We start from the raw sequence: 71,433 nt of genomic DNA, 5'->3' as shown, positions 1-71,433 counted from the left end.
AGTGGGGTTACCCTGGCTTCACACCTGGGTCACTGAGATCAGAATCTGGCCTGATTCCATTTCTCACATATTCTCTTTTTCTCCAATTCCCTGCCGAGGGTCATGGCTCTCCCAGCTATTAGAGCTAGAAGGGACCCTTGTGATAATCTCATTTGCACAGCACAGGGCTATTAACCCCACCCCACCATTTAAACCACCACAGATGCTCCCATGTGCCTCTCTCTCTGTTTGCCTTTGATTTGTTAAGATCCATAAGTAACTAATCAGAATCCTTGCCAGTCCATGTTTATATCATGCCTTCATTATAATTTAACAGTTGTGTCTATTTTGAACCAGTGTTCAAACACTAGGGGAAACTTGAGGAGAGTGAATCAGATTTTCTATCGATATGATAATTAGAGGGAGAAGGATTAATATATTAGTACATTTATTGGGCTAGATGCAGAGGCGATGCGTGGGGGGGTATGTGGGGTCCCGTCCCCCCGAGTTGCTGCTTGGTTTGTACTAAGCATGTTCAGTAACATCTACTGAAGCTGCTGCCCTCACTCTGCCCACCCCCATCAGTATCAGCAACTCTCACTAGAAGATGGTGTGGGGTTAATAGCTGGGGGAAGGGGGAGTCCAGTCTGGGCCATTTTGCTTGTGAGCCTCTTCCATCATTAACCCATTCCGTTCAGTGTACTTGGCTTGTGGAAGAGCTAAAAGAGCCAACCAAGCGGCACGAACTTGGACTTCAACCCAAGTAGAACCATGTTCTTCAGAGTTTCCAACAGCTGTCCAGCCGGGATGTAATCAACCATCTCTGCCACACTCTTCACAGTTATCCTGCTGCAGACTCTGGCCACAGAAGCATCCCACCGGGTTATTTTGATGTTGTACTGGACCTCCCCATCCAGATAGAAGATGGATATTTCATTCTCCTGCTTGCCAGTTGCAAAGACCAGCACCGTGGTCTCGCTTTGGATGGTCATCCTGGCATTCTCCTGGATGCAGAGTGGCTCCTGGGAGAACTCACTCAGCGCCAGGTTGAAACAAGCCGTGAGCTTCATGGTCAGCCGCCTCTGGGACTCCAGACGTGCCCGGACCCGGAGGAGTTGCTCAATGCTCAAGAGTTCTAGGGTAGTGGATTTAGGCACACACGCACCCATGCTGCTGGCACTCAGTCGTAGGAGACCAGTTTAATCTGCAAAGGAAAGCAATCAGAGCTAGTTCCCTGGAGACCTGGGTTCACACCCCTTCCCTGGCCACAAGTGAGATGAGTTTTCATGCAGTCTCAGGTAGTTCAGTTAGCAGATGTAGTTGAAATAAACTGGATGCAGACCCCCTTGTGATATAGATGCTGCTTCTAAGTTCTAAGTTATTTTTCTGCTTAAAGGAGTCTAGTGGTTAGAGCAGAGAGCCAGGACTCCTGGGTTCTATCTCTGGCCCTTCCACTGACTATATACATTTCCCATTTTACAGCTGGGAATGGAGACACAGAGGGGAAATGACACCCTCCACCTTCGTCAAGTGCTCTAAGATCTGCCAAGAGAATGCGCCATTGTGTGTTCTTCAAACTATCAAATTCACCAAAAGAAATTAATAGGCAGCAGGTTTAAAACAAATAAAAGGAAGTTCTTCTTCACGCAGCGCACAGTCAACTTGTGGAACTCCTTACCTGAGGAGGTTGTGAAGGCTAGGACTATAACAGGGTTTAAAAGGGGACTGGATAAATTCATGGTGGCTAAGTCCATAAATGGCTATTAGCCAGGATGGGTAAGAATGGTGTCCCTAGCCTCTGTTCGTCAGAGGATGGAGATGGATGGCAGGAGAGAGATCACTTGATCATTGCCTGTTAGGTTCACTCCCTCTGGGGCACCTGGCATTGGCCACTGTCGGTAGACAGATACTGGGCTAGATGGACCTTTGGTCTGACCCAGTACGGCCTTTCTTATGTTCTTATGTTCTTATGTTCTTAAACTATCACCCTTACGCCTCCCCCCCCGGACAAGTGGGTCATGAACAGGAGTCAGAACCTGAACGCTAGAGCTGGCCCTGAAATAGTTTTCCCATCCTGCAGATTTCAACACATTTCTCATTCTACACTGGGACTCCAGTGAGCCCTTGCCCAGTCTTTCATGAAAGGTCAGAGAGAAAGGCACCAGCTCAGTGAGGAGGCACATGGGGTACTAGGGTGACCAGACAACAAGTGTAAAAAATTGGGATGGGGTGGGGGGTAATAGGCACCTATATAAGAAAGGCCCCAAAATCAGGACAGTCCCTGTAAAATCGGGACAGCTGGTCATCCTATGGGATACCTAGGTTCTAGTCCCTACTCCACATCAGGCAGAGCAAGGACTTCAATGGGTATGCTGGGGTGCATGGGTCGTGGGTCCCCTTATTGTGTGCAGAAATTCCATCCTGGTCCCAAGCCACCAACCCGGTGACATTCTCTTTGAACCCAACCCTTCCTGCAGAACATTACAGTTTCCACTAACTTTTTTTCTGCCCTAATTCATAGAATCATAGAATAGAATCATAGAATATCAGGGTTGGAAGGGACCTCAGGAGGTCATCTAGTCCAACCCCCTGCTCAAAGCAGGACCAACCCCAACTAAATCATCCCAGCCAGGGCTTTGTCAAGCCTGACCTTAAAAATCTCTAAGGAAGGAGATTCCACCATCTCCCTAGGGAACCCATTCCGGTGCTTCACCCCCCTCTTAGTGAAAAAGTTTTTCCTAATATCCAACCTAGACCTCCCCCACTGCAACTTGAGACCATTACTCCTTGTTCTATCATCTGGTACCACTGAGAACAGTCTAGATCCATCCTCTTTGGAACCCCCTTTCAGTTGAAAGCAGCTATCAAATCCCGCCTCCTTCTTCTCTTCTGCAGACTAAACAATCCCAATTCCCTCAGCCTCTCCTCATAAGTCATGTGCTCCAGCTCCCTAATCATTTTTGTTGCCCTCCGCTGGACTCTTTCCAATTTTTCCACATCCTTGTAGTGTGGGGCCCAAAACTGGACACAGTACTCCCACCCGTTGTACTCCGTGCCCCTGCCCTTCCCATGCTGCTGCTGGGGTGGGGCATTAGGAGTGGTGGAAGGGAAGAAGAGACCAAGAACTGCTTCTCCATCTAGCTCAAAGAATGCTACTAGTTCTTCTCCAGGGTAGAGTTTCTCCAGGGTCTCTTAGTCACATACTTTCTCTCAACCCCAGGCTGTTCATTCTCCCCCGTAATCTCAGGTACTTTCCCCATTATTCCCACACACTCTTATTTGCTGCTTAGCATCACATGAGGGGTTCGGTTCCTCCCACAGGAACTAGGGTTAATATCCCCTTTAGCTATTGGATTTACTGAGGGGATGTCTACACTGGCAGAGTTTCTGTGCAGGCAGTTACATTGCCACTCAGAGAGCGCTGAAGGGAAACCGCTGTTGTGTGTTCACACTTGTCAGCTGCTTGCAGCAGCATTCGGAGTGGTGCACTCTGGGCAGCTATCCCACCGAACCGCCAGTTACAGCGCTGTCACTGACCAGAATGTGTACACCAGCACTGCGGCACTGTAGCTCCGGCGCAGAAAGCTGTACGCCTCTCGTCAGGGTGGGTTTTTTTACCGCACTGCAAATGTGTAGTTTCTGCGCACAAAGTGGCTTGGCAGTGTGCACACCTCGGGAGTTGGAGCACAGAAACTTGCTTTACTGTGCAGAAACTTGCCAGTGTAGACATACCCTAAAGCTTGCAAACTTCATAGGGAATAGACTGTTTCTGCATAGCATTAGGAGTCCTCTGCTTGCAGAGGGGAAAACTACTCAGGAGTTCTGCCTCTGACCCACCCTCTCCTCTAACCCACTAGATCCCACTCTACTTCCAAAGGTGGGAATAGAACCCAGGAGTCCTGACTCCCAGACCCCCACCCCCACCCCTTCCCTCCTAAAGCCAGGAATAGACCCCAGAAATCCTAACCTTAAGCATTACTGTAATACAAATGTCTAAAGCAATACCTCTATTTAAATACCCCGCAACTTCATAACAGAATACTAGCAGTTACAATGGTTAAATAATCAGCCCAAAAAAATCCCCCCGTACAAAACACCCCAAATAGTATTCCATATTCAGCCTCTTACCATGTCAAGGAACTCTCCACTGTTTTCCAGCCAAAAAAAACCCCCAGACAACACATTACCAGCTTACGTTAACACAGTAGCTCACAAACACACAAAACAATAGAATGGAAACACACTCAACTTCATCCTTTTTATAGGCAAGGCAGTTGGCAAAAGGCTCACTTTGGACAGGACAGGCAGCTGATTGGACAGGGAAGGAAGTGGGAAGCAGGGCAAAGTGCATGAATATTATCTAAATAAGTTACTGGAATCCTGACATAGCCTGAGTAACTTTTTCCCCTTACCAGAAACCAAACTAGATGAAGATGATAACATTCATAATCACCGAATTAGCTCGCCCTCTGAGCCCAAGACATGTTTTGTGAATATGGAACCAGAGCGAGATTTATCATGGTAAAAGAATTATCAAAAAATGAGCACCATGCCAAATCAATTTAGTCCCTATTAAATGGACTAAAACCTGGTTAATAGATAGATCCCAAAACATAATTGTAAGTGGGGAATCGTCATCCAATGTGGTGTTTCTAGTGAAGTCGTGAAGGGATCTGTTCTCAGACAGTGCAATTCAATTACCCTAACACTGCCAAATGCAAGGTCCTACATCTAGAAACCAAGAACGCAGGTCACAGATGCAAGATGGAGGACTGTATCCTGGAAAGAAGTGATAGAGAAAACAGGATGACCGGCTCCATGACATGTAGGGAAAAAACTGCCATGTTATGAAGGGCACCAATCTGAATGGCATATGCTGAATGTTTTTTTCCTGCTGCCATTTCCTCAAAATTAGAGAGGACTATTTCCTAACTCAAGGCGTTACATCCACCATGGGGGAATTCTAGATCAGATTTCATCTGGACAAACGATGAGGAATTGAGAACTGAAAGGTGGTGGCTGTGGAGGTCCAAGTGACCATGACTGGAGTACATTTATAATGTGCAAAGAGAATGAAGTCCAAACTGTGTCTATAGACGTAATATATATTGTGACAAAGCTCCGACCTTGTCTCAGTGGGTCCCCTGCTTCCAGGCGGATTACGCTAGCCTCAGAAGTGAACTGTGACCCTCCACATAGCCCTTCTCTCTCTAGAGGCAAGGGTCACAGCCTACTGAGCCACTTTCATCATAAGCCAGCAAGGGAGGTGGGAAGAAGCAACCCTCCTTTGCACAGTCTCTGTGATTAATTGAGGGGGGGAAGGAGGGAGGGGAGCCCGGGCCCACCCTCTACTCTGGGCTCCAGCCCACGGACCCTAATAGTAGCAGCTATTGGTACCTGCCTCTTTGAAACAGGACGGGTACAATTCCCTGGGCCACTTCCCCACAGCAGCCCCCTCATTTCCTCAACATCTCCTTCACCCTTACCTCAGGCCTCCTTCCTTGTGCCTGATAGTGTTTGTACTGCCCAGTTTCTCCAGCAGCACTACTTCTTCCTACAGCTCCTGACACACCCAACTCACTGACTAACTGGGAGGTTTTTAACTACTTCCATCCAGCCCTTGATTGGATTCAGGTGTCCCAATCAACCTAGCTGTCTCCACTGCTTTCTAGGAGGATCTTAATTGGCCCCAGGTGTCTTCATTGACCTGGAGCAACTGCCATTTGGTTACCATAGTAACAGGGATTTGTTTAGCCTGGGGCTAATATACCTGTTTCTCACTACTTTCCTATAGCTATCTGGCCTTGTCCTGTCACAATATACACACACAAGGTGCTTTGGGAGAAAGAATTTAAAGTGAAGAATGTGAATGATAATTGGGAGCTGTTTATGAACATTTGACTAAATGCCCAATAAGCCACAATTCTGCAATTGAGAAGGAAAGCTATACTAGCTGGGGGAGGGGGGGACCCACAAGCTTGCTTAGAGGGGAGGTGAAAAAAGGTGCTATAAATAATAATAATAAAAACTATAACAGAGAAAAGGGGAAATGGATGGTGTCACATTTATAGTCACTGCTAGGAATCATAGAAAATTGATGAGAGGCAAAAGGACATGAGAAAGCTATAGCCAGCAGACTTGAGGACACTGAGAAGGAAGGTTTTGCTTATAAATATTGTTATGCCGGGTGTTGGGTGAAATCTCTTCAAAGTTAGGGAGAGAACAGCGAGGGATAAATGTCCCCCTGGCCCCACTCAACACCAGCACCATGTTCATACTGCACAACAGCCCATGCTCTGCACAGCACCATCCATTAATTACTACTAATTGGCAGAGTGTCATGACACAAAGGCAAGGGAGGGACCAGACTCTCATCTGCGGGCCAGATTTTTCAAAGATATTTAGTCTTCAAATATCTAGTGCTGTGAGCTCTCTTCTCAGAAGAACAAACAGCTCCGTACCCTCTGTAATCCTGAAACTCAGCCGAGGCATCGTCCCTTTTTCTTTCAGCAAAAGTGAAATAATCAAGATGCTGAAGTGATTGTGCCCTTAGACAGTGTTTATGGCAAAGCTAATATTGACTGATTGTGTTATAAAGTTTCATTGTTGGGCTAACCGTTAGGGTACAAATTTCACATTCTTTATGATTAAATGAGTGTTGTATGAGTCAACGTTTTTGCAGGGCTCCAAGACAGGTGCTGCTTCTTAGAGCTAGGAGAAAAATATGTTCTCTGCCAAATTCATGGTAAAAATTAAAAAATTGAAGGAAAAATGCTGTTTTGTTTGACAATTTTCATGGAATTTTTCCTTAGTTGAAAAAAAACAAATGTAATAAAAATGCAGTTCTTTTGTTCTGATCACACACACACACACACACCCTAATGCTCTGCCTTTTCTCCCCCTTCCAGTGAAAAATTGCGGGGGGGAGGGAGAGAGAAAGGTGGGACAGACACACCCAAAACTCCAAGTCTGTTTTGCTTTTTCAGAAGTCAAGACTCACAAAAACATTTTTGATTAAAAAAATTAAACAATTTGTCATTTTGTTTCATTAAAAAACTGGAAAATTTCAAAGGAATGAAAAAAATTCCCACAATGTTTTTCATTTCCTTTGAAAAGCCAGTTTGCAATGAAAAAAAAAATCTAACCTGTGCTACTCCTTCTGGAGGCTCAAGTGTAAGATACCTATTTTGTTTCAGGTCTTTTCCAAAATGGTTAATTGTGACCAGATGCTTCATATTAACAAGGGGAAAGGATCTCAGACCAAAATATGGAAAGACCAGATTAAAGAATATTTAGATACATTAAAAAAACAACAAGGAGTCCTGTGGCACCTTAAAGACTAAAAGATATATTTGGGCATAAGCTTTTGTGGGCAAAAACCCACTTCGTCAGATGCATCTGACAAAGTGGGTTCCAGCCCACAAAAGCTTATGCCCAAATAAATCTGTTAGTCTTTAAGGTGCCACAGGACTCCTAGTTGGTCCTGCAGATACTGACTAACACGGCTACCCCTCTGATAGATAAAATAACTACATCTAAGTTTGTGGGGCCTGAAGAATTTTCACCTTAGGAACCAGCAGCAATTATCTTCAAGGACTCAAGGAGGATGTGTGAAGTCCCAGTGGACCGAAGAAAGGCAAACATAGCACTTATCTTTAAAAAGGAAGATCAAGGGAATTAGAAACCTGCCAGCCTAATTTCAATACCCAGAAACATACTGGAACAAATTATTACACAATCGATATGTTCAAACCAAGAGGATGATAGGGTTGTAAGAAACAGCCAATGTGGGTTTGTCATGAACAGATCTTGCCAAACCAATCTGATTTCCTTCTTTGACAGCATAACCAGCCCAGCGGATGGCAGAAAGCAGTAGGTGTGTTATATCTAGACTTTATTACGGCTTTTGACACAGTTCCACATGACAGTCTCATAAGCATATTAAAGAAATATGGTCTATGTGAAATTACTATAAGGTATGTGAACAACTGGTTGAAAAACTGTTCTCAAAGAGAAGTTATCAATTGTTTGCTGTCAAATGAGAGGACATATTAAGTAGGGTCCCATAGGGCTCTGTCCTAGGTTTGGTACTATTAATTATTTTCATTAACAACTTGGATGATGCAGTGGGACCATGGAGTGCAGAGTATACATATAAAATGTGCAGACGGCACCAAGTTGGGAGGGGTGGTAAGTACTTTGAAGGACAGGATTAGAATTCAAAACGACCTTTACAAATTGGAGAATTGGACTGAAATCAACAAGATGAAATTCAATAAAGACATGTGCAAAGCATTATATTTAGGAAGGAAAAATCAAATGCACAAACAAAAAATGAAGAATAACTGGCTAGGCAGCAGTACTTCAGAAAAGGATCCGGGGGTTATAGTGGATCACAAATGGAATATGAGTCAACACTGTGATACTGTTGAGAAAAAGGCAAATTTCATTCTTGGATGTACTAATAGGAGTGTTGGGTGTATGATACAGGAGATGGAATCTCCATTCTTAGAGGTTTTTAAGGCCCAGCTTGACAAAGCCCTGGCTGGGGTGATTTAGTTGGGGTTGGTCCTGTTTTGAGCAGGGGGTTGGACTAGATGACCTCCTGAGGTCTCTTCCAACCCTAATCTTCTATGATTCTAAGATAATTATTCCCAACTCTATATGGCCCAGGTGAGGCCTTGTCTGGAGTACTGTATCCAATTCTGGGCACCACACTTTAAGAAAGATGTGAACAAATTGAAGAGAGTCCAGACAAGAGCAGAGCACATGATGAGAGACTTAGCCAACAAGACCTATTAGGAAAGGTGGAAAGAACTGGGCATGTTTAGTCTACAGAAGAGAAGGCTAAGTGGGGACGTGATGGTCTGCAAATATGCAAAATAGGCTACAAAGAGGACAGTGATCAATTGTTCCCCATGTCCAGCAAAGGTAGGGCAAGAAGTAATGGGCTCAGTTTACAGAAAGGGAAATTGAGGTTAGACATTAGGAAAAACTTTCTAACTCTAAGGGTATGTCTAAACTATGAAATTAGGTCAATTTAATAGAAGTCAATTTTTTAGAAATCAATTTGATACAGTTGATTGTGTGTGTCCCCACTAAGTGCATTAAGTTGGCGGTGTGCGTCCACAGTACCGAGGCTAGCATCAACTTTTGGAGCGTTGCACTGTGGTAGCTATCCCACAGTTCCCGCAGTCTCCGCTGCCACTGGAATTCTGGGTTGAGTTCCCAATGCCTGATGGGGCAAAAACATTGTCGCGGGTGGTTCTGGGTACATGTCGTCAGGCCCCCCTCCCTCTCTCCCTCCCTCCTTCCATGAAAGCAACGGCAACAAATCGTTTCTCACCTTTTTTCCTGGGACGACATACCACGGCAAGCATGGAGCCCGCTCAGCTCACTGTCACCGTATGTCTCCTGGGTTCTGCTGGCAGACACGGTACTGCAGTGCTACACAGCAGCATCCCCTTGCCTTGCCTTGCCTTGCCTTGCCTTGCCTTGCGGACGGCAGACAGTGCAATACAAGTGCTAGCCGTCATCGTCGTCCCGTGGGTGCTCCTGGCCGGCCTCGTTCAGCTTGGTCGGGGGCGCCTGGACAAAAATGGGAAAGACTCCAGGTCATTCTCTTCTTTAAGTTTTGTCTAATGGAGATTCAGTCCTGCCTGGAATATCATGCCAGCTGGAGGCTTCTGCCTCAGGCTGCTCTCCCAGTCGGCAGCACCGCATGGTCGCACCTACCCCAGCCTACCCCTTGCTCCCATGGCTTATGAAGCCTGGACACTAGTAAGGAGCAGTTCGACTATAGGCTGAGCAAGTGCATAATGGTGGTAGAATGTGCCTTTGGATGTTTAAAAGCTCGCTGGTGCAGTTTACTGACTCAGTTAGACCTCAGCAAAACCAATATTCCCATCGTTATTACTGCTTGCTTTGTGCTCCACAGTATCTGTGAGAGTAAGGGGGAGATGTTTATGGTGGGGTGGGAGGTTGAGGCAAATCGCCTGGCTGCTGATTACGTGCAGCCAGACACCAGGGCGGTTAGAAGAGCACAGCAGCACGCGCTGTGCATCAGAGAAGGTTTGAAAACCAGTTTCATGACTGGCCAGGCTACTGTGTGAAAGTTCTGTTTGTTTCTCCTTGATGAAAACCCGCCCCCTTGGGTCACTCTACTTCCCTGTAAGCCAACCGCCCTCCCCTCCCCACTTCGATCACCGCTTGCAGAGGCAATAAAGTCATTGTTGTTTCAAATTCATGCATTCTTTATTCATTCGTCACACAAATGGGGGGATAACTGCCAAGGTAGCCTGGGAGGGGTGGGGGAGGAGGGAAGCACAGGGGTGGGGTAGTTGTAGGGGCACCCCCTAGAATGGCATGCAGCTCATCATAGAAGCGGCATGTCTGGGGCTCTGACCCGGAGCGGCCATTTGCCTCTCTCGTTTTTTGATAGGCTTGCCTGAGCTCCTTAACTTTCACACGGCACTGCTAGGGGTCCCTGTTATAACCTCTGTCCTTCATGCCCTTGGAGATTTTTTCAAATATTCCGGCATTTTGTCTTTTGGAACGGAGTTTGGATAGCACGGATTCATCTCCCCATACAGCGATCAGATGCAATACCTCCCGTTCGGTCCATGCTGGAGCTCTTTTGCGATTCTGGGACCCCATGGTCACCTGTGCTGATCAGCTGGCCAAACAGGAAATGAAATTCAAAAGTTCGTGGGGCTTTTCCTGTCTACCTGGCCAGTGCATCTGAGTTGAGAGTGCTGTCCAGAGCGGTCACAATGGAGCACTCTGGGATAGCTCCCGGAGGCCAATACCGTTGAATTGCATCCACACTACCCCAAATTCAACCCAGCAGGGTCGATTTCAGTGCTAATCCCCTCGTCAGGGAGGAGTACAGAAATCGATTTTAAGAGCCCTTTAAGTCGACAAAAATGGCTTCGTCGTGTGGACGGATGCAGGGTTAAATCGATCTAACACTGCTAAATTTGACCTGAACTTGTAGTGTAGACCAGAACAAAGGATAGTGAAGCATCAAATTGGTTACCTAGGGAGGTTGTGGAATCCCAGTTATTGGATGTTTTTAAGAACAGGCTGGACAAATACCTGTCAGGGATGGTTGAGGTTTACATGGTCCTGTCTCAGTGCAGGAGGAAAGACTAGAGGACCTCTCAAGGTCCCTTCCAGCCCCACATCTCTATGATCCTCCAGTCACACCTCAAGCAAGACTAATTTAGGCTTATATCTGTAACCCTTCTGCCCGTCTGAGTTGGCAGCAACAAGGGCCGGGTTCAGTATCTAGGGGTTCCGTTTCAATAACACAACGCAAAACTGGCTTGAGCCCCCACCCAGTGACCTGGGACAATTACATACCACCCCCCGGCAATACTTCCCCTCTCACAAGCACGGAGTCTGAGTGTAGCAAAATCATTTTAATAAAGGAGGGAAACAATGCGGCATTATGTTGGGGAAACACCACAAACAGGATTCATAACACAAACCATGAGCAAAAGACCCACCCCCAAGTAAGTTTGGCAGTTTCCTTTTCCCCTCAGGGTCTTAGGTCCAACACCCCAAAAGATCACCCCAAAGTCCCAAAAGTCCAACAACCCAAAGTCTCTATCCCGTTGGTGCAGCCCCAGAGTTCAAAAGTTTATCTGCAGAGTTTTACTTCCCAGCCTGGGTGGAAATTCACCCCCCCCCCGGGGGTGTTAATGGGCACCTTACATGGTCCAAGGGCAATTGCCCTGCCTTTCCATTGGGTTCTGCTGAATCCTGCACCATGAGGCACTCCACCAGCTGTCCCACCAACTGTGTCGCTCAGCCATATATCTTCAGCCCCCCCCCCCTTAACACAGCACTCAGTGAATTCAGCCTGTAGTAGGGGAAGCCCCAGTGCTGGTGCACCATTGGCCCAAGGTGAATTCAGCTCAGCAGCCTGTAACTAGACTCCTAATAGAATCAAGATTAGCTCTGAGACTCCACAGGAGAGGAAGAGAGGTGCAATTGGTGTCTCAGGCCTTCAAAAGGGGCCCATACCATCAGGTACAAATACCCCTTAATCCCTCTCTCACCCGCACACCCTTTCAAGTTCCTAGAGGACTTGTGGGACCCTCCCCCATAGAGGAAGACACAATCATACATAAACCTTTCATAAATGTAGTACAGTGGTCACAAAAGACACTGCGTGGGGTTGCAATGTAGGTCACAATGTGATGTCTAATGACCAATCAGAACACAGGACTTCCTGTTTTGTCATTTCCCATAAATTATAGAGTCACCCTTCTCCAAGAATAGGGATGGGCTGGACTTTAGCCTTCAGATTAGCAGTGATAAAGTTAGATGAAATTATAATACCCATAAACTCTTGCCACACACTATAACGTTTACTTATCATATTAGCTCTATCCTCAAAATGAAACCTCCCAACACAAAGTGCAAACTTGAATAGCTTGTGTTGATTTAGAAGCTGGAAGAGCAAGTCATAGACCTCTCTCCTTAACTTAAGGTTAGATGTTTGTGGCAGCCTGCATGAAAAAGTTCTCAGGGCAGACAGAAAATTGCAAAGCACTACCTATGGGATCCTCCTAGAAAGAAAAGGACAAAGCCACTCAAGTGTAGCGCTATAAGTTACAATTCACCATAGTCAGTATATCAAAGACCTCTGACAGATGTAAAAGAGTCAGTATGATTGACTTGATCTTCACCCCTGATCTGGAGAAGGTCCGTTAGCAATTTAGTCTGTGTGCTAAACACTGGCTAACAACCAGACTGACAGGAGTCAAGGAAATCTGAGGTCCCCACAAGGAGCACTACAGTGGCCTTGACAGAAGATTCTGGATGAACTTTCCCTTAAAAAGGAGATAATAGACAGGGCAAGAACTGAGAAGATTTTCACTGTCAAAAAATGATTTATTTAGTAAGGGCTTATTGGTCGCTTCCTTGCCCTAAATCTCTTCTGATAATAGTCCCAATGTCTCCCAGTTGGATTTATTACAGTCTAACTCACGGGTTATAACCCAAAGAGCAGTAGGAACTTCCACTCCCTTGGCAAGTGACAGTGGCTCACACTCAAGCAGAGATGACAGCGTTTGTCCCCCACAGATAAGTCCACTGCTCTGGAATCTGAAATTTTGGTCTGAATCTGCATGTTATTTTCTGAGAAATGGGCTAAAACCCCCTCACAGTGAAAACTAGTTGATTGCATACGTCACTGGAAGCAACATAGATCCACCAGGCCTTTGTCACTTGGAATAGCTTTGCCGACCAGGACTTGGCAGAAGTTAGATGGAGGCTAAGAAGCCCAGCTGTGCCTCCTGCAAAGCCCTTGGCACAAGATATCAACATGTTTTCATGCTGCAGTTGGTGAGAATCAGGCAGTGACTCCGGCCCCCATTGTTCCAGCTATCTGTTTTCCCTCTTCCTCAGTCGCAGACCTTGTGTCTATCCCCTGCTGGCTTGTGGGAACCTGGCTGGGAAGACGATATTTAGAAATTATTGTATCAACCATAGAGGGCAAACATTGAGCAGAAAAAAAGATGGTCACTGCCCCAGTCATTGGGTTGAGGGGGAGGTGCATGACTCTAGGATCCCCCTTCTAAAGGCTGGAATACCACTGGCAGCCCACAACACTTTGTAACTGTTCCCAGAACCACCTGCTGCAGAGAGCTGTGCCCTGAGCTAGGCTGTAGGTATCTCTGGAGTCCCACAACACAGTGACCCAGCGATGGCGGGAAGAAACGCTGTATGGAGCTGGGTGTGGGTGTGGCAGGTGCTGTTTTCAATCAGCTGTTCTGCAGAGTGGCCAGGCTGCACCATTGCAGGGACCAACAGCGTCAGGTGCTGCCACAGTCTGTCACGGTGCTTCCTCCAGGGGCTAACTCAGACCAAAAGGAGTTTCCAGCCTCCCAAGAGTAACATGAGACAATGTACACGTAGGAAAGGCCTGTTTGCTGTGCAAAGTTCAGAATCAGCCCATTTCTGAGAACAATAAAAGGAAACTAAAGTCCTCTCTTCTCTGCAGAAGCAGCCAGGGCTGCTGCGAATCCAGCACAACAGCTCCTAGGTGAAGTGACTTGTTCGGTGTGTCTGGATTATTTTAAAGACCCAGTGTCTCTAGATTGTGGGCACCATTTCTGCCAGGCCTGCATCACTCGGTGGTGGGAGGGATTGCGTACAAACTTCCCCTGTCCTGAGTGCAGAGAAACCTTCCCCCAGAGAAACTTCAAACCAAACAGACAGCTAAGGAATATCGTAGAAGCTTCCAGAAGTCATACACTGGAGTCACCAAAAGAACCAGAAGGTGAGACGCTGTGTGAAAAACACAACGAGGATTTAATAGTCTTCTGCCAAGAGGATCAAACAGCCATTTGTTTGGTTTGCCACCTGTCCCGAGATCACAGAGAACACACTGTGGTTCCCATAGAGGAGGCTGCCGAGGATTACAAGGTAAGAAATCATGGGACGGTGTAAAAGCAGGAATGGGCAGGAATGGCATTTTAATAAAAGAAATTATGGCAAAAACCAGCAGGTACGGTTAGGCATCCTTACGAACAATACTTTAGCAATGAGAACAGACTTATAACACACTGTTATTAACCTGTTCCGGCCCAAAACCATTTTTAACACCAATAAGGACCCAGAAAAGTCAGTTCTGAATTGCCCAGGGGCTGAAATTTATACCTATAGCCCAGTACTATTACAGTGGAACTGCTGCTGACCTGGGACACAGATTCTGCTAGACATGAAAAAACATGTTGTGTGCATGTGTTATGCACTCACGGCCAGCCGTACCCATACGCAAAGTACGCAGCTGCGTAGGGCACCAGGAAATTTTGTGCACTTGTCATGAGTCAGTGTAGACACAGGAATTGTGGATTTTCCTGAAAAAAGGCACATGAATGGGGAGAGAAAAAGTCTCCTGGCTGAAACGTGGCATATGAACAAGTGTAGTTGGCTTCAATATTCTCACCTCTTAAAAAATACCAATAACTTCTGGAAGATCCCAACTTGCAGAGATTTCAGGGACCTGGCAGTACTGACACACAAACCCTTCCAGGGGACAGTGAAGGTCATACACATCACTAAGCATTGGGACTGATTCTGCTTTTCTGTTTTTCATAGAATCATAGAATATCAGGGTTGGAAGGGCCCTCAGGAGGTCATCTAGTCCAACCCCCTGCTCAAAGCAGGACCAATTCCCAACTAAATCATCCCAGACAGGGCTTTGTCAAGCTGGGCCTTAAAAACCTCCAAGGAAGGAGACTCCACCACCTCCCTAGGTAATGCGTTTCAGTGCTTCACCACCCTCCTAGTGAAATAGTGTTTCCTAATATCCAACCTAGACCTCCCCCACTGCAACTTGAGACCATTGCTCCTTGTTCTGTCATCTGCCACCATTGAGAACAGCCGAGTTCCATCCTCTTTGGAACCCCCTTTCAGGTAGTTGTAGGCTGCTATCAAATCCCCCCTCATTTTTCTCTTCTGGAGACTAAACAATCCCAGTTCCCTCAGCCTCTCCTCATAAGTCATGCGCTCCAGCCCCCTAATCATTCTTGTTGCCCTCCACTGGACTCTTTCCAATTTTTCCACATCCTTCTTGTAGTGTGGGGCCCAAAACTGGACACAGTACTCCAGATGAGGCCTCACCAATGTCGAATAAAGGGGAACGATCACGTCCCTCGATCTGCTGGCAATGCCCCTACTTATACAGCCCAAAATGCCGTTAGCCTTCTTGGCAACAAGAGCACACTGTTGACTCATATCCAGCTTCTCGTCCACTGTGACCCCTAGGTCCTTTTCTGCAGAACTGCTACCTAGCCATTCGGTCCCTAGTCTGTAGCAGTGCATGGGATTCTTCCATCCTAAGTACAGGACTCTGCACTTGTCCTTGTTGAACCTCATCAGGTTTCTTTTGGCCCAATCCTCTAATTTGTCTAGGTCCCTCTGTATCCGATCCCTACCCTCTAGTGTATCTACCACGCCTCCTAGTTTAGTGTCATCGGCAAACTTGCTGAGAGTGCAGTCCACTCCATCCTCCAGATCATTAATAAAAATATTAAACAAAACCGGCCCCAGGACCGACCCTTGGGGCACTCCGCTTGAAACCGGCTGCCAACTAGACATGGAGCCATTGATCACTACCCGTTGAGCCCGACGATCTAGCCAGCTTTCTATCCACCTTACAGTCCATTCATCCAGCCCATACTTCTTTAACTTGGCAGCAAGAATACTGTGGGAGACCGTATCAAAAGCTTTGCTAAAGTCAAGGAATAACACATCCACTGCTTTCCCCTCATCCACAGACCCAGTTATCTCATCATAGAAGGCAATTAGGTTAGTCAGGCACGACTTCCCCTTGGTGAATCCATGCTGACTGTTCCTGATCACTTTCCTCTTCTCTAAGTGTTTCATAATTGATTCCTTGAGGACCTGCTCCATGATTTTTCCAGGGACTGAGGTGAGGCTGACTGGCCTGTAGTTCCCCGGATCCTCCTTCTTCCCTTTTTTAAAGATGGGCACTACATTCGCCTTTTGCCAGTCATCCGGGACCTCCCCCGATCGCCATGAGTTTTCAAAAATAATGGCTAATGGCTCTGCAATCTCATCCGCCAACTCCTTTAGCACCCTCAGATGCAGCGCATCCGGCCCCATGGACTTGTGCACATCCAGTTTTTCTAAATAGTCCCGAACCACTTCTTTCTCCACAGAGGGCTGGTCACCGTCTCCCCATATTGTGCTGCCCAGTGCAGCAGTCTGGGAGCTGACCTTGTTTGTGAAGACAGAGGCAAAAAAAGCATTGAGTACATTAGCTTTTTCCACATCCTCAGTCACTAGGTTGCCTCCCTCATTCAGTAAGGGTCCCATACTTTCCTTGACTTTCTTCTTGTTGCTAACATACCTGAAGAAACCCTTCTTGTTACTCTTAACATCTCTTGCTAGCTGCAACTCCAAGTGTGATTTGGCCTTCCTGATTTCACTCCTGCATGCCTGAGCAATATTTTTATACTCCTCCCTGGTCATTTGTCCAATCTTCCACTTCTTGTAAGCTTCTTTTTTGTGTTTAAGATCAGCAAGGATTTCACTGTTTAGCCAAGCTGGTCGCCTGCCATATTTACTATTCTTTCTACACATTGGGATGGTTTGTTCCTGCAACCGCAATAAGGATTCTTTAAAATACAGCCAGCTCTCCTGGACCCCTTTGCCCTTCATGTTATTCTCCCAGGGGATCCTGCCCATCTGTTCCCTGAGGGAGTCAAAGTCTGCTTTTCTGAAGTCCAGGGTCCGTATTCTGCTGCTCTCCTTTCTTCCTTGTGTCAGGATCCTGAACTTGACCATCTCATGGTCACTGCCTCCCAGGTTCCCATCCACTTTTGCTTCCCCTACTAATTCTTCCCTGTTTGTGAGCAGCAGGTCAAGAAAAGCTCTGCCCCTAGTTGGTTCCTCCAGCACTTGCACCAGGAAATTGTCCCCTACACTTTCCAAAAACTTCCTGGATTGTCTGTGCACTGCTGTATTGCTCTCCCAGCAGATATCAGGGTGATTAAAGTCTCCCACGAGAACCAGGGCCTGCAATCTAGCAACTTCTGCTAGTTGCCAGAAGAAAGCCTCGTCCACCTCATCCCCCCTGGTCTGGTGGTCTATAGCAGACTCCGACCACGACATCACCCTTGTTGCTCACACTTCTCAACTTTATCCAGAGACACTCAGGTTTTTCTGCAGTTTCATACCGGAGCTCTGAGCAGTCATACTCCTCTCTTACATACAACGCAACTCCCCCACCTTTTCTGCCCTGCCTGTCCTTCCTGAACAGTTTATATCCATCCATGATAGTACTCCAGTCATGTGAGTTATCCCACCAAGTCTCTGTTATTCCAATCGCATCATAGTTCCCTGACTGTGCCAGGACTTCCAGTTCTCCCTGCTTGTTTCCCAGGCTTCTTGCATTTGTGTATAGGCACTTAAGATAACTCATTGATCGTCCCTCTTTCTCAGTATGAGACAGGAGTCCTCCCCTCTTGCGCTCTCCTGCTCGTGCTTCCTCCCAGGATCCCATTTCCCCACTTACCTCAGGGCTTTGGTCTCCTTCCCCCGGTGAACCTAGTTTAAAGCCCTCCTCACTAGGTTAGCCAGCCTGCTGGCGAAGATGCTCTTCCCTCTCTTCGTTAGGTGGAGCCCGTCCCTGCCCAGCACTCCTCCTTCTTGGAACACCATCCCATGGTCGAAGAATCCAAAACCTTCTCTCTGACACCACCTGCGTAGCCATTCGTTGACTTCCACGATTCGACGGTCTCTACCCAGGCCTTTTCCTTGCACAGGGAGGATGGACGAGAACACCACTTGCGCCTCAAACTCCTTTATCCTTCCTCCCAGAGCCACGTAGTCTGCAGTGATCTGCTCAAGGTCATTCTTGGCAGTATCATTGGTGCCCACGTGGAGAAGCAGGAAGGGGTAGCAATCCGAGGGCTTGATGAGTCTCGGCAGTCTCTCCGTCACATCGTGTATCCTAGCTCCTGGCAAGCAGCAGACCTCTCGGTTTTCCCGGTCGGGGCGGCAGATAGATGACTCAGTCCCCCTGAGGAGGGAGTCCCCGACCACCACCACCCTCCTCCTCTTGGGAGTGGTGGTCGTGAAACCCCCATCCCTAGGACAGTGCATCTTTTGCCTTCCAATCGGTGGAGTCTCCTTCTGCTCCCTTCCCTCAGATGGGTCATCTACTCCACTCTCCGCATTAGTACCTGTAGAGAGAACATGGAAACGATTGCTCACCTGTATCTCCATTGCTGGTACATGGACGCTCCTCTTTCTCCTTCTGGAGGTCACATGCTGCCAAACTTCTTCATCATCCGTCTGTCCCTGCTGCGCCTGCTCTGAATCTTCAGAACATTGTGGCCGTAGAAGCATCTCCTGACGTCTGTCCAGGAAATCTTCATTTTCCCTTATGCAACGCAGAGTCGATGCTCGTTTCTCCAGACCTCGAACCTTCTCTTCCAATATGGAGACCAGCTTGCACTTTGTACAGACAAAGTCGCTTCTGTCCTGTGGAAGAAAGACAAACATGGCACAACCTGTGCAGGTTACAACAGCTGATCGCTCACCTTCCATATCACCTTCCTCTTAAGAGCTTCCTCAGCTGTTGCAGGAACTACTCAGAGAAACCTGCAGATGAAAGCCTCAGTGAGCTCTCCCCAGGCGAACTCCCTCTGTTAGCCTCTGCTGTTCGCCGCTCAGCTGGTTCGCTGCTGACTGCCCTTATATACCAGTCAGGCCCACTCAAGGCCCACCTGGAACAAAGCACTCCCAATTCACACTTTTCAAACAAACAAGCAAGCAATCAAGCACACGGTCAAACTGACAAACTGTCCCAGCAACAGACACTCAGATACTCACCAACACAGCCCCCCTAATGCAGCACTTAGCGTACCTCCTCTCGGACAGCTCCCAGGCAAACTCCCTCTGTTAGCCTCCGCTGTTTGCCGCATAATCATACATTATTTTTTATTTCTTGTGTATTTTTGAGAAGAGTCGCTCTCATATGTGCAGCTAAGACGCTAGAGTCCGTTATTTATCACTGGTAATTTTTAGATGGGCCTAAATGTTTTGTGCGCCACAACTTTTGACAGTACAGATGGCAATGTTCGACCATGAAATATCAAGGGATATTTTCTCATATTCCTATAGGGAACACATGGGTCAGGTGCTTCATTTTGTCCCAAATAATGAACAATCACTTTGTCCACTTTTCCATCAAGAACTTCGTATCTGTATCTGTGACACAAAACTTCATTTGTATCGATCAGTCTTCGGAAATATCTCTTCCTTACCAGAGGCTCCCCCCGTTGGGAAAAGATGTGTTCCTCTGTGGATCCATTTGTATTGATCACACCTCCAGTCATCTTTTTTGTCCTTTTGCCCTTCATAACTGTATGCAAGCAGCTGTCCATTTTTTGGCTTAGAAGCTGAAAGAGTCGATATTTTGTCTTTTATAGGATTTCTTAAAATGTCCAGTGCTTCTTGCAGTTAAAGTGGTCCCAATTTATACATAGAAACTAAACCACACACACTGGAGAAAAATAGACTAAACATTCTATTTTATTGTATTTGTGCACCTGTGAACTTTAAGTTTTATTAAATCTTCTGCAAAGCTTTGGGCAAATCAGATTAGAGTTACGGGTGAGACACACACCGACTGGACAATTGTCGAGACACCTGTACGGGGAGATGTCAGCAAACCAGTAAAGTGCCTGAAACCACTATGGCTTATTGCTAAAAGCAGCCAAGTCAGCAGGCCATAAATTGGCCATGTCGCAGCCTCAGCTTGACCTAGTCAGGAGGGGGTTTTGGGTGCCACAGAAAGGGCAGCTTCACCCCACGTCCTTCCTGATAAGAATTATGTTGAAGTTGCTGATACATGCATTTTAGAAGAGCAGGATGTGCCCCAGGAATGTTTATTAGCACCTTAAGGCTGCAAATTCTTGAAAACCCCACACCTGGTTAATCAATAATCAGAAGGAACCTCTTGCTTGACCATTGAAACTGCTCACTTCACAAGTTTTCTTTAAGGGACATGACATTCTAATACTAATGTATAAATAAGGGGGAAAAGTTTGAGGTAGTTGGACTCTTCTGGACTCTCCCTCTGGATACGTCTTGCGGTCCCCACCAGCAGACAGAATATTTGGCCCCCGGAAGCCTGCCGCTGTGTCACTTCAGAGCCACACTCAGCTTTGATAATTATTGAGGGTTGGGCGTGTGTAAGTGCTTGAGACTAAGTAAAGTTTAGCTCTAAGTGAAAGCACTTTTGTGTTGTCCTGTTTTTGCCTGCCATCTATCAGTCAGATGGCCGTGTCTCCCCTGATTTATTTCCTGACACCACCTTGCTCAGAGTAAAAGTTACCAAGAGCTTTGGGTTGAAAGAACATCGGGTAACACACCAACTGGACAATTGCCGAGATGCAACCAATGATAGAGTAGGATGATTAAAGTAGAATAATGTATTGCATTTAAGCAACACACACTCCCAGCTCAGTGATTGGCAACAATGCTAGGGACCTAGGAGATTACTTGCCTATTCTGAACCTATTTATGTGCCATGCAACTGTACAAATGGGATTTCCACACCTTCTAAGCAGCTCTGTGCATTCTCGACATCGACTGAGAGCTACGTGCAGGGGGGAAGGTCAAGGTTCCAAACTGCAGAGGAGCAGAGGTAAAAACGGTGTGAAAACACGTGTTCCCACAGGTACATGTGTTCTGAAGCAGCAAGAAAGCGAGTATTCGCCCCCATGGAATACCCACCCTGTCCCCCTCACTGATGGCCGGCTCCAGCTTTTTTGCCGACCCAAGCGGCAGAAAAAAAAAAAAGAAAGAAAAACCTGATTGAGTTGCCACCGAAGTGCCGCCGAAGAGGAAGACAGAGAATGAAGGACCCACCACCGAATTGCCACCGAAGACTGAAGCAGACCGATTGAGCTGCCGCCGAAGTGCCACTGCCACCGACCCGGATGTGCCGCCCCAACAACTGATGGACTGTCGCCCCTTTCTATTGGCTGCCCCAGACACCTGCGTCCTTCGCTGGTGCCTGGAGCCGGTCCTGCCCTCACTGCCTGCTCCCTGGCCCCATTTCTGTGGTAACAGCTGAGCTGGTCTAGGAGTGAGCACTGAAAGTGCTCAGTGACGGAAGAGTGAGATTAGAGTAAGGAAATGGACTTGCAGGGGGCAGAGAGACAAGGTGGAGGAGGTAATCTCTTGATTGGACCAACTTCTGTTGTCAAGTATCAGAGGGGTAGCCGTGTTAGTCTGAATCTGTAAAAAGCAACAGAGGGTCCTGTGGCACCTTTAAGACTAACAGAAGTGTTGGGAGCATAAGCTTTCATGGGTAAGAACCTCACTTCTTCAGATGCAAGTGAGGTTCTTACCCACGAAAGCTTATGCTCCCAACACTTCTGTTAGTCTTAAAGGTGCCACAGGACCCTCTGTTGCTTTTTACAACTTCTGTTGGTGAGACAAGCTTTTGAGCTTAAAAAGAGGTACACAGAAAGAGGCAGCAAATCACCTGCAAAGAGACTCAGGCCTGGTCTACACTACGAGTTTAGGTCGACTTTAGCTGCGTTAAGTCGACTTAAGCCTGGACACGTTTACACGACGAAGCCCTTTCTTTTGACTTAAAGGGCCCTTTAAACCGGTTTCTTTACACCACCTCGACGAGGGGATTAGCGATAAAATCGGCCTTATGGGGGTCGGAATTGGGTAGTGAGGACGGAATTCGACATTAGTGGCCTCCGGGAGCTATCCCACAGTGCTTCATTGTGACCGCTCTGGACAGCACTCTCATCTCAGATGCACTGGCCAGGTAGACAGGAAAAGCCCCGCGAACGTTTGAATTTCATTTCCTGTTTGCTCAGCGTGGAGAGCACAGGTGACCATGCAGAGCTCATCAGCACAGGTAACCATGATGGAGTCCCAGTCCCAGTCCCAGGATCGCAAAAGAGCTCCAGCCTGGACAGAACGGGAGGTACGGGATCTGATCGCCATCTGGGGAGATGAAGCAGTGCTGGCCGAACTCCGAAACAGTAAAAGAAATGGCAAAACATTAGAAAAGATCTCCAAGGCCATGAAGGACAGAGGCCATAACAGGGACGCACAGCAGTGCCGCGTGAAAATTAAGGAGCTAAGGCAAGCCTACCACAAAGCCAGAGACGCAAACGGAAGGTCCGGGGCTGAGCCGCAAACATGCCGCTACTACGAGGAGCTGCATGCCATTCTAGGGGGTGCAGCCACCAGTAGCCCAAGCGTGTGCTATCAGTCCCTCGCTGGAGACAGGGAAGCGGGTTCGGCGGACGAGGAAGATGAGGATGGAGAGAACATCATAGATAGCTCACAGCAGCAAGGAAGCGGAGAAACCAGTTTCCCCAACAGCCAGGATATGTTTGTCACCCTGGACCTGGAACCAGTAACCCCCGAACTCACCCAAGACCCTGTGGGCACACAGGGGACCTCTGGTGAGTGTACCTTTGTAAATATTACACATGGTTTAAAAACAAGCGTGTTTAATGATTAATGATTAATTTGCCCTGGCAATCGCGGCCAGTACAGCTACTGGAAAAGTCTGTTAACGTGTATGGGGATGGAGCGGAAATCCTCCAGGGACATCTCCAGAAAGCTCTCCTTCATGTACTCCCAAAGCCTTTGCAAAAGGTTTCTGGGGAGGGCTGCCTTATCCCGTCCGCCATGGTAGGACACTTTACCACGCCAGGCCAGTAGCACGTAGTCTGGAATCATTGCATAACAAAGCATGGCAGCGTATGGTCCCGGTGTTTGCTGGCATGCAGACAACATCCATTCCTCAGGAGAGTGATATCATTCACGGTCACCTGGTTGAAATGGGGCGATTTTATTAAGGGGACATTCCTTCCTGCTCTGCTGAACAGAAATATTCCCCGCTGTTAACCACGCGGTGGGGGGGAGGGGTGAAGTGACCATCCCAGAGAATTGGGTGTGTGGGGGAGGGGAGTTAGTTGGGTTTGTGCTGCATGTTAAACCTGAAACCGCAGCCCCTCCTTTTACATTGCAAACCCATTTTAAATGGCCAACCCAACGGGTGCTTGGTATGGTTAATGAGAGCAGTACTGTTTTAAACCATCCCCACTTGTTAACAAGGTTAAAAAAGCCAAAAGACTGTGTCTTACCATGGCTGCCTGCAAGCTGAAATCTGTGGCCTGGCACTGCGTGAGTGATCTCTCACACCAAACCGGCAGGCCCTCAATATAAGAGGAAAAATGCGACCTTGTAACGAAAGCACATGTGCTGTGTGATGTGAACAGCAAAATCTAACGTGAAAGAGTGTACCCATTGTTCTCAAAAATGTATCTTTTTTAAACAACTCTCCCTTCTCCTCCACCAGCTGCAAATGTTTCACCTTCACAGAGGCTAGTGAATATTCGAAGAAGGAAGCGAAGGACGCGTGACGAAATGTTCACTGAACTACAGACTGCCTCCCACGCTGACAGAGCACAGCAGAATGCGTGGAGGCAGTCAATGACTGATTTTAAAAAAGCCCAATATGATCGAGAGGAGAGGTGGCGGGCTGAAGAGGAGAAGTCGCGGGCTGAAGAGCAGAGGTTGCGTGCTGAAACGCGGGCTGAAGAGCAGAAGTGGCGTCAACTTGTACTCATAAAGCAAGAGTCGATGCTCCGGCTGCTGGAGCATCAAAGTGATATGCTCCTGCGTATGATTGAGCTGCAGGAAAGGCAGCAGGAGCAGAGACCGCCGCTACAGCCCCTCTGTAACCAACAGCAGGAGCAGAGACCGCCGCTACAGCCCCTCTGTAACCAACAGCAGGAGCAGAGACCGCCGCTACAGCCCCTCTGTAACCAACAGCAGGAGCAGAGACCGCCGCTACAGCCCCTCTGTAACCACCAGCCCTCCTCCCCAAGTCCCATTGCCTCCTCACCCAGACGCCCAAGAACACGGTGGGGGGGGCTCCGGCCACCCAATCACTCCACCCTAGATGATTTCCACAGCAATAAGTTTTAAAGTTTTAAAGTGCAGTGTGTCCTTTTCCTTCCCTTCTCCCCCACCCATCCCGGGCTACCTTTGCAATTATCCCCCTAGTTGTGTGCTGCTTCCCTCCTCCCCCACCCATCCCGGGCTACCTTTGCAATTATCCCCCTAGTTGTGTGCTGCTTCCCTCCTCCCCCACCCATCCCGGGCTACCTTTGCAATTATCCCCCTAGTTGTGTGCTGAATTAATAAAGAATGCATGAATGTGAGGTAACAATGACTTTATTGCCTCTGCAAGTGGTGCTTGAAGAGGGGAGGGTAGGGGAGGTTGGGGTGCTTGGTTTACAGGGTAGTAGAGTTAACCGGGTGGGTGGGGGGGCTGCGATTTCATCAAGGAGAAACAAACAGAAGTTTCACACCGTATCCTGGCCAGTCACAAAACTAGTTTTCAAAGCCTCTCTGATGCGCACCGCGCCCTGCTGTGCTGCTCTAACCGACCTGGTGTCTGGCTGCGCATAATCAGCGGCCAGGCGATTTGCCTCTACCTCCCACCCCGCCATAAATGTCTCCCCCTTACTCTCACAGATATTGTGGAGCGCACAGCAAGCAGCAATAACAATGGGGATATTCTTTTCGCTGAGGTCACAGCGAGTCAGTAAGCTGCGCCAGCGCGCTTTTAAATGCCCAAATGCACATTCCACCACCATTCGGCACTTGCTCAGCCTGTAGTTGAACAGGTCCTGACTCCTGTCCAGGCTGCCTGTGTATGGCTTCATGAGCCATGGCATTAAGGGGTAGGCTGGGTCCCCAAGGATCACGATAGGCATTTCAACATCCCCAATGGTTATTTTCTGGTCCGGGAAGAAAGTCCCTTCCTCCAGCTTTCGAAACAGAAGAGAGTGCCTGAAGACGCGAGCATCATGTACCCTTCCCGGCCAGCCCACGTTGATGTCGGTGAAACGTCCCTTGTGATCCACCAGGGCTTGCAGCAGCATTGAAAAGTACCCCTTGCGGTTTATGTACTCGGTGGCTTGGTGCGCCGGTGCCAAGATAGGGATATGGGTTCCGTCTATCGCCCCACCACAGTTTGGGAATCCCATTGCAGCAAAGCCATCCACTATGTCCTGCACGTTTCCCAGAGTCACTACCCTTGATATCACCAGGTCTCTCATTGCCCTGGCAACTTGGATCACAGCAGCCCCCACAGTAGATTTGCCCACTCCAAATTGATTCCCGACTGACCGGTAGCTGTCTGGCGTTGCAAGCTTCCACAGGGCTATCGCCACTCGCTTCTCAACTGTGAGGGCTGCTCTCATCCTGGTATTCTGGCGCTTCAGGGCAGGGGAAAGCAAGTCACAAAGTTCCATGAAAGTGCCCTTACGCATGCGAAAGTTTCGCAGCCACTGGGAATCGTCCCAGACCTGCAACACGATGCGGTCCCACCAGTCTGTGCTTGTTTCCCGGGCCCAGAATCGGCGTTCTTAAGTGTCTGCCACAGTAACTGCTCTTTTTGACAACAATTTTTTTTATCAAAATGTCATTCCTGTGTCTCTTCGGAACGTGTGTTCTGTACGGCTTTAGTAATAAAGCTAATTATTACCTGAAATGCCCCATAAAATATAAATTACATGGGTTTTTCATTAGCATTATGTATTCTCATCCCTATGTACAATATGTAATAATTTTCTATATCCATGCAACTTCAGAATTGATTGTTCCAGGTCCCTATTAGTGTTAAAAATCGGTTCTGGGCTGGAATCGGTTAACAAAAGCATGCTACTAATCAGTTCTTAATCCTAAACTATTGTCCTCAAGGTAATGAGCTAGATGTATACATTTTGTCCCTTTGCCACTTCGGAACTGTGTATTCCTGGTTCCTATTAGCGTTTCAAAAATGGTTCTGGGCTGGAACAGGTTAATGACAGCGTGCTAATAATCAGTTGTCAGTGGCAAAATATTGTCCTCAAGGTCTTTTTGGGGAGTTTGGGCTGCTCCTACTCACCTCCCATAGGCTTTCGTCTCCACCCTGCTCTCTTACAGGGGTTAGACGAGGTGACCCTGGCAGTCCCTTCTAGCCCCATGATTCTAAGTACTCCCTTCCCCCAGGGCCAGGCTCCCAGCATGCTGTTCTTTCCCTGGGTTCCCTCCTTCCCTTTCGAATGCACGGGGGGGGGGGGAGTGGCTGCAGACTTCCTCACTGCAGCCAATTTCGGTTGCCAGCTTCCTGGCTTTATACTAGCCCAGCCCAGTCCACACCTGCCAAGCTGAGCTTCATCATCCAATCAGCGGTTGCTTCTCTGGCCTAAACCTCTCATGTGTGGCCTGTCTCACTAATCCCCTCTTTCTCAGCTTCTTTCACTCTTTTCGGGGGCTGATGTGGAGTGAACACCCCACCACACATGTATTAACAGGAGTGTCAATGTAAGACACAGGAGGACGTTGTTCCACCCTTCTTGCCACGGTGAGGCCTCAACTGGAATCCTGTGTCCAGTTTTGGGCACCACACTTTCAGAAAGATGTGGGAAAAATTGGAGAGAGTTCAGAGGAGAGCAACACAAATGATCAGAGGTTTAGAATGGATGAGCTGTGAGGAACGGTTGAAATAAATGGGTGTGTTTAGTCTAGAGAAGAGAAGACTCAGGGATAGGGTGACCAGATGTCCTGATTTTATCGGGACTGTATAGATTTTATCGGGACTGTCCCGATATTTGCTTATTTGTCCCGCGTCCCAACCTACCTTCGGTCAGGATGCGAATTGTCCCGATATTTTGCCTTCGCTTACAGGCGGATCGGAGCGCGGAGGGGGGGTCGCACCCCCTCCCAGACTCCGCCCCCTTCTTCCCCCATTGATTCCCTCCCCAAATCCCCACCCTGGGCCCACCCCCAGCCCCGCCCCCTCACTGCCCCATTGGATCCTTCCCCAAATCCCCGCCCTGGCCCCGCCTCTTCCCCAAGCACACCGCATTCCTCCTCCCTCCCAGGCTTGCGCTGATCAGCTGTATGGTGGCGCAAACGCTGGAGGGAGGGGGGAGATGGAGCGGAGGCAAGCTGGTGCGGGGGGGCGAGGTGTGGAGCTCTGGCGGCCATTTTTTTTCCACCGCCGGCTTTTTGTTTTGTTCCGCCCCTCCCCCGTCCCGATATTTCACCTGTGTGATCTGGTCACCCTACTCAGGGAGGGCCTGAGAACAGTCTTCAAATATGTCTGAGGCTGTTCTCCAGAGAGCAGTGATCAGCTGAGGGCAGAACAAGAAGTAATCGGTTTAATTTGCCACAAGGGAGATTTACATCAGTGTGACGGATTCCCGGGGTGCAACCTGGACTGTGGGTCTGCTGACCCCTCGAATTCCCTGACCTGGGCTGCCTCTCGCCCCATGATGTTGATGTCAAGCTACAAGCCTGACAGGCACTGTACTGACAGAGACACCTACGGGCAGGGACACGCCCAGCTGTGTTATATGACTCATCTCCCAGCCATTGATGAACCAGCAATAGAAAGGCACCAGCCAGTTCCCCCCAGCTCCAGCCCTGCCCCCCAGAACTGCACCGACTCACACTGCTCAAGGCTCCCTCGGCAGTGCAAGTTCATTCATTAGTTTGCCACTCCCTCAGTGTGGAGTGGACATTCACTAGCCTTGTAAGCGGAGAACCCTGTGCTAGGAAACTGACCATTGTATGTATCCAACAGCTAGATAAGAACATAAATTATCTTTGAAATGGGGGAATCACAGGTCCTTAAATTTCACCGAGCTATTCCTGTATTCAGCCCAATCACTTGTATTTGACTAAATCCTAAAGTGTGTTGACTAAAGCACGTTCCAGAAAGCCATTCAGTCTAGATTTAAAGACATCAACAGACAGTAACGCTTGAAGCTCCCTAGAAGTGGGGGGGCCACTGGTGCCCAAACCCTGGCCCCACCCCTGCTCCGCCTCTGTATCCGCAAAAAGAACAGGAGTGCTTGTGGCACCTTAGAGACTAACGAATTTATTTGAGCATAAGCTTTTGTAGGCTACAGCCTACTTCATCGTTAGTCTCTAACGTGCCACAAGTACTCCTGTTCTTAGTTTTAATTGTAACCCTTCTGCCCATCTAAGTTGGCAGCAACAAGGGCCCGGTTCTGTATCTAGGGGTTCCGTTTCAATAACGCAATGCAAAACCGGCTCGAGCCCCCACCCAGTGACCTGGGACAATTACATACCACCCCCTGGGCGCCTCTAAGAGGCAATACTTCCCCTCTCGCAAGCACGGAGTCTGTGTGTAGCAGAAAAGGTTTAATAACATGAGGTAAATAACATCAGCATTAAATTGGGAAAAACACCACAAACAGGATTCATACCACAAACCATGAGCAAAAGACCCACCCCAGCAAATTTGGTTTGTGTCCTTTCCCTTTGGTTCTTGAATCCAGCAACCCAAAAATCACCCAGAGTCCCCAAAGTCCAACACCCCAAAGTCTCTTGGGTCCATCAACCACCCAAAGTCCCACAACCCCCAAAGTCTCTGACCTGGGTCAGTGCAGCCCCAGAGTAAGAGGGGGGCATGTAGGGTGTTAAGGGGCTTCTTACATGATCCGAGGCTGACCAGCCATCTCTCCGTGGGGTTCCGCCGCAGCCTTCACCACGAGCCAGTCCACTTCCTGCCGTCCCACAAATGGCTCTGCTGTATGAGCCGCTCCAGCCGTCCCCGCAAACGGCTCCACTCCCCACTCCTTGGGCCGCTCCAACTGTCCCCGCAAGGCTCCACACCGCTCGCTGCTCCTCCAGTCATCCCCGCAAACTGCTCCGCCAGCCGCTTAGCAATATAGCTTCAGGCTCCCCCACTAGTTAACACAGCACTCAGCTCTTAATAACTTTAGCTGTTTTGTGATTTCAGCTCGTAATAGAGGAGCCCCAGTGCTGGTGCACCATTGGCCCAAAGTGAATTCAGCTTAGCAGCCTGTAACTAGACTCCTAATAGAATCAAAGTTAGCTCTGACATTCAATAGTGGAGAGAGAAGGTGGTGCAAGTGGTGCTTTGGGCCCTCTAAGGGGACCCATACCATCAGGTACAAATACCTGTCCCCATCCTCTCTCAATCCACTAGGTTTTGTAACTCATGCCCCTTGTCAAGCAAGTGCTACTTAGGTAATGGTGAATCCTTCTGTCATATAACAGTTCCACTGGCCTTGATTCACAGAATCAGGGTAACAAAACTTTTATTCTTCCTGCCCCAATAACAGAGAAACTGGGGCTCCCACACCAGCCAAAGTAACCACTTTCAGTTGCTGTTGTCTCATACCAGACAGGTGGGTGTGCCTATGCAAACAAGATCAGCCCCTGGAGTTCTTTTCCACACTCGCCATAATTCACCACCAGATGTCAGGGTAGAGCTCATCCTGACTCTGCTTACATAATGTTTGTGGTTATTTTTTAGTGAGGTGTGTAATGGTTTGTACTGGTCTGAATTGCACTTAACCTCCTTAACTAGAACTTCATAATGTTTGTTTTCTTTTCATTTTGCTTTTGTGTTAGAACATTAACAATGTGAATATATCCCTAAACATGACAACCTGACATTTCATCTTTTCACCCATTTCTTCCTGTAGACTCACTGTCATCTAGCCAGCAGATGGACAAAGGTAACATTCTCGGATCAAAGGGTGAGTGAAAACTTTCCTATGAATTATGGTGGCTCATTGGCAGCACCATAGTTCACGTTTTGTTTCAATTTTGCACTTGACAGGAGCTGAACACCATATTACTGGTGGCTACCCAGATCTTCCATAAAAACAGAAAAGTCGATTCTTTTCTCTATTAGAATTTAGAATTTCTAACTAGTGGTTGGGTAACCAGATGGGCTGGGAGGGGAGAGGGGGCGAGCAGTGTATCTCCATAGAGATCTAAGAGTTTAAAAATGAGCCTTTTGGCAAATCATAGAATCATCTTACCTCATTTTCAGAACTCTTTATGCACATACATCACACCCCCTGGCCATATTATTATTATTAGCAAATACGCAAGTGGTACAATGAAGAATGGGAAAATTCAACATGCAAATATAGACATTTCTGTTTCCTCTCTACTTTATAAGTCAAAAGAAAAAATGTTTAAAATGTCCAAAGGGGTTAGGTAGCCATCACCTATTAGCAGACATGCCAACTCTCATGAATTGATCATGAGAGATGCGATTTCTGAATAAAATTACGCCTCACTCATGATCTCACCATAGAGCTGTGGCTGAAAAAAAATCCCGACATTTGAGAGTTCTAAAAATGAGGTTTAATTTTACGTAGAAATCCCATCAGCTGCCCTGGGCGCAGCTGGGGCTCCCACTGTCACCACCCCAGTGCGGCTGCTCCCCTGCCAGCCTGGGAAGTGGGAGAGGGGCCCCCACTGTAGCCCCCAGGCCTAGGGAGGGTGAAGAACCCCAGGAGGAGCAGAGGTGAGGCTGGGAGGGCTTTATTATGGCCTGGGGGCTGCAGGGGAGCTGAAGTGAGCGGGGGGCTGATGGGCTGGGGGGGCTGTATTGCTGGTGGGTTCTGAGCAGATAGGGTGAGTGCTGGGAGGGTGAACTGATGGGGCGGTGCTGATGGGGGTTTGGGGGACAGGATTAATTGCTGGGCAGGAGACAGGCAGATGTGGGGGTGAGAGCTCCTGCAGCAGGAGCCAAAATCCCCTTCTCCAGGACACGTGGGAGAGTGGGCAACACTGATTGTCACATGCGCACACCCTGGGGAGGGGCCAGGGGAGTTCAAACATCAAGAGACTGACCTAGAAACCACAATAGAATCCTTTTAAAAATGTCATGATTGTTGGGCCAATCTCCTGAGATTTGATCCCTTGAAGTCGGCAATACTGTATCAGCCATTGCACAGCCTTGGGGCCAGCAGTGGGGAGTTTGGAAAGTCCCCGATAGACCAGCACAAGCCGAGCAGCCGTTCAGTAAGTGTGCGGTGTCCTCGCCCCCCCCGCGGCTACACACAGTCATGGGGGGCCAGTGGGGTCTCTGGAGGAGCAGGTTTTCTAGGGCTCAGCTGACTGACCGTTAGGAGGGAGGGGGCTCTGCAAGGAGCCGGGGTGGGAAGAGTTGCATCATGGGACAGGGGGACTTTGGATTCCCTGTAATCTGCTGGGAGCCTCCTATGATGCCGGGATCTCGAATCACATCTGTGGGGAGAGGTGGGGGCAGGTGGGGAAAGATTCCAGGGCCTGATTGTCAGGCCCTTTTGTGCTGCTCTGTCAGAGCAAAGGGGCCTTAATGTGCCTGGAAACAGTCCCCAGAAAATAGCTCCGGTGCCAGGGAGCCCCCCCCCCCCATCCGTGTGAAGTTGGCACAGGGGCTCCACAGCAACTCTGCTCCCAGCCGTTATTGTAGGAGTGGATTGGGGGCCATGCTAGCACCAAGGCCGTCCCTAGCGGAGTGCGGGGGCCTGGGCGGAAGCGACGGATTTGTCTTATCTGGGACCGACCGCGCCAGCCAATCGCACCAGCCAGCCGTTATTGTAGGAGTGGGTTGGGGCCATGCTGGGGGCCAGGACTGTCCCTAAGGGGGTCCGCGGCAGAAGTGACGGATTCATCTCTTCTGGGACCAACTGCACCGGCCAATCGCTCCATCCCGTGGGGCCCCGCAAAGCGCAGGGCCCGGAGCAGTTGTCCTGATTCGCCCTCCCCAAGGGACGGCTCTGCTGGGGGCATAGACAGGAGGCATCACGCTCTGGCTGCTCTCTGCTTTGCAGCCCTGAGGCCCCTGTAACGAGGGGCCAGGGAGACTAAAGGAAGGACACAGGTGGCTTAAACCTACCTCCCTCTAACCCCCCTTGTCTTTCCCCCAAGCACAAGGATGGAATCACTGAGACTCAGACTCTGGGTCTGGGGGCCTGGCTCAGCGGAGCTGATCCTTTCACTCTGTCCCTGAACTGGCTCTGTCGGGGTGTGAATCCCCCCTGCCCATGGCTGAGATCTCAGCGCTGCTCCCCAGGCACAGCTGGGTAAATCCTGGAGGCAGGAGGTTGCCTGAGTCACTCCCCAGCTGGGGCAGGTTCTGTCACTGACACGATCAGACCCTGCCCCAGGGCTGAGCTCTGCCCCTCACGCTCTGATTCTCTCTCTGCAGTGAACGTGACTCTGGATCCAGACACGGCCCATCCCGAACTCATTGTGTCTAAGGATTGGAGAAGTGTGAGATATGGAGGCGTATGGCAAGCTCTGCCCAACAACCCTGAGAGATTTGACACTATGTGCTGTGTGCTGGGCTGTGAGGGGTTCACCTCAGGCAGCCATTACTGGGAGGTGGAAGTGAAGGTGGAGGGGAAGGGGTTCTGTTTTGTTGGGGTGACCAGAGAGTCTGTGAGCAGGAAGGGACAGATCTGCCCTAAACCTGAGCAGGGGATCTGGGCTGTGCAGGTCTGGGAGGATCAGTACCAGGCTCCCACGTCCCCTACGCAGGTCATCCCCTTGTCCCCAAGCCAGGCACCCCGCAGGATCTGGGTTTATCTGGACTATGAAGGGGGCCGGGTGCAGCTTTTCGATGCTGGTAGCGGGGACCTGATCGTCACTTTCCCACCAGCCTCTTTTGCCGGAGACAGAATCCGCCCATTCTTCCGGGTTAGCACTATTGTCCCGCACTGGCAGGGTCGGGCTAGTGTGCAGCTCCTCTAGCCCCCACCCTCCTGATCTCTATGACCTGGAGGACTCAGCCAGTCTCCCCCCCGCAGAGACAGGGCTGAAGGGGGGTGATGCTCTACCCATAGCTCTATGGCTGTGGAGGTCTGTGTGAGGCTGTGATGAAGTGGGACTGTTCTTAATGTTTCCTCTGAATACTGTAGGGGTGCCTCAGTTTCCCCTATGCATTTCTTAAGTCGCTAGGTGGTGGGATAAGGGGGTGAGATTGTTGCCGAGTGATATAAAATTATTCTGCTTAACTGCCAGGGGGCAAATTTGTCACGTACACATGGGAGAAAGAAGAAGGGAAAACATCAGCTATAGGTTGTCTTACCTCAGGAAGTTCCTTCAAGAGGAAATGTAGCCAAATTCCAAACCTGGAGACAATGGACCTTTCTGTGCCTGCGTCCTGTAGATAAACTGCTTGGTTTGCAAAATAAGCAAGGAGGAGGGGGCAAATAGATGAACAATAAGGGGTCACAAGAGGGGCAGATGCATGTAGCTTGCTAATTATGTATGGTAATGATGGCAAGTTTTGGCCAATCATAGAGCGATAGATTATCATAAGCAACTGCATATAATGCTTTGGTGTAAGTGTTTTCTTTGTTCTTGCTGACTTATGAGCTCGAACCCAATTGCAATTGAAATAAATGGATCACCCCCCGGGGCTCCTTGCTTGATTAGCTGTGTCCGTCTCTCCTTATTCCTCAGCTGGAACGGACAGAAATTTCTATGACACGAGCAAAGGGCCAGTGCACATAAATGGCCAACACTCTCTCTCCTTCCCCGCTGCAAGGGGATGCGAAAGGTGTTGGAGAACAAAGGAATCAGGTGACCTCCTGGCCGGGAAAGGGACAAAGCCCAGAGGAGAGTGAGTCAGTTTGTGGCTGGCTGAGGACGTGGAGTGAGGTGCAGACATGGTTGTCTAGCTCACTGCCCCCAAAATGGACCCGGCTGAGGGGTCCTGTTTCCTGTACCTACAAGCTCTGTTTTAGACCGTGTTCCTGTCATCTAATAAACCTCTGTTTTACTGGCTGGCTAAGAGTCACGTCTGACTGAGAAGTGGGGGTGCAGGACCCTCTGGCTCCCCCAGGACCCCGCCTGGGCGGACTCGCTGTGGGAAGCGCACGGAGGGGCAGAGGATGCTGAATGCTCCGAGGTCAGACCCAGGAAGGTGAAGCCGTGTGAGCTTCTTGCCCTGAAGACAGTCTGCTAACAGAGAGGAGACTTCACCGGAGTCCTGACTGGCTTTGTAGGGAGCAGTTCCAGAGCATCGCCCGGGGACTCCGTGACAGAGGCGCTCTAGGCTGGGTCTCTATGCTCCTAGGAGGCCAACTCTGTGTGGAGTGGGGGGTGGGTCCCACCAAGAAAGGAGGGAGCCCCCCTGTGGGAGGGACCCAGCTGAGGGCCAGGGAGAGACCCCTCAACTGGGGGGGGGGGAGAGTAGGAGGGAGGCCTGGCTGAAGAGGCTGTGGGGGAGAGCAGGGGAGAGGCCTGGCTGAGGGGGGAGAGCAGAGGAGAGGCCTGGCTGGGAGTCAGAGCAGCGGAGAGGCCTGGCTGAAGAGGCTGTGGGGGAGAGCAGGGGAGAGGCCTGGCTGAGGGGGGAGAGCAGAGGAGAGGCCTGGCTGGGAGTCAGAGCAGCGGAGAGGCCTGGCTGAAGAGGCTGGGGGGCAGGGGAGAGCAGGGGGGAGACCTGGATGAAGAGGCTGGGCAGGAGGGGACAGATCAGAGGGCAAACCAGGATTCAGGCAGGGAGAGGTTCCCAGGAGATCAGGAGCAGGTATTGCAGGGGAAGCAGAGCTGAGCACGGAGAACCCAGCTGCACAGACAACGTCCTGCCCCTTGGCTTGGGGTACACAGAGGCTGGGGACCAGTAGGGCCCCCCAAGTTTCCACCAATCAAAGCCCAGGACTGGAGTCCTCTGCTACCCTTTAGCTACTATTCTAGCAGTGTTAGCAGGACACGGGGTGGCGGATTAAGACTGACGAGCTCCTAAGCGCCCTGTAGGCCAACGTTTGAGGTCTGTGGTTCCTGACACAGAGGCATGGGAGGGATCGGACACTGATCTGTGGGCCAGATGTTTCAAAGAGATTTAGCCTTTAAATATCCGGTGCTGTGAGCTCTCTTGTCAGAATAAACAGCTCGATATCCTGTGTAATCCAGAAGCTCAACCAAGGAATCGTCCCTTTTCCAGCAAACGTGAAAGAATTAAGATGTTGAAGCGATTGTTCCCTTACAGAGTGTTTATAGCAAAGCTAATATTGGCATATTGTGTTATAAAGTGTCATTGTTGGGCTAACCATTGTCAGTTAGGGGACAAATTTCACTTTCTTTATGATTAAACTACTGTTGAAGGAGTCAGGGTTTTCTGAGGGCTCCAAGGCAGGTGCTGCTTCTTAGAGCTAGGAGAAAAATATTTTCTCTGCCAAATTAATTTTAAAAATTAAAAAATTGAAGGAAATTTTTAAAATGCTGTTTTTGTTGGACAATTTTTGTGGAATTTTTCCTTAGTTGAAAAAAATTAAACCAAACTTAACAAAACCTTTCAGTTCTTTGGTTGTTATATTCCCCCCACCCACACTCTTCACTCTGCCTTTTCTCTCCCTTCCACTGGAAAATGGAGGGGAGGGGGTAGAAAGAAAAGTGAGTAGACACCCACAATTCCAAGTTTGTTTCACTTTTTCAGAAGCCAAGACTCACAAAAGCATGTTTTGATTCAAAAAAATTAAACAATTTGTCATTTAGTTTAATAAAAAAACTGAAGAATTTCAAAGGAATGAAAAATTTCCCACCTCATTTTTCATTTCCCTTGAAAAGCCAGTTTTCAATGAAAAAAATCTAACCAGTGCTACTGAAGGCTCAAGTGTGGGATACCTATTTTGCTTCAGGTCTTTACCAAAAGGGTTAATTGTGAACAGATGCTTCATATTAACAAGGAGAAAGGATCTCAGACCAAAATAGGGAAAGAACAGATTAAAGAATATTTAGATAAGTTAAATACAGCTAAGTTTGTGGGTCCTGAAGAATTTTCACCGTAGGAACCAGCTGAAGCAATCTTGGAACCACTAGCACGTATCTCCAAGAACGTATGGAGGACTGGTTAGGTCCCACAGGACTGGAGAAAGGCGCTATGTTTGCCAATCTGAAAAAAGGAAGATCAAGGGAATTAGAGACCAGCCAGCCCAATTTCAATACCCAGAAAGATACTGGAACAAATTCTTCTTCTTCGAGTAGTGTCCCTATGGGTGCTCCACTGTAGGTGTATGTGCGCCCCTGTGCCTCTAATTGGAGATTTTTGGTAGCAGTGTCCTTTGAGCCAGCGCATGTGCCTTCCCTCCCTCCTGGTCTACCTCGAGGCTATTTAGCACTGCAGGGGCGAACCCCCCCTCACTTCCTTCTACATAAGTAGTGTTTGGTTTGTTACTGCTGTTCTCCTTAAAAGTAGTTAGGTGAGTGTTTATTTTATTCCTTTGGGGGGGGGGGGGAGAGAGAGAAAGGAAAAGAAATTCAGTTTCCTGCCCTGTCCGGGGCATCCCGCCCCTCCCCCCCTCCCGGCATCTAGTAGACGCATAATTTTTTTCAGTTAAAAAAAAAAGTAAAGAAGCCATTCTTCTGCATTCCTCCCTGCTAGAGGATGACAACCCCCTGCCCAGGGGCATGCCTGGCTCTCTCTGCTCCAAGCGGTGGAGAGTATACGTATAAAATGTGCAGATGACAACAAGTTGGGAGGAGTGACAAGCACTTTGAAGGACAGGATAGGAATTCAAAACCACCTTTACAAATTGGAGAATTGGTCTGAAATCAACCAGATGAAATTCAATAAAGACACGTGCAAAGCATTATATTTAGGATGGAAAAATCAAATGCACAAACACAAACTGAGGACTAACTGGCTACGCAGCAGTACTTCAGAAAAGGATCTGGGAGTTATAGTGGATCACAAATGGAGTATGAGTCAACACTGTGATGCTGTTGCGAAAAAGGCAAATTTCATTCTTGGATGTACTAATAGGAGTGTTGGGTGTACGATACAGGAGGTGGAATCTCCATTCTTAGCGGTTTTTAAGGCCCAGCTTGACAAAGCCCTGGCTGGGGTGATTTAGTTGGGATGGATTCTGCTTTGAGCAGGGGGTTGGACTAGATGACCTCCTGAGGTCCCTTCCAACCCTGATATTCTATGATTCTATGATTCTAAGATAATTATTCCCAATTCTATATGGCTCTGGTGAGGTCTCTAGAGTTCTGTATCCAATTCTGGGGACCACACTTTAATAAAGATGTGAACAAATTGAAGAGAGTCCAGACAAGAGCAGAGCACACGATGAGAGACTGAGGCTACGTCTTCACTACAGGGGGGGGGTCAATTTAAGATACGCAAATTCAGCTACGCGAATAGCGTAGCTGAATTCGACGTATCGCAGCCGACTTACCCCGCTGTATGGACGGTGGCAAAATCGACCTCTGCGGCTTCCTGTCGACGGCGCTTACTCCCACCTTCGCTGGTGGAGTAAGAGCATCGATTCGGGGATCGATTGTCGCGTCCCAACGGGACACGATAAATCGATCCCCGAGAGGTCGATTTCTACCCGCCGATTCAGGCGGGTAGTGTAGACCTAGCCTTAGCCAACAAGACCTATTAGGAAAGGTGGAAAGAACTGGGCTTGTTTAGTCTACAGAAGAGAAGGCTGAGTGGGGACGTGATGGTCTGCAAATATGCAAAAGGTGGCTACAAAGAGGACAGTGATCAATTATTCCCCGTGTCCAGCAAGGGTAGGACAAGAAGTAATGGGTTCAGTTTACAGAAAGGGAGATTGAGGTTAGACATTTGTAACTCTAAGGATAGTGAAGCATCAAACTGGTTACTTAAGGAGGTTGTGGAATCCCAGTTATTGGAGTTTTTTAAGACCAGGTTGGACAAACACCTGTCAGGGATGTTCGAGGTTTACATGGTTCAATCTCAGGACAGGGGGTAAGACTGGATGACCTCTCGAGATCCCTTCCAGCCTGGCATCACTATGATCCTCCAGTCACACCTCAGGCAAGACTAATTTAGGCTTATATCAATTTAGTTGAAATAGATCCCTTACCAAATTAAGTTACAATGACATAAAACACCTGGACCAAGTCCTGTATTTGATGTAAGCCACGTGTAAACCAATGTAAGTGTCCACAGATGGATTTGCACTTTACTAATATAGAAAAGTCCTTACCACTATGGTAGTTACGGGCAACGAATTCACTGGAAGGACCATTAGTAGATAAGATAAAAGCAAACTTTGTCCATGTTCTCTGAGAATGAGTTATTTACAACCTGATCTAGCTTGCCTGGTCATCCTAAAATAAAGGTGCAGGGCCATGTTTATGAATATTATCTAAATAGCTTATTGGAATCCTGACATGGAACGATCCCTTACCAAATTAAGTTACATTTCTGGCAAGGGAAAGATGATAACATTTATAATCAGGGAACTGGCTCTCCCTCTGAGACTTCTTGAGACTCCTAGACTTTAAAGCCAGAAGGGACCATCATGAACATCTAGTCTGACCCCCTGCACATTGCAAGCCACAGAACCTCACCCACCTATTTCTGGCTGAGTTCCAGAAGTCCGCAAATCATGGTTTAAAGACTTCAAGTTACAGAGAATCCACCAGTTACACTAGTTTAAATTTGCAAGTGACCAGTGCCCCATGCTGCAGAGGAAGGCGAAAAATCCAAGGGTCTCTGCCAATCTGTGACTGGGGAATAAAATACCTTCCCAACCTCTAATATGGTGATCAGTTAGACCCTGAAGATGTGGGAAGACCCACCAGCCCGACACCTGGGAAGGAATTCACTGTAGTAGCTCAGAGCCCTCCCCATCCAGTGTCACACACCAGCTGGACTTGTCATGGGAATCTGGAACAAGAGTGAGACTTATTGGGCTAAAAGAATTCTGACAAAAAATTAGCCTCATGCAGAACCATTTCAGTCCACATTAAATAGACTAAAAATTGGGTAACTGATAGATCTCAAAAGGTTATGATAAACTGGGAATTATCATCCAATCGGGGTGTTTCTCATGCCGTCCTGCAGGGATCTGTTCTCAACCCAATGTAATTCAATAGCTTTATCAATGATTAGGAAGAAAATATAAATCATTACTGGTCAAATTAGCAAGTGACTCAAAAATTGGGACAGGCCAGTTGTACAGATGGATCAGGATGGCTTGGTAGGTTGGGCTCATCTGAACAACATGTATTTAAAGACAGCCAAATGCAATGTCATACTTAATGGGACAAAGAATGCCAGTCACACTTACAGGATGAGGGATTGAAAACTGGAAAAGAGTGATGCTGAAAAAAGGATGTAGGGTCCATAGTGGAAATCGGCTGAACATGAGCTCCCAGGGTAGTGCTGTAGCTAAGAGGGCTAACACAATCCTTGGATGCATGATACAAGCATGGGAATTGAGAGTAAGGGGAATGAGGTGGTATGCAAAGAGGTTACTTACCGTACAGTAACGGATGTTCTTCGAGATGTGTTTTCTGTGTGTATGCACTCACGGTGTTCTTGCGCCCTCTAGCACCAGACATCAGAACTTTCTGAAAAAAAACTTTCTGAAAAAAAGTCCTCTCCCTTGCACAAGTTGTTTCCGCTCCCAGAGCCAGGAGTAGAACGCGGGACTCCTGGCTCCCAGGGCCCCTCACCCCCTATAACCCACTAGACCCCACTCCTCTCCCACACCTGGGAAGAGAACCCAGGAGTCCTGGCTCCCAATCACTAGACCATGTTCCAGTATTACACCCCTAGGTTCCCCCATCCCCTGTATGAGTATCAGAGGGACCCCTATCCCTAAAGGAGAATCCACCCCCCCGCCTGCCCAGCCTCCACCCAATCAGCTCCCCTGGGCCAGCTGAAAAGGGGCCAGGTCCCCAATCCCAGCTCCCGGGCTGCGCTGGCGTGAATAACGAGCCCTGGGACAGCACAGGGTGATGAGAAGTTTCCTGTTTATTGGTAGGTTTTTAACTCCCCATGGAGGGGGCGGAGCAAGCAAGGAGGGGTGGAGCCATGGGGAAGGGGTGGAGCTACTTGAACTTGATGGACTTGACCCTGAAGTCTCCCTCCACCGAGAAGAATTTGACGGCCTCCAGCCCCAGCCTGTTGGGGAACTTCAGCTGCTGCTCCCCCGGCAGCGCCACTGTCAGCTCCTGGGCATCGAAGGAGATGCAGACCTGGGGGAGGGGCCAGAGAGTGAGGGGCAGAGCCAGAGACACCTGCCCCCAAGGGGTTAAATACCATTCCCCCCCCCCCAGCCTGACACCCTCCTCCAGTCCACCCAGGACTGAAGACACCCACCCAAAGAGATACAGACTCATCTGCTAGAGGGTGGCTATGCCCTTCCATATCTCATGGAAACAGTCCCCGACCAGACCACCCACCCTTCCCCCCGCCTCCGGGGAGGCCGTGCCCCTCACAAAGATGTCTGGCCACCCCAGACCTTAATGCTGCCCCACTTCGAGATGGAGGCCGCAGCCGGCGATCTATTCGCCCCTCACAAAGATGGTGACTCCAGCTTGGCCCGCTGTGCATGATGGGCTGAGCGAGCCCCCACATGGTGCACTATGGGCCGAAACACCCCCCCCATTGCGGAGGGGGGGCAGGGCAGTGACTTCTGTCACCTCCATGAGGAACTCCAGGCTCCTTCTCTCTGAACAGACCCTCATGATATAGACCCTGGCGTTCCCCTGCACACACGGGGGCTCCTGGCTGAACTGGAAAATGGCCTCCCCAAAGCAGTCGCTCGGCTCCTCACCCGGCGCCCCCCAGCACCCCATTGCTCCCCTGCCCCAGCATAACTCCCCTTCCCCCCATGCAGAGAGAGGCAGAATCAGATCGAGAGGGGAGAGTGGGGCAGCGAGCGGCTAAGCAAGCCCACAAGGCCATCAGATCCACACAGGGCTGCAGGGGTTGGCTCCCTCTGAGAGCGGGAAACAGCAAAATCTGTGGCTTGGCCAGAGCACGTGCTGGGAGGCTACAGAAACCAGGGCTCGGGGACACTGGGTGCGATGGACACTGCAGGGAACCGAGAGACCTCAGGGGACACCGGTGATGTGGGTGGCCTGCATGAGGGATACGGGGCCTCAGAGTAACCCAGCCTCAGGAAATCAGGTACCATGGAAAGCTGGCGTCTGGGAACCAGGGCCACAGGCAAACCAGACCTCTCAGAGCCTGGGCCACGAGGAAGGTCAGCACCTGGGAAACTGGGGCACAGAGAAACCCGGTGCCATGGAAACCAGGTGCCATGGAAAGCAGCCATTAGACAAAAAGACTTTGAGGTTGTGCTGGACAATCAACAGAACGTGAGCAGCCAGTTCAATGCTGTGGCTAAGAGGGCTAATGCGATCCATGATGTATCATAAGGGGAGTGGACAGGGGATATTACCTCTCCGTCTATGGCACTGGTGAGGCCAATACTGGATACTATGGCCTGTTCTCAGGTCCACATTTTAAAAGGACAGAGAAGACATATCAAAATAAATAAAAACTGAAATAAACATCTAGAGGAGAAAGATCTGAGATCTGGAAAACCTGCCTGACAGTGATCCACAAAGGTAGCGAGGCTCCTAGTTTCCATCTGGGCTGGAGAGACTAAAGAAGCTCAATCTATTTAAGAGGCACCTCCATCAACTTCTCTTATTGAAGAGAAAGTTAAGACGCAACTTCATCACCATCTATAGGTACCTACACAGGGTAAAATCTCTGATAGTAGAAGGCACTGTAACCCAAGCAGGTAAAGGCTGAACAAGATCTGAGGGCTAGAAGTTTAAGCTAGGAAAATTCGATCAGGAAATAAGGCACAGATGTTTAACAAATAAGGGTAATTAACCATTGCAACAGGTTCTCCAGCGGTGTGGTGGAATCTCCTTGACCAGGAATCTTTAAGTTAAGATTGAATTGATCTTTCTAAAAGATACGCTCTAGTCCCACCTTAAGTCATTAAGCTTGATTCAGGAGTCACAGGATAACATTCTCTGGCCTGTGTGATACAGGAGACCAGACTAGACTATCACGATGGTCCCTTCTGGTCTTAAAATCTGTGAATCTATGACAGATGGACAAGATGGGTTTAGACCGCTGGTTATTAGGAACATTTTTGTTTTAGGGTCAAAGTTAAGGAGGTTTGGGTGCGGATCATTGAGCTGTGCTGATTGACTCCTGTTGAGGGTCTGGTCCGAGGGGTGAGGTTGGTGTCAGAATTATTTGTTATGTCTCCTTCTCTTGCAGTCCCCTTAGTGGGTGCTTTTAGGCCGGGATGGGATAGTTTAGTCTGGTTCTGAAAGGCATTCTGAAAACTTAACTCTAAGCGACGGAAGTTATTTGCGTGGAGGAATAACTAATAATAACTAACCCCAGTTAGGCGGCCGGAATTGCCCTCAGAGGGAGCGCAGCTGTGGGGGAAGGGCGGGGGAGACTCCCTGTATCCAAAATGGCTGATGTGACAGTGCCTGGCCCAGGCTCCAAGGAGGAATTTCCATGTCCTCCGTATGTCACTGTCCCGGCCTTCAAGAACCAGCACAAGCAGCAGGCAAAGACCAGAACTGACTCTCCTTTCCCCAACTCTGTGTCTGCAATAAGTGACATAGTGGTAGTTGAAAGTGGATAATCCGGCCTTGCAGGTCTAATTTGATTTCAAAGTCCATGTTGATCAGGAAAAGCCCAGCCCCGGTTCTGAGCAGCCTCTCTCAGGTGGTATCTGGTGTCATTTGGAAACTGAAAGTTTAGTGAAGATAAAGGCGTCTTTGGGGCAGCAGCAGAACCTGTCGGCCATTCCCAGACCGGGGGAGAGAGACGGAATTGGGGAGATTTCAGGGCTGTCCCCTGGAGCCCGCCTGTAAGCAGATGACATGTCTCGGGGTTACTTTCTCTTCGTCACCATCTAGTGGGGTTGCCAAGCCTCCAGCATTGTGCTGGGGTCTCCAGGAATTAAAGATTAATTAAAGGTTATGTCATGTGATGAAACCTCCAGGAATACGTCCAACCGAAATCAGCAACCCTACAACTCCTCTCCTCTCACAGAGACAGGTGCACAGCCAGAATTGGACAGGTGAGTATACAGCACCCGCCACGGGGGAGTGGGGGAGGAGATGTGAGCTGATCCCCTAGATTGCTTTTAACCCTGATTTGGGGTGATTCTCTGAAACTGTGGTGGACCCATGAGGCCCTTGATCCTCCAGCCATGCCCATTTCCATCATCAAAGAGGCTCTTGCTGCCTGGAGAGACTTGTGGGTGGTTTAGACAGAAGTTGGGAATTATCTCAGCGATGGACCCTGGATTTCAGGTGTCCCGAGGAGTGACACAAAGGGTGGAGTTAAGGTTGCTTGGGGAGCCTCAGCTGTGTATTTCCCAACGTGCCAATGTTTGTTTCTTTGCTTGAGGAGCGGGCTGTCTCCTGTTTTCTGTTGTTCTAAGGAGGGTGATGCAAAGGGCAATGTGAGAGTTGTTTGGGTGACCTTATCTGGGGATTTCCAGTGTTTGTTTATTTCCTCGAGCGTAGCCATAACTTGCAACGTCCAGGCTCTCTCTGGTCTTTCCCTTCCTTCGCACAAAGCACAAGTCGCTGCCTCCAGCCCAGATGAACAGTCCCAACCTGTGACCCACCGGGCACCTGCTTGTGAGCAACAGAGCTGGCTGGTCACAGGGTACTGCTGTATCCCTGGCAAAGTGTGTGTTGCGTCCCCCTCTAGCAGCTGGTCCATATAGCAGGTAACAGCCCATCACTGCTAACAGCTCATGGTAGAAGCCAAACTCTACAGGTCCTTACAGCTCTTACCAGGATGAGGGAGACCCAGGATCCAGTCCCCCTGCTCCGATGACTCTTTCACCACCCCCCCCCCCATTGGCTAGCTTAGGTGGCCCCCTACTTAACCTGCTGGCTTTTGTGAATCACAGTCTCTGTGCCTGGCTCTCCCAGGCACACCGACAGCAATTCTGGGCTCCAGGGCAGAACAATCAATGCCCCCCCCCTTGCCCAAAGAAGCCCCGAGCACCCCCCACCAGAGGAGCCCTGGGCCGGCCCAGCCCCATCCCCGACCTGCTCGGTGGAGCCCCAGGGCAGCCGCGCCTCCCCTCCCTTCCCCAGAGCCAACCTGCCTGCTCTGGGGAAAAGCCGCAGCATCTCTTGATTCAAAGACATTTTTGATATCCCCTATGCAGGTTCTGGGGCCAAGTAACCCTGCTCCAGAACCTGCATGTGGCATATCAAAAGCATCTTTGAATCAAGAGATGCTTTTCCCCAGAGCAGGCAGAGCTACCGCGGCAGTGGCCAGGCCCCCAGGACCTTTTAAATCAGCCTGGCCCCTGGGCAATTGCCCCCTTTGCCCCCCTATTGGCAGCCCTGGGCTCTCCCCATGCGTTGTATAGGAGCCTAGGGGCCGAACTGAGGCACGGTGAATGGCAGTGATCTGCCAGACACCTGAAAGTTGGCCGTGGGGTGACACTCAGCAAGTTCCTTTCGTGCATCTGCTCCCAAACCCTGCACAAGCTGAACATGTCGTGCAGCCACATAAACGCAGAGCAGAGGCTGGATCCAGCCCTGGGCTGCATGTTGGACACCCGGCCTGGTGCCATTAACGATAGAAATACTTCTCTCCTGTGTCTGCTCCATGAGCCATTGCCTGGGGCTGAGCCCTACAGCTCTGGGAGACTCCAGATGCACCCCCCTGACCAACCCTAATGTTCTCCAATGCAAATGGGCATCTCTTGTTCTCAGGACCTGCTGGAGCAGCGCAGGAGAGGAGCTGAGCAGAGCTGTTGGGAGGAGGACACTCCAGAAGGACCGAACTAAATCCATGCGACCTGCATCTGCTCCGCCCTGAGAACCTGGTGGAAGCTGCAATCCCAGGGGGATGCGACAGATGAGCTGAGAGCCTGTTTCAGCCCCGCTCTGCAGGACTCTGACCTAGAACCCCACTAAGTGCAACACAAAAGCAAACTGAGCCGGATCTCGGCCCGTGGTGCGGGTGTGTCTCCATGGTCAGAGAGGGGAGAAGGTGGAACGGGCAAGTCACCGACAGGGCCGTGGATCAGCCTTCATTAGGGTCTAACCCAAAGTCTGTGAGTGTGGTGAAGTTGCACATCACAGCGCAGAGAGTGAATCACCAGCAGGAAGCATCCAAATCCCGAAGAAGCTGCTGCTTCGACTGAGTCCAGCAGGGAGCCCTCGTGTGGGGGCAGCCCCAGGATGGCCGACTGCAGCGAGGTGGAGGATCTGATACTCATCTCAGGGGATGGGGAGTGTGAGATGAGTGTGTGTGACACAGACAAGGAGCCCACGGGGGACGTGTGTCTGGCCAGGTTACGCGCCCGCCCACACCCGCTGAGCATGGAGACCCTGCAGGGAGCACGGGACGGACTGGAGTGATGTGGGGAGCTGGGCGAGGAGCTGGGCAGCTGCCTGGACCTCGCCCTGGAGAGGTTCTGCCGGGAGCCCCAGTACGTGCAGGAGAACGCCAGGCTGCTGATCCGCTGGGAGGGGGGGAGCTAGAGTTCCTGTCGGGGGAAGGGGGTTACACAATCTCTGTTTTCTATCACAAAGGAAATCCCCGTTATTATCTCCATGTGAAGGATCTGCCCGGGTACTTGTATGTGGCCTGGTTACGTTCCCGCAAGGAACGGCTCAGTTCTAACAATCTGCTGGCGTTGTTCATTGGGCTGCGTTTCTCTCAGGGAGACACTGCTGTGCTGAGGGACTGCTTTCACAGAGCCTGGGAGGGGTTCAGACGAGAGCCCCGGTGTGTGCAGGAGAACGCCAGGCTGCTGATCCGGTGGGGCGGGGGGGAGCTGGAGTTTGTCTCCGGCCGGGGGCAATGTGAGATCTCGGTGCTCCTCGCCGATGGGGAACCCCAGTATCACATCACAGAGCTGGGAGGGGACAGGCCAGTGACTTGGTCACACTCCAGCCCAGAACCGCTGAGCATCGAAGACCTAGTGAGGGTGTGGGACAGACTGGGGCACTGGGGGGCGCTGGGTGAGGAGCTGAGCAGCTGCTTTGGGGAGGCCATTTCCCGGTTCAGCCGGGAGCCGCGGTGTGTGCAGGAGAACGCCAGGCTGCTGATACGGTGGGGCGGGGGGGAGCTGGCGTTCGTGTCCAGCCAGGGGCAGTGTGAGATCTCAGTGCTCCACGCCAGTGGGAGACCCCAGTATCACATCACAGAGCTGGGAGGGGACAGGCCAGTGACTTGGTCACACACCAGCCTAGAGCCACTAAGCGTCACAGACCTAGGGAGGGTGCGGGACAGACTGAGGCATTGGGGGGCGCTGGGTGAGGAGCTGAGCAGCTGTTTTGAGGAGGCCATTTCCCAGTTCAGCCGGGAGCCCCCGTACGTGCAGGGGAACGCCAGGATGGGGAACTGGTGGGATGGAGGTAACCTGGAGTTCCTGTCGGGAGAGGGGCAGTGTGATATCTCTGTGCACTGTAAGGACAGAAGACCCCAGTATGAGGTTGGGGAGCTCCCCGTGTACATATTCCTGGCTTGGTTACACGCCCGTCCACACCCACTGAGCTCTGACAACCTACGGAGAGTGTTGAGAAAATTGGGGTCCTGTCAGGAAGACACCAGTACCCTAAGAACCTGTATTTCCCACGCCTTGGACCAATTCGGTCAGGAGCCCCGGTGTGTGCAGGAGAACGCCAGGCTGCTGATCCGCTGGGACGGGGAGGAGCTGGAGTTCGTCTCCGGCCGGGGGCAGTGTGAGATCTCGGTGCTCCTTGCTGATGGGAGACCCCAGTATCACATCACAGAGCTGGGAGGGGACAGGCCAGTGACTTGGTCACACGCCAGCCCAGAGCCACTGAGTGTCGCAGACCTAGCGAGGGTGCGCGACAGACTGGGGTGCTGGGGGGCACTGGGTGAGGAGCTGAGCGGCTGCTTTGGGGAGGCCATTTCCCAGTTCAGACGGGAGCCCCCATGGGTGCAGGGGAATGCCAGGATGCGGATCTACTGGGACAGGAATAGACTGGAGTTCCTGTCAGGAGAGGGGCAGTGTGAGATCTCTGTGCGATATAGGAACAGGAGAGCCCAGTATGAGGTTGGGGAGCTCCCAGTGCACATAAACCTGGCTCGGTTACACGCCCGAACAGAGCCAGAGCACCAACCCCCTGTGACACCGCATGATTGAAATAGGACCGTACCATTGCAGCTTCCACTGTTACACAGTTGCACCAAAACTTGTAAGAAGTGCATCATGTAAGGAATCAATGGAAAAGTTACTATCTATCAAGTATGATTGTCCTGTTTATATGCACGTATCATCTTTGTCTCTGAAGTTATTAATATTGACTCTACACTGGTATCCAACCTATGTGCTGTATTCCTGGGCAACACCTACAAGGCAGTGTACATCCAGTCTAGCCAGCCATTTTGAACGGACTCTTCAAGTTGCTGACCGATTAAAGAAAACATTTAACTCTCTCAATAGGCCATAGCAAAAACTTGTCGTCCGCCCTGTGAGCCTTCCTGTGGACGCTTTAGCATGTGACTTGCTCATGTGACCCTGGACTCCATCTTGTGCCTGTAATTTTCCACAAACTAAGACTGTGAACAGTCCCTCCACATGGGAGAAGGTATAAAAAAAAACCCTGGGAGCATCTCCATTTTGCTGCTCTGATCTCTGGACTTACACTAAAAGGAGCATATTGACTACGGACCGAGGAACCTTCTAATCTGTAGGAAGTTACCAGAGACTGTACAAGCCAGCAGTCCGTAACATCACCGCCACAAACCTGATCCAAGAACTTTGCAATGGTGATATGTACATGATTTCTTTGAGCATTTTTAAATCTCTTTCTTTTCTCTTAGAAATAAACCTTTAATATTAGATAGTAAAGGATTGGCAATGGTGTGATTATTGGGTAAGTTATATATTGATCCTGAGGTGTGGCTGATCTCTTGGGATCAGCTTGGAAAAGGGACGGCTAAGGGGAGATATGCTAGAGGTCTATAAAATCATGACTGGTGTAGAGAAAGTAGATAAGGATGTGCTATTTACTCCTCCTAACACAAGAAGTAGGGGCCACCAAATTAAATGAATAGGCAGCAGGTTTAAAACAAATGGAAGTATTTTTTCACACACCACACAGTCAACTTGTGGAACTCCTTGCCAGAGTATGTTGTGAAGGCCAAGACTATAACAGGGTTCAAAAAAGAATTAGATAAATTCATGGAGGATAGGTCCATCAATGACTATTAGCCAGGGTGGGCAGGGATGGTGTCCCTAGCCTCTGTTTGCCAAAAGCTGGGAATTGACCATTCTCATCTGGGCCCAGATGGAGACGGTACAAGTCTCCTATTTGGGGGCCTTATTCAGGTCTGCCTGGGGGCTTGCCCAAAGTGGGGGCAGAGGGGCCCGGCTGGGGTGGGGAGGGAAGTTTGCCTGGAGTGGGGGTGGGGTAAGGGGTCTGGCTGGGTGGGGGGGTTGGCCAGAACTGGGGGGAGGGGACTGGCTGGGGAGGGCTTGGCTGTAGGTTGGAGCCTGGCTGGGGGGGCTGGAGTGGGGGAATGGGGGCTTGGCAGCAGTGGGGGGGCCAGAGACCCAGATGGGGGGCTTGCCCAGAGTGAGGCGGACCAGGTGACCAGTTTGGGGGAGCTTGGCTGGAGGTGGGTGCCTTAGAGGGCAAGATCTATGGGGCAGGGAGTGGGGGAAGTTGTGTCGGGGTCACTGTTGCGAGGCAGATTCACATTTAGCCCCTTCACACCCAGACATGGCTGGAATCGGGGGCGGTCATTTGGGGTCCTTGTAGCCAGAGTCAGAGTCCGCTGAGGGTGAGTCATCAGGGCGGCTGCTTTGCAAAAGGCCACGTTCCCTGGGGTGGGTCGGGAGAAACTGAGTCACGGGAGCAGGAAGCAGGCTGGGTTTTCCCCCTGGCTCTGAAGCACTTTTGTAGCAGGTCAGTGGTAGTGTTAACCCTCTGCCAGGGAAGCCCCCCGCCAGTGTTCATTACAGAAAGGGGCAATCGGGAGGGAAATCTGGATTCCAGCTGGAGATTTCTACAAGCAGGGGGAGTGAAGATGTTGCTGCCTTGCTTTCGACTCAGTCGAGTGTATAGATTTTGGTGAGCAAAGACGGAGACTCGGGTAAACTCCACCTAAATGTTTGGGAACTCTGAGTTTCTTCTCGCTGTGTTTCTGTGGGGACTGACCTGTCTAGATTCAATTTGTTTTCTTTATTTACATTCATGTAGAACAGTGAAGATAATGTAGGTGGATTATAAAGTAGCCATGTTATGTTGTAGAAATGAAGTTATGATAATGATGTTTGTTTATCATCGCAAGACTTTATAAAGTTGGTACTTAAGAATTAAGTTCCTTCCTTTTGTTCTTTGTCTGGATTTGAATGCGGGGAGGCCGCCCCTGTGTGATCCTTGCTGAAAACCCTCAGTGACTGAATTCTGGGTCCCCAGGTGCATTTCCAAGGGAGGCATTCTTAGAGTCAAGGAGAAGGGCAGCATAAACTCCAACCCAGTGGTAACCTGCGGCCCGCAGACCCTGGGGGTCTGCAGGCTTTGTCTAAGGTTTCCACAGGGGTCTGCACTTCCATCTGGAATATTTTAGGGGTCCGCAAATGAAAAAAAAAGGTTGAAAACCCCCCGATATAGCCCACCCAAAGGTTAGCAAGAACTCTCTGGCTCTGCGTCAGAGACCAGCAACATCCCAAAGAATCAACAGCTGCATTTTTAAGCAGTTTGCCGATCTCCTTTGTACTCTGCGAACAGTGGAGAAGTGGGATGAATTTCCAAAGCACGTAAGACTGCTTGTGACTCAATATTCAGGCTATTGGGATCAGTAGGAAAGATTGTGTTGTTCGATTCATTAGCCCTTTCCCTTTTAAAAGCCTATAATCTCACCATTAGTATAATCAACAATTCAGAAAATAGGTAGCAAAATAATCCAACCCACTTTCCGTTACTGGAGCAGTAGGCACTGCCTTGTCTTGGCCAAGTTTGTTAACACTTTATAGAAATCTATCCATCTCCATTCATGCCTGCCTATCTATCCATCCGCTCCCATCTATACCCATCTAGCCATCCCCATACATATGAATCCAATTTCTCTATTCTGGAATAATTCCATAGGCTGTGTAGTGAGGAGGTGCGGCCTCCCGCCATGTCAGAAGGGGAGAGACCCGAAACCACCCCCTGGTGGGCAGAACTAGGCCACCTGCGGCCGCCGCAACAGAAGCAGAGGGGCAGGACAGGAAGCTGGACTATAAAAGACCAGCCTCCTAGCTCAGTAGGGGGAGAGCTGCCAGAGAAGCAGGAGGTCTCTTCCTTGCTCCTGGAGCCCGGAGCTGAAGGACACGTCTGCCGACCAGAGGAGTTATCTGAATTGCCGGAGACCAGCAACGCCGATGAACTGCCGGGTCTGCCATTGGCTGTTTACCCCAGGGGGACCGAGGACGACCCCGAAACCCAGGTACCCCAAGCTGGGGAGGGTAGGAAGGAGCCCAGGGACACCGAATAGGGTTTGGCGGTGGAACTATTGTGAACTGGCCAGTGTTTTGCGAGCAGATCCCCGCTGACCTAGTGGCGGACTACTCTGCCACTAATATGGTCCTGGGCTGGGACGCAGTGGAGTGGGAGGGCCTGCGTCCCCCTACCCCGGGCACCCCACCTGTGAAGGGTGCCACCTCCCCACTAATAGGCCAGGAGGCTGGAATTGGTCTGGCGCCCGCCGGAGCTAAAGTGCCAGGCGCATTTGCTGTCGCTCCCGGTTGGGAGCTAATTCCCCACCCTGAACTGCTGGGCTGTATCTCCCGGACTCAGCCTGAGCTATAAACTGCTCATGGCCCTGACTGAGGGACTGGGCAGAGGGACTAACTGCTACTTGGACTAATCACCAGGAGGGCTCACTGGCTGTGAGCTGTGCCCTGCTTGTGAAGCAGTGAGGAGGCGCGGCCTCCCGCCCTGTCAGAAGGGGAGAGATACGCGCCCCTGCTTACACAGATACTTTCTGGAACTAAAGTGCCCTGTTCCAGTTTGAAAAGTGGAAAAGCTAAACAGAAACAAGACACTCTTAGTCCAGAATAAGTAGCCCCATACAGAGCAGTTATCCCACTTTAAATTCACACTCTATCTTGGTCTAGAATAATTTTAATGGGGAGTTTCAGAGTAGCAGCCGTGTTAGTCTGTATCCGCAAAAAGAACAGGAGTACTTGTGGCACCTTAGAGACTAACAAATTTATTAGAGCATAAGCTTTCGTGGGCTACAATGGGGAGAAACAGCAAAAACTGTCCTTATACACCCATCTATTCCCAGTTCCCTCTATCTATAAGGACCTGGGGATTAGAACCCACAGCTGCAGAGCCTGGAGTGGCTGATAGTCCCATGGTACCACCAGGAGGCCGTGGGCTAGCACAACCAGGGGGCACTGTGCAGAGTAAGCGCGGCAGGAAGTACCGCCCACGAGACCCAGAGTGACAGCACCCTGCAGGTCTCTGATTGGCCAAGTGCCCCTACTTAACCCCAGGGCTTGACCCATGAAGTTGTTTGAGCGACCACATGGACTGTGGCCAGCTGGACTTTGCCTCATCTCCTGATGTTTGGTCTCTGACTCGACCCTTAATTCTTCCCCCTTGATTCTGACCTGGTACTACCTCTGGTCTCCAGTCCCCGACCCTGGCTCTTGTTTATGGGACCTGGCCTTGCAATTCCTCCAACTCTACCCCAGTAACTCCCGTCCCTGGTGGGGAGACCTCAGCCCAGCTGTGACCACTAGGCCAGACCGACTACGCCCTGGTCACTTACACCATCCTTATACGTTCTCATGTATCTATGCTCTGCTCTGTCTGTCATGCTCTCTTTGTATCTTTATATATCTAACTCTTTCTATCTCTTAATTTATCCCTCTCTCCGTACGCATCTAATCTCTCACTCTCTTTTCATATCTGTCTATCACACTGTCTCCACACCAATCTATCTGATTACTGTTGTTCTCTTCCTGTCTATATCAGGCTTTCGTTATCTCTTGATTTATTGCACTCTCTCCATATAATTCATTCATGTGTCTTGGTCTCTTCATATCTATTTATCTACTTCTCACATTCTCTTCATATTGATCTATATACTCATCCTTGTAGCATCAATCCATCCTTTTCACTTACGCTCTTTCAGGTTTCACTATTCCACCCAATATAGGTTTGTTTTGTTTCTTTCAAGTAAAGGTTTTTTGCTTTTAATTGTACATGCAAAGTAGCTGGAACAGCAAGAAAGAGCAAGTGGAACATGCGTGTGGAGCCGTGGATTGCATGGAAACTAGGTATGTACCAAAATCACCATATGTCGCTTGGTCAATACATAGTTACCATGATCAGAATGGAAGAGTGTGTGTTGGATTTTGATGTCCGACTGGCCATTGCTTCTATGGCAATGAATTTTGTCATGTACAGGCATCGGATGACTAGCTCTTGGGAATAATGTGTATATGTGTTTGTGATATGCATTTGGAGCCTGTTGCAAATCCTGTTGAAATCAACAGACATCTTGACATTTGCTTCACTAGCTCAGGTTTTCCAAACCTATCGCTTTCATGGCTGTCCTCTGGACTCTGTCCAATGTATCCACATCCAAGTGCGGTGCCCAGAACTGGACACAATACTTCAGCTGAGACCTCACCAGGGCTGATCATAGTAGGACAATTACACCCCATATCTTACATACAACTCTCCTATTAATACACCCCATAATATTAGCCTTTTTTGCACCTACATCATGTTGGCTTATGTTCAATTTGTGATCCACTATAACCCCTGGATCCTTTTCCAAAGTACTTCCACCTGGTCAGTTATTCCCCATTTCATATTTGTGCTGGGTTCTGTTTACTCCATTTCTCAGTATTGAGCCTTTCGTGGTCTCTGTCCCATGGCTTTCTCAGCTACCGTAACAGCTAGAGACTTACTTTGTACTTTGAATTGGTGTGTGTGTACTGAGAGGGGGTATCTGGGGGGCTGGATCGGTGTGTGTGTATTGGGAGGGCATATTTGGGAGTGCTGGATCGGTGTGTGTGTACTGGGAGGGGTATTTGGGGGTGCTGGATCAGTGTGTGTGTACTGGGAGGGGGTATTTGGGAGTGCTGGATCGGTGTGTGTGTACTGGGAGGGCGTATTTGGGAGTGCTGGATCAGTGTGTCTGTACTGGGAGGGGGTATTTGGGGGGTTGGATTGGTGTGTGTGTACTGGGAGGGCATATTTGGGAGTGCTGGATCGGTGTGTGTGTACTGGGAGGGGTATTTTGGGGTGCTGGATCAGTGTGTCTGTACTGGGAGGGGTATTTGGAGGTGCTGGATCAGTGTGTGTGTACTGGGAGGGGTATTTGGGGGTGCTGGATCAGTGTGTCTGTACTGGGAGGGGTATTTGGAGGTGCTGGATCAGTATGTGTGTACTGGGAGGGGGTATTTTGGGGTGCTGGATCGGTGTATCTGTACTGGGAGGGGTATTTGGAGGTGCTGGATCAGTATGTGTGTACTGGGAGGGGGTATTTTGGGGTGCTGGATCTGTGTGTGTGTACTGGGAGGGGTATTTGGGGGTGCTGGATCGGTGTGTCTGTACTGGGAGGCGGTATTTGGGGGTGCTGGATCAGTGTGTGTGTACTGGGAGGGCATATTTGGGAGTGCTGGATCGGTGTGTGTGTACTGGGAGGGGTATTTGGGGGTGCTGGATCAGTGTGTTTGTACTGGGAGGGGGTATTTGGGAGTGCTGGATCGGTGTGTGTGTACTGGGAGGGGTATTTGGGAGTGCTGGATCAGTGTGTCTGTACTGGGAGGGGTATTTGGAGGTGCTGGATCAGTGTGTGTGTACTGGGAGGGGGTATTTGGGGGTGCTGGGGGTACCTGCGGTCTCACTCTCATGGTGGGGGGCAGTGTCACTCCCTGTCACCGTGGCAGGGCGACTGGCACAGGCCCATCAGTCAGCGACTCCCTGCAGGCCTCACCCCTCTCCAGGGCAGGGAGCTGGGGCCTGGCCCTGTTACCCCTCCCAGCTGTGTTCTGAGGCCCTGCAGTGGGGCAGGCGGCCCAGCCAAGAGGCACTTGGTTGCTCTGCCTATCTGGCAGGCCAGGCGGGATCCGGCAGCTGTGGGTGCAAGGGAGGGACCAATCGGAGACGGCTCTGAGCTGCAACATCTGCTCCGCAAGGAAAACTCCCGGACATTCCCGCTTATATGCAGAACCCGACCGGATGCAGAGCGGAGGGCCAAAAAAGAGGCCATGTCTGGGAAAACCCGGACGTACGGTAACCCCAGAGCCTGAGGGTGCGTGGCCACCACCAGAGCAGGTATCTGACCCATGGTATCATTGCAGCACAGCCAGGGCCTGGGAGGGAGGCTGGGGATGGGTGAGGAACAGGCTGTGAATGTTCCTTACATCCCAGAGCTGCAGTTTGTGGGGTCCCCGTGCCCACAGGGCGGGGTGCTTATTCCTTTAACCTCTTCCAGTTTTTCCTTATTTTTCTTACAGTTGTTGTTTACTAAATTGTATTTGGTTTGAGCTTAATTCAGTGATCAGTGGGGCGGAGAAGTGGCCAGTGTGGAGAGAGCAGCCTAACCCCTGCCCTAAGTGACCATGAGGGAACGGGGGTTCAGCCCCCCAGGAATCCTGGGCCCAGCTTTGTCGGGGTTACAAGCACTCCCCCCACTTACACTGATCTTACCCATACAGCCTTGCCATGGAATGCCCCATAAACAGGAGAATTTCAAATAGGAGTAGAGAAGTTATTTTACCTCCATATTTGGCACCAGTACGACCGCTGCTGGGATTCTGTGTCCAGTTCTGGTGCCCACAATTCAGGAAGGTTGTTGATGAATTGGAGCGGGTTCAGAGAAGAGCCACGAGAATGATTAATGGATTAGAAAACTCGCCTTGTAGTGATAGACTCAAAGAGCTCTATCTGGTTTGCTTGATCACCGTCTATAAGTATCTACATGGGGAACAAGTATGTAATAATGGGCTCTTCAATCCAGCAGAGGAAGGTCTAACATGATCCAATGGCTGGAAGTGGAAGCGAGATGCATTCAGACTAGAAATAAGGTGTACGTTTTTCATGGTGAGATCATGTAACCATGGGGACAATTTACCAGGGTTCGTGGTGGATTTTCCATCTCTGACCATGTTTAAATCTAGGAATTACTTGGGGGCAACTCTCTGGCCTGTGCCCTATGGGACGTCAGACTAGATCACCACAAAGCTCCCTTCTTGGTTTGGAATCTATGAATTTCCCACCTACCTGCTAACAATCCCCACGGCATGAAGACCTCTGTGCCACGCTAGCGGTACACCAGCCCAGGGCCGGGCTGACACGAGGAATACTCGATCTCTCAAGGTTCATACAGCAGCCAAAATCATCATCTCCAGTGCATGTGGGAGAGTGGGCAACACTCATTGTCACATGCGCACCCATTGCTAATAATTGTCAATAATCTGCTGGGGGCATAGACAGGATGCATCACACTCTGGCTGCTCTCTGCTTTGCAGCCCTGAGGCCCCTGTAACAAGGGGCCAGGGAGACTAAAGGAAGGACAAAGTGGCTTAAAACCACCTCCCTCTAACCCCCCTTGTCTTTCCCCCAGCACAAGGATGGAATCACTGAGACTCAGACTCTAGGTCTGGGGGCCTGGCTCAGCTGAGCTGATCCTTTCACTCTGTCCCTGAACTGGCTCTGTCGGGGTGTGAATCCCCCCTGCCCATGGCTGAGATCTCAGCGCTGCTCCCCAGGCAGAGCTGGGTAAATCCTGGAGGCGGGAGGTTGCCGGGTTCACTCCCCAGCTGGGGCAGGTTCTGTCACTGACACGATCAGACCCTGCCCCAGGGCTGAGCTCTGCCCCTCACGCTCTGATTCTCTCTCTGCAGCGAACGTGACCCTGGATCCAGACACGGCCAATCACCGACTCACAGTGTCTGCGGATCGGAGAAGTGTGAGATGGGAACGCACACGGCAGGATCTGCCCGACAACCCTGAGAGATTTGACACTGAGCACTGTGTGCTGGGCTGTGAGGGATTCACTTCGGGCAGACATACCTGGGAGGTGGAGGTGGAGGTGGAGGTGGAGGGGAGGGAAGTCTGTGATGTGGGGGTGGCCAGAGAGTCTGTGAGCAGGAACGGAGGGATCAGCCTTAACCCTGAGCAGGGGATCTGGGCTGTGCGGTGCAGTGAGGATCAGTGCTGGGCTCTCAATATGCAGTGCATCCCCTTCCCCCCGAGCCAGGCACCCCCCAGGATCCGGGTTTATCTGGACTATGAAGTGGGGCAGGTGGCGTTTTTCATTGCCAGTACCGGGGACCCGATGGTCACTTTCCCGCCGGCCTCTTTCGCCGGGGAGAGAATCCGCCCGTTCTTCCGGGTTAGCACTACTGTCCCGCTCTGCTATGCTGGGGCTAGTGTGCGGCTCCTCTAGCCCCCACCCTCCTGATCTCTATGATCTGGAGGACTCAGCCAGTCTCCCCCACACACACACACACCCCGATAGACAGGGCTGAAGGGGGGGGGGGTGACGCTCTACCCGTAGCTCTATGGCTGTGGAGGTCTGTGTGAGGCACTCTAGGCTGGGTCTCCATGCCCCTAGGAGGCCAATTCTGTGTGGAATGGGGGGGAGAGTCCCATCAAGGAAGGAGGGAGCCCCCCTGTGGGAGAGGGACCCAGCCAAGGGCCAGGGAGAGATGCCTCAACTGGGGGGGAACAGGGAGGAGGCCTGATGAAGTGGGTTTTAGCCCACGAAAGCTTATGCCCAAATAAATGTGTTAGTCTCTAAGGTGCCACCAGGACTCCTCGCTGTTTTTCCTGATACACACTAACATGGCTACCACTCTGAAAACTGACCCAGTAGATTACATGGCCTCTTCTCTTTCATCCCACAACTCTTCCTCATGCCGCCTCATTCAGGGGCAGTGAATAGGCGGACCGCGGGCCAAATCCGGACTGCCAGACGCTTTTGAACGGACCATGAAATCTTTTTATTTACTTATTAGTATCATTATTGTTATGACACCATGGAAAATGTTTCTGTGGAGTCTGGACCTTCACTGTTCCTTGACCAAGAAATTTGGACCTTGACAACAATAATTGACTACCCCGGCCTAGTTCTTCTGCACCCCGCTCCCAGCACCCTGGGCCCATCTGAGTCTGTTTCTCCCCCGTTCCTTAGAGAATCCCGGCCAGGGGTCCCAGCTTCCCCTCCTCCCCAGCTCTGCAGGACACTCAGGGCAGGGTGGGCACGCCGCTGTGCATTGCAAGAAGCAGGTGATGGGGCCAGCTGTGGGAGCACAGCCCCCGGATGGCCACACGCTGGAAGAGCAGCATTGCTATAAAACCCCGCTCTGCACCAGGATCTCCGGCTGGAGGGTGAGCTGGGCAGGAACCGGCCCCTGGGGGCTCTCCACAGCAGCAGAGATGTCTCGTGTTAGGGAGGGGTGGGAGGGTTTAACGTGGCTGTGAATGGCATTTATCAGCCTTCATTCTAAGCTAACGAGCTGTGCGGGCAGCACGATGGCTGGTGCAAGGGGTACATGACAGGCCGATAATTAACAACAGCTAATCCCAGCTGGATGGCAGGGGCTGGAGCCAGCCTCCAAACTGGGACACATCAGAATGGGAAATCCAGGACTGCTGGGCCAGGCTCCCATGGGGTGTGTCTCTTCTCCCAGTCATTTGATTATCTCTTTCTCCTCCACCTGAAATCAAAGTCCGCAGGGGAGGTGTATCAGGGCAGGCAAAAGGCCCTCGGTCCTCCACAGTGTGTCTCTACCTGCCGAGCCCAACTGTGGGCGAAGGGCAGCTCTAACCTGAGCTCAAAGTCCGTGTCAAGCAGGAAAAGGCTCCAGCGCCATTTGGAAACTGACACATGTATGAGGATAATGGCGGATCTGGGGCCAGAGAGAAGCCCGTCGGCCGATCCCTAAAAGAGGGGAAAGGAATCAGGAGAGAATTCAGGGTCTCTCTTGAAATCATCACAAACCCAGTAAGTAGGTGATATTGTCTCAGGGTCTCTCTCTCCGTTCCTTCTCCTACACAGAAAAGGATGAAGTCCAGGCCCCACTGAAGTCAGTGGGAAAACTCCCAGGATTTCACCCAAGGTTTTCAGAGAGTGGGGCGAGGCGCTGGCTTTAGGAGATGGGAATTGGGGGGGGGAGGAATCGTTCAGGGAAATGTTGCTTATTTTCCATATTGAATGGGCCCCCTCAGGATTTGGGGTGAGTCTCAGCCTCTGGTGACCCTTTATGAGCCACCCATGATCCCCCAGCCCCAACAGCTGCCCCCACCACTGAAGAGTTTGTTGTTCCATGTGGGAGCTTGCGGGAGGCCCCTCTGCTGTGTCCGGCACCGGGTATGGAATGAGCTGTCCCCACTCCCCAAATTGTGAGCCTCTTCCCGCCCCTCGGCATTTTCAGGGGCTTCTTCTCCTCTCCCTTCCCAGCCTGTGGTAAAGGGGTTCTCCTGTTTCTCTGTCTACTGAGGGCTTACCCCACCCACCCTCTCTTCCAATGGTGTTCCCATCTCTCTCTGCCTTTGAGGTTCCCATCATTTCTCATCTTTAAATCCCATGGTCTCTCTTGCCCTTTTATGTCTGTCCTCATATGTCCCCCATATTTTGTCCCCCCACATTTCTGTCCTCCCAACTGTTCCTCCCCCCAGCTTTGCTGATGTCCCTCAATCCCAACGAGCTATCCCAACCCTGGGCTCCCCCACAATCCTCAATTCTGCTGGTGCCCCTCAATCCCAACCTAGAGCCCCCTGCTACCCCAGCCCTGGGCTCCCCCCACAGCTCTGCTGGTGCCTCACAATCCCAACCTGCAGGCACTGTTAGCCCAGACCTGGGCTTCCCCGGCACACAGCTGTGTTGATGCATCTTCATTTTAGCGGTTTAGGTATCTTCTTGTCACTTAACAATATGAACTGTTTTTTTAATGAATAACTTTGGCTTTGGGGAGAAGAGGGAGGGATTAAAGTGTTTATGTCGGTTGGGAGATTATTCCTACCCCGGGATCCCATCAGGAATTTCTCTTCTCCCAGTCAGCTGTGTCACTCTCCCCTGCATCTGGAATCACAGTCCCCAGGGCAGGAAGAACAGGCTATTCAGATATCCTCAGCCGTGTGTTTCCCCTCCTGCCCTGGCCAGCATGGATTTCCACCAGTTTTACAACAATGTAACGCCAATGACTTCACTGGAGTCAGGGCTTGTCTACATGGGAGGTTGTTTCAGAGGAGCTCTTCCCAATTAACTCCACACGTGGATGCTCTTTTTCCAATATAAGCGTGCCTTATTCCTAATTAGCGTTATCCACTGCATGAGGGTAATTCTGAACAAGGCACTCCTATTCCGGACAAAGAGCATCCACACGTGGAGTTAATCAGGAGTCCCTCTTCTGAACCAAGAGCGTCCACACATGGAGTTAATTGAGAATAGCGAATCTGCTTTAAATTCACACCCTACCTTCTTCTTGGACTAGCCCCCACACTTGGTTTAGGCCGGTGTCAGTGGGAGGAGCCGGGCTCACCCTACAGGACTAGCCTGATCTCAGAGTCTGGGGCGTTTAGAAAATGCCCAACCCCAGCTCAGAGCAGCAGCTGGCAGATGAGCTGTAGAGTCGTTCAGAAACTGAAAGTTCGGTGAGGATAATGGCGGCACATGAGCCTCCATCCACCCCCATTTCCCCATCAGAGAGACTCTTGCTACCCACAGTAACTTGGGGGGGACCCCGCAGCTAAGTGATGGCATAGAGAGCAGTGAAGAATCAACTCACTGGTGTGTCCTGGGCTCAGATTGTGGTTGGTGGTGTTTTATACACACTTTACTCGGGTGTGAATGACTCCAACAAGTAACCAATCTGCCTGAAAAGTGGCAGAAAGGGTTTCTAGAAGGGGAGAACATTCATTGAAAAGTTGAGGGGAAACAGACAAGGCAGTACTGATGTCCAGGGGATCCAGGAAAAAGCTCTTCTGGAGTTTCAAAACGTTTCCAGACATTCCCTTCTTAGCTCAGATAAAATGGGTTTGGCCTAGAGACACTACATGTGTTGTCTGATCTGGCTTCAGCCAGGAAGAACAGATAGAGCCGCGTTTCTCAAGCTGGGGGTCCCGACCCAGAAGGGGGTGGCAAGACTATTGCAGGGGGGCTTGCAAGAGCAGTGGCTGCTAATTGGATGCCCAACTCTGAAGGCAGCGCCGCCGCCAGCAGCAGCGCAGAAGTAAGGGTGGCATAGTATGGGGGGGTCATCACAGCCTGAAATATTTTCAAAGCGGGTCCCAGGAAAAAAGTTTGAGAACCTCTGAGTTAGAGGATGATGTGAAGGAGGAGGACTCTAGTTTGGGGAGGGAGGTTAGTTATTTCAGGAACAATTAGCCAATCAACAATAACCACTAGAGGGCAGAGTTAAGGTTGTGTTGGTGTCTTGCATTGTTTGTTTGCAAACTTTCCAATGTTTGTTTCTGTAAGGGTAGGATTATTTGCTGTTTTCAGTTGTTCTAAGGAGGGTGACACAAAGGGCAGCGTTAAGGTTGTTTGGGTGAGTTTGTCAGGCCTGACAGGAGTTGCTGTTACGTGTTTGGGATTCAGGTGGAGCTGGTAGGGTGGCGGTGTCATGTGATTCAGACTCTCTGGCCCAGTCTGGTCAGAACATTTCTCAGGATCAGGATGGTGAAGGCCCAGGGTCCCAGGAAAGGGTGGGGGTTGGTAGCCATGATGATGACAGCCTCCCTCTGTTCTTCTGTATTTTCCCCCTGAAGTCTCTCTCTTCGAGGACCCAAAAAGGGAGTGATGGGAGGAGTAGCTCATCCCCGCATTATTTTGTCCACCCATTAGGCCTAATACCAGACCCACCAATTTTGGTTCATTAATTTCCGGACCCACATTTTCTCATTTACCAAGCAGGATTTGAACAGCATCCTTTAACTATATCAGGGGGCCTTTTTGTTTGGACTAACTCCCATCTTTCTGTCTCTCGTTCGTATCTTTTCCCTTCAGCGTTTCTTCTTATAGTAACATCTTATGGACTTTCACATCTTACAGTTGAGCTCACAGTGAGGGTAAATTTCAGGCCCACTTATCACAGGAGAACTCTACATGTCGCATCCTTTCTTCCACCTAACTCTGCTCAAGGAGGACAGGACAGGGACTCCCTTCCCCAAACCCACATGCTTTAGAGACCCCTCTCCTCCTTAAGCCCACTGCTTCTGGCTTTAAAGCTGCAGCCCTCCACCATCCCTAGTGGCCCAGCCTTTCAGAGACTCATCCATGTGTGCTGTGTGTATTGAGGCCCCTTTGCTAAACAGCTGGTGTGTAGGAAGATGAGGAGAGAATGCAGGTGACAGAGCTAGCAGGGAAATGTGTGTAGGTGGCGGGGGAGAGGGGTTCAGGCAGCAGAGACACACGTACGGGGATATAGAAAGGTTCAGAACACATGGGAGGAGGACAGGAGATGAAGAACAGAAGGAGACACAGTGGGATGAGATGTTCTCAAAGAAGTGAGAGCGTTTGTGGCAGGGGTGTTAGACTCATTCAGAGCACGGGGCCGGGTTCCCTCTAGGGCTGTGACCTGTGGGCTGGGGTTTAAATTCTGGACTATGCACTTCCCACAATGCACAGCAGGTCTCCTGCTCAGGTCAATGGCAGGATGTGGCCTTTAGGTAACAGATTTTGACAGGCCTGCTTAGGTGGCCCCCTGCCCAACCTGCTGGCATTTGTGAATCGCTGTCCCGGATGCCTGGTTCTCCCCATTCATTGTGTAGGAGCCCGGGTGCCGAACTCAGGTGTGGTGAATGGCAGTGATCTGCCAGACACCTGAAAGTCAGGCGTGGTGACACTCAGCGTCACAGCCCCTCGTTCCTTTCGTGCCTCCGCTCCCAAATCGTGCACAAGCTGAACATGTCATGCAGCCACGTAAACGCAGAGCGAAGGCTGGATCCAGCCCCGGGCTGCATGTTGGACACCCGGCCTGGTGCTGTTACAGACAGAAATACTTCTGTTCTGTGTCTGCTCCATGGGAGCCATTGCCTGGGGCTGAGCCCTACAGCTCTGGGAGACTCCAGACTCACCCCCCTGACCAGCCCTTATGTTCTCCTGTTTTGTCCTCAGGACCTGCTGGAGCAGCGCAGGAGAGAAGCTGAGCAGAGCTGTTGGGAGGAGGACACTCCAGAAGGACCGTACTGAATCCATGCAACCTGCACCTGCTCCGCCCTGGGAACCTGGTGGAAGCTGCAATCCCAGGGGGACGCGACGGATGAGCTGAGAGCCCGTTTCAGCCCCGCTCTGCAGGACTCCGACCTACAGCCCCACTAACAGCAACACAAAACCGAACTGTGACCCGGATCTCGGGCCCTTGGTGCGGGTGCGTCTCCATGGACAGAGAGCGGAAAAGTCTAGGATAACGTACAAGTCTCAGGCTGGGCCATGGTTCAGGCTCCGGAAATGGAGAATGAGAAAAAACAACTGACTGTGCAGCAAAGAGTGAAGATGTGGGAGGATCGGGGCCTGTGTGAGTCCCCGAGAAAATCCCCAGGTGTGCAGGGCGGCAGCCGGACAGCCATCCCAAGCCAGGGGGCAGGGCTCATGGTCATCTTGGGGAGTGGGGAGTGTGAGACGCGTATGTGTGACACCGATGGGGAGCCCTGGTGCCACGTCGCTGAGCCCACGGGGGACGCGTGTCTGGCCAGGTTCCGCGCCCGCCCCCAGCCGCTGAGCATGGAGACCCTGCAGGGAGTGCGGGACGGACTGGAGCGATGCGGGGAGCTGGGCGAGGAGCTGGGCAGCTGCCTGGACCTCGCCCTGGAGAGGTTCTGCCGGGAGCCCCGGTGTGTGCAGGAGAACGCCAGGCTGCTGATCCGCTGGGACGGGGGGGAGCTGGAGTTCATCGCCGGACAGGGGCAGTGTGAGATCAGCGTGTCCTGCAGCGCCGGGGAGCCCCAGTACCACATTACAGAGAAAACCTGGGAGGTGTTTGCAGCTTGGATGAACTCGCACCCAGAACTGCTGAAAATCAAAAACCTGGAGAGGGTTCGAAATGTATTGGAGTCCTGGGGGGCGCTGGGACGCTGGGGGGCACTGGGCAAGGAGCTGAGCGGCTGCTTTGGGGAGGCCATTTCCCAGTTCAGCCGGGAGCCCCCATGTGTGCAGAAGAACGCCAGGATGAGGATCCGATGGGGCGGAGGGAACCTGGAGTTCCTGTCAGGGAAGGGGCAGTGTCAGATCTCCGTGCGCTACAGGGACGGGAGACCCCAGTATGACATTGGGAAGCTCCCCGTGCACATGTACCTGGCTTGGTTACGCACCCACCCAGACCCACTGAGCGCCGAAATCCTACGGAGAGTGTGGGACAAACTGGGGTCCTGTATGGGGGACAGAGATGATCTTAGAGCCTGTTTTCACCGCGCCTGGGAGGGGTTCAGACAGGAGCCCCAGTATGTGCAGGAGAACGCCAGGCTGCTGATCCGGTGCAACAGGAGGCAGCTCCAGTTCACCTCGGGAAAGGGGGAATGTGAGATCACAGTGCGCTATGGGGCCCGCAGAGCCCAGTACCGTGTTGGGAACATCCCAGTGCCTGTGTATCTGGCTCAGCTATGCGCCCGCCGGCCACCACTGAGCGCTGACACCCTACGGAGAGTGTGGAGTGAACTGGGGTCCTGTAATGGAGACACTGACACCCTTAGGGCCTGTTTTGACCGAGCCCGGCAGGGTTTCAGCCAGGAGCCCCGGTGCGTCCAGGAGAACGCCACACTGAGGATCTGGTGGGCCAGGGGGAGCCTGGAGTTCCTGTCAGGGGAGGGGGAGTGTGAGATCTCCGTGCGCTGTAGGGACGGGAGACCCCAGTATGAGGTTGGGGAGCTCCTCGTGCACATGTACCTGGCTCGGTTACGCACCCACCCAGAACCACTGAGCGCCGACACCCTATGGAGAGTTTGCAACAGACTAAGAAACTGGAGGGGGAAAACCGATATCCTGAGAACCTGTGTTTCCCATGCCTGGTCCAGATTCCAGAAGGAGCCCAAGTGTGTGCAGGAGAACGCCAGGCTGCTGATCCAGTGGGATGGCGGGAGCCTGGAGTTCACCGCAGGGAAGGGGGAACATAAGCTCACAGTGCGCTATGAGGACAGGAAAGCCCAGTACCTTGTTAGGAAGATCCCAATGCATGTGTACGTAGCTCGGCTACGCGCCCACCGGCCGCCACTGAGCGCTGACACCCTCCAGAGAGTGTTGAGTGAACTGAGGTCCTGTCGTGGAGACACTGGCGCCCTGACCACCTGTCTAGAACGAGCCTGGCAGGGTTTCTGCCAGGAGCCACGGTGTGTGCAGGAGAACGCCAGGCTGCTGATCTGGTGGGATGGGGGGGAGCTGGAGTTTGTCTCTGGCCAGGGGCAGTGTGAGATCTCGGTGCTGAACGCCGATGGGGAACTCCAGTATCACATCACAGAGCTGGGAGGGGACAGGCCAGTGACATGGTCACACGCCAGCCCAGAACCGCTGAGCGTCGCAGACCTAGCGAGGGTGCGGGACAGACTGGGGCACTGGGGGGCGCTGGGTGAGGAGCTGAGCGGCTGCTTTTGGGAGGCCCTTTCCCGGTTCAGCCGGGAGCCCCAGTGTGTGCAGGAGAACGCCAGGCTGCTGATCCAGTGGGATGGGGGGAGCCTGGAGTTCACCGCAGGGAAGGGGGAACATAAGCTCACAGTGCGCTATGAGGACGGGAAAGCCCAGTACCTTGTTAGGAAGATACCAATGCATGTGTACCTAGCTCGGCTACGCGCCCACCGGCCGCCACTGAGCGCTGACACCCTCCAGAGAGTGTTGAGTGAACTGGGGTCCTGTCGTGGAGACACTGGCGCTTTGACCACCTGTCTAGACCGAGCCTGGCAGGGTTTCTGCCAGGAGCCCCGGTGTGTGCAGGAGAACGCCAGGCTGCTGATCCAGTGGGGCAGGAGGAAACTGCAGTTTCTCTCCGGCCGGGGGCAGTGTGAGATCTCGGTGCTGAACGCCGATGGGGAACCCCAGTATCACATCACAGAGCTGGGAGGGGACAGGCCAGTGACGTGGTCACACACCAGCCCAGAACCGCTGAGCGTCACAGACCTAGTGAGGGTGCGGGACAGACTGGGGCACTGGGGGGCGCTGGGTGAGGAGTTGAGCGGCTGCTTTTGGGAGGCCCTTTCCCGGTTCAGCCGGGAGCCCCGGTGTGTGCAGGAGAACGCCAGGCTGCTAATCCAGTGGGGTGGGGGGAGCCTGGAGTTCACCGCAGGGAAGGGGGAACATAAGCTCATAGTGCGCTATGAGGACGGGAAAGCCCAGTACCTTGTTAGGAAGATCCCAATGCATGTGTACCTAGCTCGGCTACGCGCCCACCGGCCGCCACTGAGCGCTGACACCCTCCAGAGAATGTTGAGTGAACTGGGGTCCTGTCGTGGAGACACTGGCGCCTTGACCACCTGTTTTGACCGAGCCTGGCAGGGTTTCCGCCAGGAGCCCCGGTGTGTGCAGGAGAACGCCTGGCTGCTGATCCAGTGGGGCAGAAGGAAGCTGCAGTTTGTCTCCGGCCAGGGGCAGTGTGAGATCTCGGTGCTGAACGCCGATGGGGAACCCCAGTATCACATCACAGAGCTGGGAGGGGACAGGCCAGTGACTTGGTCACACGCCAGCCCAGAGCCGCTGAGTGTCGCAGACCTAGCGAGGGTGCGGGATAGACTGGGGCGCTGGGGGGCGCTGGGTGAGGAGCTGAGCGGCTGCTTTGGGGAGGCCATTTCCCAGTTCAGCCGGGAGCCCCCGTGGGTGCAGGGGAACGCCAGGCTGCTGATCCGGTGGGGCGGGGGGAAGCTGGAGTTCCTGTCGGGGGAGGGGCAGTGTGAGATCTCTGTGCGCTACAGGAATGGGAGACCCCAGTACAAGGTTGGGGAGCTCCCCGTGCACATGTACCTAGATCAGTTATGCGCCCGCTCAGAACCACTGAGCGCCAACACCCTACGGAGAGTGCGGGACAAACTGGGGTCCTGTAAGGGAGACAGAGATGATCTTAGAGCCTGTTTTCACTGCGCCTGGGAGGGGTTCAGACAGGAGCCCCAGTATGTGCAGGAGAACGCCAGGCTGCTGATCCGGTGCAACCGGAGGCAGTTCCAGTTCACCTCAGGGAAGGGGGAATATAAGATCACAGTGCGCTATGGGGCCCGCAGAGCCCAGTACCGTGTTGGGAACATCCCAGTGCCCAGGGCCGGCGCAACCCATTAGGCGACCTAGGCTGTCACCTAGGGCGCTACGATTTGGGGGGCAGCGACCGCGGTGGTATTTCGGTGGCGGGACCTTCCGCCGCCTCTGTGGGGGGACAACATTTCGGAAAGCTGGCGGCGCTCCTGCCAGTGCCTGTGTATCTGGCTCAGCTACGCGCCCGCCGGCTGTCACTGAGCGCTGACACCCTACGGAGAGTGTGGAGTGAACTGGGGTCCTGTCATGCAGACACTGACGCCCTTAGGGCCTGTTTTGACGGAGCCCGGCAGGGTTTCAGCCAGGAGCCCTGGTGTGTACAGGAGAACGCCAGGCTGCTGATCCAGTGGGGCGGGGGGGAGCTCCAGTTCACCTCAGGGAAGCAGGAATGTGAGATCTCCGTGCGCTACAGGGACGGGAAACCCCAGTATGGTATTGAGAAGCTCCCCGTGCACATGTACCTGGCTCGGTTAAGCGCCCGCCCAGAACCACTGAGTGTCGACACCCTACAGAGAGTGTGGGACAAACTGGGGTCCTGTAAGGGAGACAGAGACGATCTTAGAGCCTGTTTTCACCGTGCTTGGGAGGGGTTCTGCCGGGAGCCCCAGGATGTGCAGGAGAACGCCAGGCTGCTGATCCGGTGGGGCGGGGAGAAGCTGGAGCTCGTCTCTGGGCGGGGGGAGAATTTAATCACTGTGTGTAAAGGTGAGGAGGGGAGAATCCAATACATGGTTCAGGTGTCAGGATTGTGGCCACTGATTGCTAGACTAGGAGTCATCTCCTTTCCAACGAGAGAAGGCCCCGAGACATCAGACAAGCCCCTGTGGATCATCCATGGACAAAAGACTTAGTTGATTGCTCCCCGTCACACACCCACGAGGAGGCGGAGACCTGCACAAACACTTGCCCCATCCGCTTGAGCTCTGGGGGGAACGGAATACAAATCCCTGTTGAGAAGAAACTGTTGCCCCTATGCTGCTTGGACTTCAGGGAGATGGCGCGACTTCTAAGCATAAGCAAGGGATCCCTGCTGTTTGGCTAGGGTTAGCCCTAAGGGACATACAGAGCTTGCGTGTTACAGCAGCTTATACTACTTTTTGAAACCTAAGACTGTAACTCCTTTGTGTGAGTATGTTTACCTGCTTTAACCTGGTAAATAAGCGTCTTATTTTTTTTCCTAGTTAGTAAAGATTCAGCTAGTTTATTGGCCACGAACGTTGTCTTCGGTTTGAGATCTGAGGTGCAATTGACCTGGCTGAGTGACCGGTCCGAGTGACCGGAATATTGTTATGGCTTTTGGTGCAAGGGACCATCTGTCACAAAGGCAGGATTACCTGGGTGGCAAGATCGATGCAGGGTGCCCATGGGGGCTGTCTGTGACTCCATGTTAAGGCTGTTCTAGAAGTGTTGGACCAAGACTAAGGCCTTGTCTACACTTGCCGATGTACAGCGCTGTGAGTTAAACCTGACTTCGTGCAGCTGAGTAGGGAAAGCGCTGCAGTCTGTCCACACTGACAGCTGCCCAGTGCACTGTCGTGGCCACATTTGCGGCAATTGCAGCGCTATTGGGAGCGGTGCATTATGGGCAGCTATCCCACAGAGCACCTTTTCCCATTCTGGTGCCGTGGGTTGTGGGAAGGGGGCGTGGGTGCGGGGCATTCTGGGTCCTGTCTCAACGCCCCGTGATGCATCGCTTCGCATCCCAGAAATCCCTCTGTTTCCGTCCACCTTTGGCGCCATCTTTCAACGGTTTCTGTGCAGCGCGATCTGTCTGCGGGAAATGGAGTCCGAACTGCTGAGGCGTATGCTGACGAGTCTCGCCAGCACGTCATGTTTGGCTGTCGAACTATTCCTTAAGATCCAAAGTGACAGTGAGAGTGAGGAGTCCGACGATGCTATCAAGCCGCGTAACGCGTACGACACGAAATTGCTTGTGGCATTCACGGACATGCTCAGCACCGTGGAACGCCGCTTTTGGGCTCAGGAAACAAGCACCGAGTGGTGGGATCACATCGTCATGGAAGTCTGGGATGACGAGCAGTGGCTGCAGAACTTTCGGATGAGAAAAGCCACTTTCATGGGACTGTGTGAGGAGCTCACCCCCACCGGCACAAGGACACGAGATTGAGAGCTGCCCTGCCAGTGGAGAAGCGGGTGGCTATTGCAATCTGGAAGCTGGCAACTCCAGACAGCTACCGGTCGGTCGCAAACCAGTTTGGAGTGGGAAAGTCGACCGTTGGAATCGTGTTGATGCAAGTTTGCAAGGCCATTAATCGCATCCTACTCAGAAGAACCGTGACTCTGGGTAACGTGCAGGACATAGTGGATGGCTTTGCACAAATGGGGTTCCCTAACTGTGGAGGGGCGATAGATGGGACGCACATTCCTATTCTGGCACCACCCCACCTAGGATCCGAGTACGTTAATCGGAAGGGGTATTTCTCTATGGTTCTCCAGGCGCTTGTGGATCACCGTGGGCGTTTCATTGACATTAACACAGGCTGGCCCGGAAAGGTGCATGACGCACGCATCTTTTCGAACACTTGGCTGTTCAGGAAGATGCAGGCCAGGACTTTTTTCCCAGAGCAGAAGATCACAGTAGGGGAAGTTGAAATGCCCATTGTGATCCTTTGAGATCCCGCTTACCCGTTAATGCCGTGGCTCATGAAACCCTACACAGGGAGCCTTGACAGCAGCAAGGAACGGTTCAACTACAGGCTGAGCCAGTGCCGAATGACTGTGGAGTGTGCCTTTGGCCGTTTAAAGGCCCGCTGGCGATCTCTGTATGGGAAGCTGGACTTGGCCTAAAACAGCATCCCCGCAGTTATATTCGCGTGCTGTGCCCTCCATAATATTTGTGAAGGGAAGGGTGAAAGCTTCACTCAGGCATGGACCTCCGAGGTTGAACACCTGGAGGCTGAATTTGCACAGCCAGAGAGCAGGGCTATTACAGGGGCCCAGCGCGGGGCTGCAAGGATTAGGGATGCCTTGAGGGAGCAATTTGAGGCTGAAAACCAGCAGTGATATCTGGTGCCCTGCACGGGAGTGAAGTGCAGTAGTTCCAATCTTTAGGAATCAATGTTTGCTAAGCAGACAAGCAGACTTGCAGTGCCTGTTTAGTTCCTGGGCTAAGACGTCTTTTCCTTTATGCAATAATAAAGAATGTTTTCAAAGCCAAAAAATCCATTTATTGAAAAGAAAAAAATTATTTATTGAAAAGAAACAAGGGGGTGGAGTGGGGAACAGTACAAGCACAGATTCGTGTATGTCCTGTCTGGTGTGCTGTGCAGTGAGTGCTGCACTTCAGGACAGCTATACTGCATGGTGATGGGGGTTGAGTGCAGAGGGTAAGGGTCGTGGTTTTCAGGGCTGGGTGGTGAAGATACTGGTGTTGGAGGCAGCTGGTGGCGTGAAGAACACGGAAGTTGGGGAAAGTGGGTTGGAGGTGACAGTGGGGCACAACGGAAAGAGTTTTGGGACAAGGGCTGTAGGGGGGGGTGGCGTTTGCGTTTGCGGTTCTGCTCCTCTTTCTTCATGGCTACGAGCTCCTGGATAGCATCTGCTTGGTGCGCCAGGATGCTTATGAGCCAATCCGTGCTTTGCTGCCGGTGCTCTGTGCTTTGCTGCCGGTGCGCTACATTTTCCTGGCGGATCCTGCTTTCTCTCTCCCTCCAGTTCTGTGCTTTCTCATTCTCTTTAATAGATTGCCGCATCACTTCTTGCAGCATGTCTTCTTTGCTTTTTCACGGTCTCTTCCTGAGTCTTTTCAGTCTCTGAGCAGGCGATAAGAGGGACGGCTGAGGTCTCAAGGTTGATGCTGCTGTATAGGCAAAATGCAACATTTAACAGAGGCAGCATTGTTTATACCAGACAGAGTAATGATTCCCCCCACTCTTAAGGAGTAGAAAACACACAGGGTCTACACAATAGCATAATTTTCCCGTCCGAAACAGAGCACACATATCCCATGGGAGCCTCAAAATGGTGAGTAAGGGGGACTGATTATTTCAGGGCTGCACTGTCCTCTGGGTTTCTGTGCCTTGGGGAGAGCCAACAGCTTCAGGGGGCACCTACACTGAACACTGTCCCAACATTTTCCACAGGAGTTTGTCCTGGACGATATCTCGCTGCTGAGGGTGACCTGGGAAGCAAGGGAGGGTCTTCTACTGCAATGCGGCTTTCGCCCTGGCCCATATGCAGCTTGCCTGTGTGCAGCAATGGTCCCCCTGCCCCTCACGGCACAGTGGCACGGACATGTTAGCCTGGCTGGGACAAGGACCACGGTGGCTCTCCCGATAAACCTGCGCAAGCGCATTGCACACGTTCTGGATGAGACATTCGAGGAGATTACCGAGGCCGATTACAGTGATGTAATAAACCACATCAATGCACTATTCCGCATCTAGGCATGCATGCCTAACCCTCCTCTCCCAAAGAGCCCGCACCAAAAAAATTCCTTCCCCCCCAAAAAAAACGTTTACCGGGAACCTGGTCTTCTGTTTGTCCTCCACCAAGTACTGACCGCTGTGACTGGCTACCTTCCTCCTGGCTCGAGAAGAGCTCCTGGCTGCATGGCTCCAGGGATTCCGGGGTGTCTCCATCCGGCCCACCACCATCACTACCGTTTTCCTCCTCCTCCCCCTCCCCCCGCCCACACCGGCTCTGAAGTGTCCATGGTGGTGCTCAGAGTGGAGGTGGGGTTAACCCCAAGTATCGCATCCAGCTCTTTGTAGAATCGGCAGGTCGCGGGGGGAGCACCCGAGCGGCCGTTTGCGTCGCGGGCTTTGCGGTAGGCACTCCGCAGCTCCTTCACTTTAATCCTGCACTGCAGGGCGTCCCGGTCATGGCCCCTTTCCATCATGTCCTTTGATACCTTCCCGAAGGTATCGTAATTCCTACAGCTGGAGCGCAGCTGGGACTGGACAGCTTCCTCCCCCCAAACACTGATGAAGTCCAGCAACTCGCCATTGCTCCATGCTGGGGCTCGCTTGGCGCGTGGAGGCATGGTCACCTGGAAAGATTCGCTGGAAAGCACTCCACGCCACGCCGGGCTGAGCAAACAGGAAGGGGATTTTTAAAATTCCCGGGGAATGTAAAGGGTGGGTCACATGGTTGGTTACCTGAGG

At 51.2% G+C, this 71,433-nt stretch overlaps 1 protein-coding gene across 1 annotated transcript; it reads left to right on the top strand.

Annotated features, from left to right (window-relative positions):
- Positions 1 to 25,854: 25,854 nt before the first annotated feature.
- On the top strand, positions 25,855 to 56,530 carry LOC135888124 (E3 ubiquitin-protein ligase TRIM15-like). The gene is made up of 3 exons (XM_065415930.1): positions 25,855 to 25,870; positions 30,054 to 30,086; positions 55,986 to 56,530. Exons 1-3 carry the CDS (start codon positions 25,855 to 25,857, stop codon positions 56,528 to 56,530), a joined length of 594 nt encoding a protein of 197 aa, XP_065272002.1.
- Positions 56,531 to 71,433: the final 14,903 nt, after the last annotated feature.

Source organism: Emys orbicularis, chromosome 13 (genome assembly GCF_028017835.1).
Source record: "Emys orbicularis isolate rEmyOrb1 chromosome 13, rEmyOrb1.hap1, whole genome shotgun sequence".
Lineage (NCBI taxonomy): Eukaryota > Metazoa > Chordata > Testudines > Emydidae > Emys > Emys orbicularis.
Note: the sequence above shows the minus strand (reverse complement) of the source record. Positions and strands in the feature narration are given on the sequence as shown.

What these genes read in the sequence shown, in the direction of transcription:
- LOC135888124 (XM_065415930.1), top strand. An exon ending in TAGCCAGCAGATGGACAAAG is followed by an intron (nt 30,087 to 55,985) that starts GTAACATTCTCG and finishes CTCTCTCTGCAG; the next exon opens with CGAACGTGACCCTGGATCCA.